Source organism: Vombatus ursinus, unplaced genomic scaffold, assembly GCF_900497805.2.
Source record: "Vombatus ursinus unplaced genomic scaffold, bare-nosed wombat genome assembly UNPS02010461.1, whole genome shotgun sequence".
NCBI classification, from domain to species: domain Eukaryota; kingdom Metazoa; phylum Chordata; class Mammalia; order Diprotodontia; family Vombatidae; genus Vombatus; species Vombatus ursinus.
The window spans coordinates 10,639,561-10,698,571 of record NW_020950239.1 but is presented as its reverse complement, the minus strand read 5'-3'; the positions used below and the strand labels follow the sequence as shown (position 1 = coordinate 10,698,571).

General features: G+C 40.7%; 1 protein-coding gene across 2 annotated transcripts; it reads right to left on the bottom strand.

The window, feature by feature from the left end:
• Positions 1 to 11,760: 11,760 nt before the first annotated feature.
• On the bottom strand, positions 11,761 to 49,912 carry SHROOM3 (shroom family member 3). 2 transcript variants are annotated; one of them, XM_027854637.1, is made up of 8 exons: positions 49,762 to 49,912; positions 41,460 to 44,616; positions 39,366 to 39,442; positions 31,837 to 32,745; positions 29,950 to 30,432; positions 25,008 to 25,158; positions 18,650 to 18,922; positions 11,761 to 12,904 (listed from the first exon to the last, which is right to left on the bottom strand). In XM_027854637.1, exons 1-8 carry the CDS (start codon positions 49,818 to 49,820, stop codon positions 12,536 to 12,538), a joined length of 5,478 nt encoding a protein of 1,825 aa, XP_027710438.1. In that variant the 5' UTR covers positions 49,821 to 49,912; the 3' UTR covers positions 11,761 to 12,535. The 2 variants fall into 2 exon arrangements, with proteins under 2 accessions (XP_027710438.1, XP_027710437.1); XM_027854636.1 differs by lacking the exon at positions 49,762 to 49,912 and adding an exon at positions 46,329 to 46,376.
• Between the last annotated feature and the right edge of the window lie 9,099 nt (positions 49,913 to 59,011).

Here is a 59,011-nt window from a genome sequence, read left to right as displayed (position 1 = left end):
TTCTTTCTTTCTTTCTTTCTTTCTTTCTTTCTTTCTTTCTTTCTTTCCTTCTTTCTTTCTTTCTTTCTTTCTTTCTTTCTTTCTTCCTTCCTTTCTTCCTTCCTTCCTTCCTTTCTTCCTTCCTTCCTTCCTTCCTTCCTTCCTTCCTTCCTTCCTTCCTTCCTTCCTTCCTTCCTTTCTTTCTTTCTTTCTTTCTTTCTTTCTTTCTTTCTTTCTTTCTTTCTTTCTTTCTTTCTTTCTTTCTTTCTTCCTTCCTTTCTTTCTTTCTTTTTTCCTTCCTTCCTCCCTCCCTTTCTTTCTTTTTTTCTTTCTTTCTTTCTTTCTTCCTTCCTTCCTTCCTCCCTCCCTTTCTTTCTTTCTTTCTTTCTTTCCTTCCTTCCAGAATAGGTGTGTGAAAAGAGTGCTAAATTCGCAAAGGACTTGAGTTTAAATCCCAGGTCTGTCACTTACTACCTCTCTTCTCTGGGCCTCAGTTTCCTCATCTATAAAATGAAGGGGTTGGAAGGCATGACCTCTGAAGTCCTTTTCAGCAATAAATCTACGATCCCAGTGATTCTACAAACTCTAGGTATTTGAGGGGAGGAGGAGTATGGGAGAGTATAGAGAAAACAGTTTATCTCTTCTGTAAAAAAGGTCCCATATCCATCAACAATTTCTCAGTTGTTTCTAACTTTCCATTTTGGTGACATTCTTGGTTTTGAGGTTGAAGAATTTAGGGGTAATTTAGGGGAATTCTTGAGAGAAAAATAAATAAAAAAGCAGCCTTTTAATCCAAGAGACACAAGCTGCTGTTCATTCCATAGACACATTCTTGTCTTTATTGTCTGTCAGCTTCTTAAAATGTCAGCAAGTAGATCCCCCATAATATGGGTAGATCATTCTGGGTTAATAAACTTGGAAGCATCGATCCATTAGACATCACTGGCAAACACAACAAGAACAAAGGTAAACGGAAAGGTTATTTTATGGGACTTTAATCTTTTGTTGGTGATCAGTCACTGTTCCAAAGAAGGGTGCTGATTGTAAACTGACCAAAAAAGGTGAAGGCTTAACTCTCCTTGGCTAGGCACATCAATACATTGCACAGTTTGTTGAAAGGAAGAAAATAAAAACAGCAGCAGCAAACACAACCAAATAGATTATAAAGAAGAAAACCTTGCTACCATTTCAATTTATAAAATAAACAAAAAGTTTTCCTGAGAGTTCCCAAGGAATCTGGGAATATTGTACCTTATGCTCAGATCTTGTTTTGAGTAATTCCAGCTCCCAAGAATGTCAGTATGGAAGGCATTTGGCTTCCTGGAAGGGTTCCTAGCTTAGGAATAAGGGAACGAATATTTATTAAGTGCCTACTATGTGCTGGGCATTGTGCTAAGTGTTTTACAAATATTATCTCATTTGATCCTCGAAACAAGCCTGGGAGGTAGGTACAGTTACTCCCTCCAAATCCCAAATCCCCTCATCACAGTTTTGATATGGAGGGTCGGCACAAGAAATTTAAATGGGAATTTTTTGAGTTTTGCAGAAGCCGTAGATGACATGTGAAGGCTAGCACACAACACAGAAGCTATGACCCAATACTTAACCCAAATTTTACAATAAAGTACTGTAAACACCCCATAAAAGGAAAAGAAAAAATTCAGATTTCTTCTCTGGTACAAATGGAGGGCCAAAATTTTTTTATGCAGATTTTTCTTCATTGTGGAAGGGATAACTGTATCATTATGATCTCCATTTTATAGTTGGGGAAACTGAAGCAGACAGATGTTCAATGAGTTGCCCAGGGTCACACAGCTAGTAAGTGTTTGAGGCTGGATTTGAATTCAGGTTTTCCTAGTTCAAGATATAGGAACCAGAAACATAAGCTGGGCAAAAGCTTCAAAGGATGATGAAAATAGCATACTCCTTGAAAGATGTCCCTTTGGTCCCATCAAATTAGAAAGTTCTTATATCATATGGGGAGAGAAGAAAGGGGAAAGAAACCATAATTCCACATGTGTTTTGTGGAGTGTGACTTTCTGGTCCCTCAAAAATCCTATGTAATGGTCATCATAGTGATGAGCTTAAGAAATACTTGTTGAATGGAATTCTAAAACCATATTATCAACCTTGTGCATTAATCAGCCTTTTACAGTGTCCTTCTGTACCCACCATGGAGAAGTACCTATTCTGAAAAAAAAATGGGAATAATATCCCTTTCCTGACAAATATTCCAGGAAGGTACCCCTGAAGTGTAATACTATGCCCTAAGAAGCACCAAATAACTCCGAGTAATCCGAAAGGTTTTTACTGGGGTTGTTGGCACAAACATCCAGCAATTGGGTGTATTTGCTAAAAGAATTCAGAATATGGGGGCTGATGAGTGTAGGTTTCTGAAACAAGGACCATTCTCCCCTCCTAAAAATGGGTAACTGTCAGATTGATTGGGAGAGTTAATATCAAGGGGACGCACGATCCAAGAGAAGGTGACGTAAGATGGAAACAATGTCAACCAAAGCTAAGCAATAAGAGAAGAGAGATTCTTGGATTGTTATCTTGACAGAGGCATGAGAGAGACCTGGGACTCTTTCACGTGGCATACATTCATGATTGGTTTAGTAATGAAAAAGTACACACAGGTGCCAGTAATTATCAGGTGCCCCGATTTTGTGGAATACTGATAGGGGTTCCAGTAGAAATCAGCTCAGGGTACTCCCAACTCTTCCAGGCTATGCCTTTAGGCTTAAACCACCCCGCCCCCCCAAAAAAACTCCCTTTCTGAAAAGATGCCTCTCAGCCTCAGGCCCTATCCCACATGCTCCACAGGTTTGGTTCACACTGTTGTTCTTACTGGGTTGTTTCATTCATGCCTGCCTTTCATTTCAAACCCCATTTGGGGTTTTCTTAGCAAAGATATTGGAGTGAATTTCTTTCTCTAGCTTATTTTACAGAGGAGGAAACTGAGGTAAACAGGGTTAAGTGACTTGTCCAGGGTCACACACCTAGTAAGTGTCTGAAACTGGATTTGAATTTATGACTTGATTACAAGCCCAGTACTCTATCCACTGTGCCACCTAGCCGACAAAGCAGAAGATGTACATGTGGGAAAGGGCCCAGGTAGGACTGAAGGGGGTAATTTGCCAATAGGATGTGCCAATTTTCTTTGAAAAAAAAATAAAGGATCCAAAAGACAGGGCTCCCCCTCCTCCCTCTCCCTTCCTCCCCACCCTCATTTATCTTTTCTAATGAAAAAAGAAAAACAAACTGTGGTCACTTTCTCTGAAAGCTGGCATTTTCTCAAATTGGTAAGATGCAAAATTGATTTGTAGTTTTAAGAACTGTTTATTGCTTCTCCAATCATATGAAGTCAACTTGACTGACTCCATGCAGTTTGAATAATACTGACCTTTCGCAGAGAGGCTGGGGGCTTCCTAGGGCCTTCCTGGTCTGTATAAATTATAGAGAAACTGTAGCATTTAATTTAGTTCACTGCCTCTTCCCTAAACTAATTCTGACTTTGAAATTAGATTTTAGCCCTTAAACTCTCTCTGAGTCTCCACTTTCCAAGAAGAAATCAATAAGCTAATCTCCTCACCACCACCCACTTTTTCTTTGGTTAAACAGATGTCAAATCTGAGCCAAGGGAAATCCTAACCGAGGCACAAAGCACATGACTACCAGTGATGCTTCAAAGACTTGAGTTGGGATATTGTACTCTCAAAGGGTCAGTTGTGGCCCAACTAAAATCAATTCAGTGATAGGATAACAGGATTCTTTTTCAAACTATCACTAGGAGCAAAAAAGCTTTCAATTCATTTGACTTTTAAACAGCCTATGGGGAGTAAACAATAAAATGGGAATGATGGTAGTAATGAGGTGAGTCTGGAAGACTAAGCCTTTGGGTATAGGGCACAAGAGAGGCAGCTGGGTGGTGCCATAGTGCACAGAGAGATAGGCCTGGGGGTTAGGAAGACTCATCTTCCTGAGTTCAAATCGGACCTCAGACATTTCCTAGCTGTGTGACCCTGGGTGAGTCACTTAACCCTGTTTGCCCCAGTTTCCTTATCTGTAAAATGAGCTGGAGAAGGAAATGGAAAACCACTCCAGTATCTCTGCCGAGAAAACCGCAAATGGGGTCATGAAGAGCTGGACACAACTGAACCACAGCAGGAACAATAGAGTGTAAGAGGGGTGATGATGAATGGCCTTTGCAGACAAGAAGCTGAGTTTGTTTTTGATTTCTGTTTTCGTTGAGCTTCTGGAAGGTGAGTAGGGAGATGGGGCTGCCAAGGGATATGCCTGGTCCTTGCAGATAGGGTAACAAATTGGCCATGGTTTGCTACTCACAAAAGAGAGGCAATCTGGAGTAGAAGAGAGGGCTGGCCTCGGCATCCCAAAGACCTGGGCTCAAGCCCAGCCTTTGACATCTATTGCCTGAGTGACCTTGGGCAAACTGAGAGTTTAATCAGTGCCCCCAGGCAACTCTCTCTCTCTCTCTCTCAAAAAAAAAAGATAATCTGCAGTTAGTGGTTGGCAAATTACATCTTTTTTTGTTGTTGTTGTTATTCAGTTGTTTTCAGTCATGCCTGACTCTTTGTGACCCCATTTGAGGTTTTCTTGGCAAAGATACTGCAGTGGTTTGCTATTTCCTTCCCCAGCTCATTTTACAGATGAGGAAACGGAGGCAAACAGACAGGATTAAGTGACTTGTCTGGGGTCACACGGCTAGTGAGTGAGGCCAGATTGGAACTCAGGAAGATGAGTCTTCCTGGAGTCCAGCCCCAGAGTTCTCTCCACTGGGCCACCTATTTACATTTTAAAATAAAGTTTTATTGTATTTAAAAGTGTAAAAATCCCTCTTAGCTAGCTGGGTGGTTAAAGATATAGCTGGCAAGGTTCAAGCCATAGTTTGACACCCAGGGTCTGCAGAGAAGCTGCTGACCTGTATCATCTGTGGTGGTTTGAACATGTTTTCTCCACTGATAAGAACACAGGTGAAGATCAGTCACTCCCTCCACCCCCTATAAAGAATACCTACAAGAGGTCTTAACTCATAGAAATGTGTTCGGTAATGAATGAGAGCTCATGTTTGAGTGTTTATGAGAGCAGTTACTGTAGTTGAGACCAAAATGGACTTCAGAGTGAGATAATGGTTTAGGGAGGCAACCCTGAGAAGCGGAGGAGGTCTGAGGTCTTTATCACCTTTGTGCTTGCTATAGACTCAGTGTAAGCTTTTAGGTGCAGCTTATGGGCAGAGAAGGGGACAATTCCAGCACCCCTTTCTGAGGTGGTTAAGACAATAGTCAATATTATGGCCAATCTAGTGTGGAAAGCTAGGTGGCAAAGTGGATAGAGCCAAGCCCAGAGTTAGGAAGATTCCTGAGTTCAAATCTGGCTTCAGACATTTACTAGCTGTGTGACCTGGGCAAGCCTCAGTTTCCTCATCTGTAAAAATGAACTGGAGAAGGAAATGACAAACCACTCCAGTATCTTTGCCAAGAAAACCCCAAATGGGTTCATGAAGAGTCAGATATGACTCAACAACAAAAAATCTAGAATAAAAGCAATAATAAATTCCTCTTTCCCAATGTCACACCTGGAGAGGCCTCTTTTGGTGTTATATTGCTTCACTCAGTGAAACATATATAAAGGGGAAATTGTTTTTCTTGAAAGCTATTTTTTTTCCTTTGTAACTACATGGGGCATTTGGGGATATGCACTGCTACAGCTAAAAGATCTTACTGCTTATCTTTATAAGTCCCACTCCTGGCTATATCTGGGACCAGGATGGGTGAATACCATGCTTTAACATGAGACTGGCCAGGCAAACCCTGAGCTATCCTCAAAAACCTCGGCCCCAGGGGATGCCCATCAATTAGGGAATGGCTGAACATGTAATGGAATACTGTTGTTCCATAAGAAATGGTGAGCAGGCAGATTTCAGAAAAACTGGAAAGATTTACATGAACTGATCCTGAGTAAAGTGAGCAGAACCAGGAGAACATTGTACACAGTAACAGCTACATTGTTGGATGACCAACTTTGATAGACTTGGCTCTTCTCAGCAATGCAAGGATCTAAGAGATCTCCAAAAGACTAATGATGAAAAATGCTATCCACATCCAGAGAAAGAACTATGGAGTCTGAATGCAGATCAAAACATACAATTTTCTCTCTTTTTTTTCCCTTCCTGTGGTTTTAAACTTTTGTTCTGATTTTTCTTTCACAAGATGACTAATGTGAAATATGTTTAATATGATTGTACATGTATAGCCTATATCAGATTGCTTGCCATGTTGGGGAAGGGAGATGGGAAGGGAGGGAGAGAGAAAAAAATTTGAAACTCAAAATATCTTTTTTTTTTTTTTGCTAGGCAATATGATTGAGTGACTTGCCCAGGGTCACAGAGCTAATAAGTGTCAAACATCTGAGGCAGGATTTGAACTCAGGTCCTCCTGACTCCAGGGTCCGTGCTCTATCCACTGTGCCATCTAGCTGCCCTAGAAACAAAATCTTACAAAAGTAAATGTTGAAAACTATCTTTACATGTAATTGGAAAAAATAAAATACTGCGAAAAAATCCTCAGCCTCAAGTACACTCAAGATTAAGGGGAATTGGAGAGAAATGAATTTGGACAACAGAATAATCAAATTTAACCTTTTCCAGATATCAGGAAAAGCTTCAGTTGCTACTTTAAATACACATTGAAAGGTAATTCTTTAATTTAGAGCATGTATGATCAAGGAAAAAAAAAAGTTCAGGTCATCTTGGTTATTCTCTGCTCTACCCTATGTCACTTATCAGTTAATTATTGAGGTGTGAAGAATGGAGGAAAAAAAGTAGCTTGCTGTCTGCTTGTTGTGATATTGTTTCATAATAAGAATCACCCATTTTAAACTCTCACTTTAGGAGTGCATGTAAGTCCCTCAAACTTGTTTATTTTTCTATTTAGAAACCACTTTCCCAATGAACAACACACAGGTCTATGGAACAGAGGAAAGAGAACTGGGTTAAGTGTCCTTGAACAAAAGAAACCTATCAACTCCTGTCAGGTGCCTCTGTTGGAATGACTTCTCTTTGCTTTCTCTGGTCACAAGCCACACCTAGAAACAAAATACCATTAAGAAAAGAGTTACACCAGTCAAGGTGGAAAAACATTGTTGTTCAGTTATGTCTGACTCTCCATGACCCCATTTGAAGTTTTTTTGGCAAAAGATATTGGAGTAATTTTCCACTTCTTTCTCCAGCTCATTTTATAGATGAAGAAACTGAGGCAAACAGGGTTCAGTGACTTGCCCAGGTTCACCCAGTTAATAAATGCCTGAGGCCAGATTAGAACTCAAGTCCCCTTGCCTCCAGGGCCAGCCCTCTATCCACTGCACCACCTAGCTGGGTGAGAACTTCCTATGGAATCTTAGGAGGTAATGTTGGCTGTCATGGAGATGAGCATTCCAATAAACTTTAGCATTGACCAGGGTTTTATAGATCTACAAAGCAATTGGATGACTTTTATATTATTACTATATGGGATAAATTCTATCATGACTCAGTGGTCTCATCTTGGGACTTCCCTCAGCATCTGTGGTCTTCTCACCCTGGGACATCCCTCTGGATGCTGGACCCCTTCTCCCACTGGCAAGTTCCTTCTAGGGCCTCCATTTTGGGAATGGGCTCAGAATAGGCCCAGGCTGGCCTGACAGTGCTTCTGAGTCTCTGGAATTTGTCACCCTGCACCCCACCTGAGTATACCGCTCCCCTTTTCTCCTTTTCTTCCTCTGTTAAGAATGTAAGCTCTTTGAGGGCAGGGATTGTCTTTTTGCTTGTGTTTATATCCCCAGTGCTAAGCACAGTACTGGGCACAGAAGTGCTTAATAAATACTTGTTATCTGCCTGCTTGCCATCTTCTCAGAGACTGACAGGAAGAGTAATTCTCTGAAGATGAAAATTGGAAGGTAGCTCAACAGTGAACAACTTGTCTTCAATGAAACCACCTGTTACTGAAGTTTCAAGTCACGTTTCCATGGTAACAATGGAAGAAAAGGAGGCATGTCTCCTTCTATGTCAATTTTTGGTGCTGGAATAGGAGTGTAAAGCAGAGAAAGGGTGAATAAAGGAACCGATGAAGGAGATGTCCTTTTCTACCTAATGGCTCCTAAGAGTAAATCTATATTCTAATTCTTCTTTACATCACGACCAATGTGAAAATATGTTTAATATGAATGTATAAGTAGAGCCTGTGCATGCTGCCTTGGGGACGGGGGAGAAAATTTAAAACTCAAAATCTTATGGAAGTGAATGTTGAAAACTATAAATAAATTAATTATGTTTTTAAAAGAGTAAATCTACAAAGCTTGTTGCTGTCATAACTTTTTTTCCCCCTTAAACTTCCTGGCATAGAAGTAAAATCTGCATAACAATTAAATTTTTAAGATCCAATTGGTCATTTATTTCAAGCAATACTTAATACAGTAAAATTCCTTTACAACAAAAGAATTAGGAAAGACCATTGGGAGATCACAAGAGGGGTCTTTCTGAGTTAACTTCAAAATTCATTCACTATAGGATATTTTGCACTTAGAAATTTAAAAAGTCAGCAGGATTTATTGGACTATTGAAAAAAAAAGACTGGATTATTTAGGAAATGTTCTTTGATGAATGGAAACCTAGGAAAAGCAAGTTCTGAATTAGCATTGGCATTTCTGTCCCAACAACACTGCTGAACTATGTCAAGGTGGACCGCCAGAAGCTCATGCCTTTCTCAGCAAGACATGCAGTGGATCTTCTGCAGTCTTCCTCTGCCAGCTTCATCCCACAATTTCACTTGGATGTTCTATTTATCTTTACTCCTTTTAAACTATGCAGTTTTGCTATTAAACACTCTTATATCATCAGCTTAATGTCTATGGCATAGGCTACTTGCATGTAAGTCCACAGAATCAGCTAGTATTTGTGTAGCACCTACTATGTGCCAGGTACTATGTTGTGCTTTACAAATATTATCTCATTTGATCCTCACAACCACCCTGGGAGGTATTATCATTCCCATTTTACAGATGAGGAAACTGAGGCAAACAGGTGCAGTAACTTGCCTAGGGTCATACAGCTAGAAAGTGTCTCATGCTAGATTTGAACTCAGGTCTCTGTAACTCCATATCCAACCCTCTACCCACAATGCCGCCTAGCTGTACTTCCAATTCATATGCTTGAAAAACATTAAGGGCCATTCAGCTCTAAGTCCATGACTGTTAAAAGAGTGGCTATCTTGGAAAACAAATGTCTTAATGTCATTTTTTAAACATCAAAACGTGCACAGAATGGAAGCTTTAAAGTACAAGTCAATATACTTTGGTGACCTTTGAGTTTTTTGCCTTATGAAAAGGTTTAGGGTGGATGCATGTACCTGGGAGCAAAGAGAAAAAAAAAAGGGATTGTCTTGATTTAGGGTCCAAAAATCATGACTGTTTTTTTAATGAATAGAACACTACCAAGAATTTGAAAAATATTGCCACTTAATAACCCCAATGAATTAATTTCACTCTTCCTGCTCTCTCGCCTCCAACCCTTGTTTAGTGATCTACAGATGCCTTACTTCTGGGCAACCTGGAAAATATGGTAAGGCATAGGGGAAGGCCACAACCATGTCTGGTGGGCCACCAAATGTGAAAGGTTTCAGTGCATGAGCAGCTGACCCAAGGAAAGTAAATCTAAAACACTGAGTGAGCATCATTTATTTTTTTGTCTTTGTATACCCCATAGTAATAACAATTATAGCTAGCATTTACATAGTTTAAGTATATATATACATATATTTATAAGGTTTGCAAACACAATCTTATTTTTTTTGTCAAAACAACCTAGGGAGGTGCTGTTATTATGCCTATTTTACAGATGAGAAAACTGAGGCATTGAGAGGCCCAGGGTCACACAGCTAATAAGCACCTGAGGCCACATTTGAATTCGGGGCTTCCTGACTCTAGGCCCAGAACTCTATTCATGGCAAAACCTAGTTGGGTAGTTCTCCGATGGTGTAGTTTTGCCAACCTAGCTATTACTAATTAAGTAGGCAGTTAAGAAATGCCTTTTACTTGATTCAACAGTAAATTCACTAAAAATGCTGGGGTGACCAGAAGATCTTGGTTCTTTCACTTTATTTTCATCTTTTCTTGATCATGTCATTGACATGACAATCTTGGGAGTATGAAATATCCTCTCTAAAAAAGGACAATGAAAAGAAAATTCTCTGACGTAAGGGAGGGATGGCAGAAAAATGTTGCTGGAACATTCCACTATTTTATTTTATTTTATTTATTTATTTGGTTTTTTTTTTTTTTAGGTAATTGGGGTTAAGTGACCTGCCCAGGGTCACGAAGCTAGTAAGTGTTAAGTGTTTGGTCTGAGGCTGGATTTGAACTCAGGTCCTCCTGACTTCAGGGCTGGTGCTCTATCCACTGTACCACCTAGCTGCCCCAGCGTTCCACCATTTCAGAAAAAAAAAGCATCCTTATAATACCACATAAATTTCACTAGAGAATTAAAACCAACAAACACTAGAACACCAAATCGTCAGGCTGTAGAAATTTCAGGAGTGCTGGTTAATGTTTTAACAACTGGCTCTCCCTCATACGATATTAATTAACATTTCCTCCATCACTTTCTTAAGTCTAGACAATCAACAGAACAATAAAATCCAACCCTTACCTGTAGCAGTTTGCTGATTTCTAAGATGTAAATGCTTGGATTGAAAATTTAACACGAGGCTCTTCTAAAGCCAGCTTGAGATGGTTCCAGCACATCCCTGACTGGAGTCCAGGACCTGAACTGGGGATTGAGAAGGAGCCCCACTCTGAATTGGCTAGGGAAATTATCTCATTTCCATTGTGAATTTGCCTCCTCCTTTAATAAACTGTGACTGTATCCTGCACTATGGTGTGAATAGAATAACATTAGGAATTGATGAGATGATAGCTTAGGAATTGGACCATAACCAGTTAGGGAACTCCCAGCGTGGAGCTTCCCTCCACCAGGGCAGATTCACACATTCTCTGATTTAGAGTTGTCTTGAATAGTGGTGTCAGATTCAAATAGAAACCGATCCCGGGGGCTATATATTGACTTAGAAAACCACACATTAACATCATGTTGTTTTTTAATTTATTTTTTTGTTAAACACTTCCCAATTACATTTTAACATGGTTTTGGTGGCGCAGCTACTTGCGGCCGAGTTTGATACCACTCAGAGGTGAAACGACTTCCCCAGGAAAGGAGTATCAGATGTGGGACTTGGACCCAGGGCTTCTTGACTCTGATTCCAGCCCTATCATGATGTGGCGAGGAGACGGTAGCCTGGGAACATTTTCTACTCAGAGTAGCCAAAGCAGGAACAGAATTTTCTCCTTGCCACTGTTTCCCTTAGATCATTTAGACAAAGAGACACAGAGAAAAGAGACAGAGCCAGAGAAAAAAAGAGAGGAGAGACAGAGAGAAGGGGAAGTCAGAGCAACAGAGACAGAAAACAGAGACAGAGAGAAAGAAGAGAGACAAAGATGGGGTCAGGGAAGAGGGAAGGGAGAGGCAGAGAGACAGAGGCAGAGTGTGACTGGTGGTGAAGGGAGACAGAGAGGCAATGGAGAGAGAGACTGGAAGAGGCAGAGATGGGAGAGAAAAGGGGAGAGAGATAGACAGAGGCGGGCGGAGACAGAGAAAGAGTTGGGGGTAGAAAGACTGAAGAGATAGAAGAGAGACAAAGACAAAGAGGGAGAGATAAGGGGAGGAGAGACAGAAAGAGAGAGAGAGAGAGAGACAGAGAGAGAGAGAAAAGAGAAACAGAGACAGAAAGGGAAAAAGGAGAGTAAGGGAGAACACGTGTGCGCGCACGCTCACAGAGAGAGAGAGAGAGAGAGAGAGAGGATGGGGGAGGAAGCACAAATACAAATTCCCACGCTGGTATAATTATCTTTGGACTTTTCGTCTCATTAAAGATTTTTATCAAAGGCATCACTCCAACAGGATTTGCTATGTCCACCATAGAGTCAAGTAATTGATTAGCATATAAACAAACATTTACACATCCTCATTCATTTAAAAAATATAAATAGTGACAATGCTGGGGGTATTTCCCCCCTTTCTCTTCATATTTTTTAAAAGACTATGTTACAGATCCTTCTTTATTGCATAACTCTACTCTATCATAGATAGGGGCACTTTGCCCAGGAGAAGGCAGACCAGGACACATTCTTGACAGTGAAACTTACTTGTTTAATGTTGACCCAGTCTGGTTAAAAACTAAAGAATCAACCACCCTTTAACCAACCCCCAATTTCATTACTTTTCTTCCTACCACGGAACAATAGAAAGGGTTATATTTTGGGTAGCTGGGAGAAGGAAAAACAAACAAACAAACCCAGAGCTGTGTATTTTTCTGCTGTTACCTTCCCCTCCCCCCATCAAAAAATGCCAAAACCCCATAATTTTTTAGTGGATTGTAATTCGAAAACTGATCAGTTTAAATAATCTTGAGAGTAAAGATGAGTTTTTCATTGGGTCGTCCAGGAGAGGCTAAAGTGAAGAGGTCAGTGTTGGAAGCACGCTCCTGAATGCACAGCCCTCCGTGGGGGTCACCTCAGCTTCAGGAGGCAGAAGGGCAGCTGGGGCCTGGGCCGGGCAGAGGAAGTCCCTGGGAAGACTGTCCAGCAGGCAGCTGAGCTGCTCCTGGCCTAGTTTGATCTTGTCGTCCAATTTCCGCTGCTCGATGAGGAGCGTCGACTTCATCTTCACAAAATGCTGGTAGTCCTGGAGCTGTTCCTTTGTGAGGTAATTGGCCAAGATGTCCAAGACCACACGCTCCCTCCGGTCCAGGTTCTCTTTGAGTTCCCGAGCATCTTCGTGCTGGCCAGCCAACACCTTTTTCTTCTCATTTAGAGAGCTCTGCCGCATGAAAAAATGTGTATTAATAAAAATAAAATCAACAAAAATTAATTAAAAAATAAGCCTGTTAAAGACAAGAAACAGGAAGGAAGGAGCAACTTTAAATGCTCTGTGAGACCACTGAGGCAGAGTTGGTAGATGAGTCATAAGAATATAATCATAACATATAAGAAACAATGCCTATAAAGTACCGAAACATCCCACAAAGCCAAACATCTTGGCTTGTTACTGTTATACCCGTCCAGCTAGGTGGCACATGGAATAAAGTACTGGGCCTGAAGGCAAGAAGACTAGAGTTTAAATCTAGGCAAGTCACTTAACCTCTGTTTGCCTCAGTTTCCTCAACTGTCAAATGGAGATAATAAATAGCACCCACTTCCCGGGGTTGTTGTGAGGATCAAATGAGAAAATATTTATGTTGTGCTTAGTATGGTATGTAGTATATAGAAATGCTTGGCTATCATCCTCCTCAATTACTAATATATTTATAAATTTTATAATATACCTATAATTTATTTGTTAACTTATACCAATAAATAATGTATACTAATTTACAAATAATTATAAATTATAAATAATATACTAAGGAACATAATAAACCACAATTAAGAATAAATAAACATTAATAATCACACCACAGTGTATCATATAATACATATAATATAATGTTATAATACTATAAAAATAATTTAAATAAATTAACAATAAATCACAATTAATGATGGTGATGATAAACTTCATGCATTAGGAAGCCTCCTTTTAGGCATTCACCAGCTTCAGTCTGAGGGGGATATCTGAAGTCAGTTGAAGCTATGACATTCCCTTCAGCGCCTTTTCTTGGGGAGAAGAGAAGACCTGAAGGTCTTGCTAATTAATAAGTGTGATAACATGACTGAATTATCCAGAATTCCCTCCTCTCCCATGTCTGAACCTTGCACCGGGGAGAATATACTCATTAACAGTGACAGTTTCGCATTTTCTAAATGTTTCCTCTCGTTTTCTGGGCCTGACATCTTTGCAAAGACATAACAGAACAGAATTAGAACCCAGAGTCAGAGTTCATTTTTTCTGACTTCACTGACATAGGGGACATCGGGTGATAAAGCTCCCTCTTGTGGAAGCTTTCAGCAGGCTCTCTCTAGAAGCTGCCCAGCCTTGGGGCACTGACTGGTTATTGTCTATTACATAGCTTACTAAACCATGCTGCCTTCTTACCAAATTCTCTGGTTTACTAACTAAACTTTAAATAATTTTTGAACAGATTATTTCTGTTATCACACTATCGAGATCGAAAATTAAAAATTTCATCTTGCCCACCCTTCTCCTCCCCATGAAAAAGACATTATCTAAATACTTTTGGTTATTTTGCATAGCACAGAGTAGTGGTTCCCAAACTTCTGATCTTGGGATTCTTGAAACCTTAAAAAATTATTGAGGCCCCTAAATAACTTGTTTTTGTGAATTATATATATCTATATTATGTTACAAATTTAAAAATCTTAGCATTATTATGAAAATAGTGCTGACTTTGTAGACCAACCACTGAAAGGAACTCAGGGACCCCCAGACTATACCTTGATATTGGAACAAATGATAAAATAATACAAACTCTGGGATGATCAGTTAACTTATCTAGATAAGATCCATGAATGTGTTACATTTATTATTTGTCATAACACAAGATGAATGTGAAGGATTCAAAGAACCCTGGGAAAACTTATATGAATTGATACAGAGTGAATGGAACCAGGAAACCAAAACCACTCAGGCTAAACCTCAGCCCTTGGAGGCCCTGTCTTTTCCGAGGTCCTTTCAAGTTGTCCTAGGAGCACAACTGCTTTACTCCTTTATTTTTCCTGCTCTACGATCATTTTGTGGCAATTTTCTCCGTCACTTCATGGAGGAAGTCTGGAGAGCCTGGAAATTTCTAACCTATGCCGCCATATTCCCAGAATGCCCTACCCTCCAAAGCCACAATAACTACAATGTAAAGGAAGGGAAGAGGGAAGGGAATAAGCATTTATATAGTGCCTACTGTGTGCCAGGGGCTGTGCTCATTACCTTTTGCAAATATTATCTCACTTGATCTTCACAACAACTCTGGGTTATCATTATCATTTTACAATTGAGGAAACTGAGACAAATGGAGTTGACTTTTCCAGAGATACAAAGCTAGTGTCTGAAGTCAAATTTGAACTCAGGTCTTCCTGACTCCAAATTTAATACTCAATCTACTGTATGATCTAGCTGCCTAAAAAGAAAAGATATGGATAAAAAAAGTTTTTTTTTTCTTTAAATCAAGGTATCAAACAAGCCTGTTACAAAATCACAGCAGGCAAATTTTTCTAAATTTAGCATTTGTTTTAGGGATATTAGGGAGGTGGCAGGAAAACCCTGTGGGAACCTCGCCCTTCAGTCAAGTAGGATGAGGAAGGGCCTGGCATTTTTGAATGCTCAAGTTCTATTCCTGGAAAAGTCCTGTATATCTGTGCTAAACACCAACCTTTCTCTTTTTGTCTTGGTCCTAGGAACACAGAAAAGCTAATTGTGTGAAGGGTGATAAAACAGAACTTTGAAAAATAATTAGAACATGCATTGAAAAATAGCTAGCATTGATACAGTGTTTTAAAGTCTGCAAAGCAGTGAGAGAGGGAGAGAGAGAGAGAGAGAGAGAGAGAATGTGTGTGTGTGTGTGTGTGTGTATGTACATTTGAACCTCATAATACTCCTGTGAGGTAAATGCTGTTATTATCCCCATTTTATGGATGCAGGAATTAAAGTACTTTCTAATTCTCTTTATTACCTCTTCCAAAAATGCCAAAGAGAGAGATAGAGAGAAAGAGAGAGAGAGAAAAGAGAAAGGAGAGAGAGAGAAAGAGAGAGAGAGAGAGGAGAGAGGACAGAAGAGAAAGAAGAGAAAGGAGAGAGACAGAGAAAGAGAGAGATATTTCAAAAGGAAAAGGACATTATATGAACCTAAGTTAGGAAAAAAAAAACCCAGTATGATTTATTTATATCCCAGCAGATTTATAAAAACTTTTAATAGGATTTGGCCCAATGTGTGATATACCAAGGGATGGATTTAATTTCTAATTTAAATTTAATCAGGGGGTTAAAAAGAGATTTTTGACATTTAGGAGAAAAATTATTTGCAAAAGTTAAAATAGAAACCAATCCATCCAAAGGTTACAAAGATCTACTCAAGCACATACACATTCACATGGGGGTTCCCTGAAGATTAATTAATGCCTCCCTGCCCCAAATCTCCCAGACCTTTTCCCTAAAGACATGATCTAATACTTAGGGAAAAAGAAAAACAGAAATATTTTACAACAGATCAAGAAAACAATTCTAAAACTGTATCAGCCACTTAGACCATGAACTTGAAAGGCGAGACCCTCCAAACCCACCATCTATTTCATTCCCCTCTTTAAAACTGTGACAGCCATTTTGTAAGCCAGATCAAGATGGCTTCTTTGCACCACTCCCATAATTGAGATATATCTATAGCAGCTGAACAAGTGGGTGGAAGGAGGAGAAAGATTGGAAGGAAGGAAGGAAGGAAAGGAGAAAAACACCGCTCTCAGGAATTTCTCTTAGGAGTGTTGGAGATTCAGAACATCCCTGTCTGCCCTGTGTTCATGAAATAGCGAAATTGAACTAGGTTATTGATCGGGTGCTTGCATTTAAGCCTCTGGGTTTTCTTTGCAAATGAAATTTTTCCTTTGGGAAGAAACAAAGGATTTTGAAAAGACTACGCTCCCATCCATCTGCCACGTTGACTTCTTTTATGGCTGGCTGAAGGAAAGATGATGGAAATATTTGGGGGAGGAGGGAAAAAGAGAGGTCGTGAAAATACTTAATGTATTCATCCTACAGCTGGGCATGTGTTGTTTGGCATCGGACAATCATAATAAGTGGCGTTCATACTAAAGTTTACAAAGAGGTGCACCCTGTGGTCCCTGACACCAGGGAGGTGGAGGCTGGTGGATTGCTTGAGCTCAGGAATTCTGAGGGATAAAGGCACATGAATGGCCACATTCAGGCTAGCACCGGTATGGTGAGCCCTAGAGAGCAGTGGGCCACCGAACTGCTCAAGGAGGGGTAAACAAACCTAGGTTAGAATGGGCAGCAAGTCAAAATTTTGGAGCCAATTTGTAGTGGGATCGAGCCTGTAAGTGGTTGCTGCATTTCTAGACTGGGTGACTTAGGGAGACCCAGTCTCAAAATAAAAAGGATCATGTTTGGTGGTCTTGGACAGCTTCTAATTTCTCCCTACTCCTGTCTAAGTTGGCCCTGAACTGCCGAGTTCAAAATATGTGGCAGCACATACTGAAATTTTCCAGATTTTTAAAAATTAAAAATAAAATTAAACAAATAAATAAAATAAAACAAACAAAAAAAAATCTCCAGTACAGGAAGAAGACACTTGTCCAGGACAGAAAGGATATTCAGAAAAGTGCCATGGCCTGTTTTTTTAACTAAAAAAAATTATTTGTAATTTATGGAATAAAACAAGCATTTCCATAACATAATAATATTTAATAAAAAAAGATGATTGTACACAAAACTGTAAATCTGCTATACACAACTTGCTCTTCCTTTTAAATATACAACAAAATTACCAGGTACATTTCTTTTTTTGTCTTTAACCGAAACTTTGAATTTTAGTCCAAGTGTCAATATTAGATGGCTGTGTAATCTTGGATAGTTCACGTCCCCTCTGCAGATCTCAGTTTCCTCATCTGAAAAGTGGACAAATGATCTCCAATGGCCTTCCTGGTTTTAACGGTCTATGATTCTACGATAGAAAGGGCACGTGGTTCCCCCTGGGTGCTGTGGGGATTGGGAGAATTCAAGGGCAAATGTTTCTGGCTTCAGTGGAGCACAGTGAGCATGATGGTGGAGTTGGGGACAGCTGCTAGGAGACCCCCAAAACAGGAAGAGACTTCCCAAGGTGTCAAATTTGGGGTTTCTTGGTCAAATTAGTCCTTTTCTGGAGTACAATATAACTGCCCCAGCTCTCCTGCAATGCATACAACAAGGCCCTGAAATCGGATTCTGCAGTCCCATCCCCCCTTCTTTCTTGCTGCCACGGTATATTTCCACTCACTGAGATGCAGCCAATCCGGGTTCCCAGAAGGAAGCCATATACTCTGATACTTTCCATCCTTAAAGTATGCTTTTCTTTAAGGATCAATACCACAAGCTAATACATTTTGGGTTGAGGCAGGGGGTGGGGTAATGAGGAGGGGCACTTAGACCCTCAACACTTTCTTTTCCAAGTACTTCCTAGTCCAGCAGTTCTATCGTACATGTGATACACATCTGGATCCTTCTTTTTTATAGGCACATACCCTGTCTCTTCAATATACTTGACGGTTAGGGAGCAGGTCTTAAGAGAACTCAGTCTACGAGCTCCTGGAGACCAAGGACTGTCCTTTGCCTTTTTTTGTTTCCCCAGCATAGGCTTAATAAATGTATATTGACCTGACTTTTGTATAGGTGATAGATACACAGCAGCAGCTCCATAAATGCTTGATTGGGGGCAGCTAGGTGGCACAGTGGATAGAGTATTGGCTCTGAAGTCAGGAGGACTTGAGTTCAAATCTGGCCTCAGACCAAACACTTGACACTTACTAGCTGTGTGATCCTGGGCAAGTCACTTAACCCCAATTGCCTTAAAAAAAAAAAAGAAAACAACAACAACCCATAAATGCTTAATTGATGAGTTAGGTTACCTACCCGCTCTTCACTATCAGCATCCTCACCCAGGCCACTGAGGACATTTTCTACTCGAGCCAATCGTCCTGAGAGGGAAAGCAAGAGGTTCACAACCTTATCCAGGTCTCCTATGAACATCTTGTATTTGTCAAATTCGTTGGGTTTGCAGAGTTTGCTGATCAAAGCTTCCACATCTTCCCCAAGGGCATTGTTGAGCTTGATGTCCATCAGCAAACTTTCCTTTGCTTCCTTCAGCGACTCCAGTTTAAGCCTCAGGCTTCCCATGAGCTTTGCCTGTAACAGTAATGGAGTAAACACAAGGGAACATTAAAATCCAGAGCAAAATGGAGGCTGGTGCCACACTCGGATGCCCTCTCCCTGCCAACCCAAATTCTGTACTGCCAAGGATCAGTTCAAGAGAGAGGCTGTGAATAGTGAATGAGAAAGATATTGCTGGATCCGGATTCAAATCTCAGCTCTTCTGGGCAACTATAGCTAGCATTTGGTAACCCTTATATGTTTACAAAGCTCTTACAAATATCTGATTTTATCCTCACAACAACCCTGTGAGTTAAAAGCTATGGGTATCCCCATTTTACAGATGAGGAAAATGAGATAGAGTTAAATGACTTGCCTAAGGTCACACAGATAGTAGATTCTGAGGCTGGAATGGAACTCAAGTCTTCCTGACTTCATGTCTAGTGCTCTATCCACTGTGCCATCTGAAGACTTCTTTTAGCCTCTTTGATCTTGCTTCCTGGTCTATAAAATGAGATGGCTGAGTTGGCCACCCTAAGGTTTTCTCCAGCTCTAAATTTAATGGTCATAGTCATTCACTTGTATCCTTGAGTTAACTCTAGTCCGGGAGTATGGGCTGTGGGGAACATGATTTAGGGGACTCAGTACCTTTTCTTGAACAATTTCTCATTTAGCACACAAAACAACTGCAGAACAAAATAAGGCAGTATATAGGATGGTTCTAGAGGAGGTAGGATATAGGAATGGATGACCCCTAAAGTCACTTCTTTTTTAAAATCGTGGTTTTTTTTTTCTACTTACGTGTAAAGAAAATTTTCAACATTCATTTTTTGATAAAGTCATTTCTGGCCCTAAACCTATTATTTGTGGCCCAATGAATATTTGGAAGATTGAGAAAAGTGAGTTCCCCATTCCTTTCATTTCTACTTCCGCTGATACTCCTTCTATTCCAAATGTATTAGGATAAGTAGGTATGAGTGGCCATCATTAAAGAAAAGATGGAAGAGGATGAAAAATGTGGCAGCATCTGTGGAAATGGATGCAATTGCATCTCATTGAGTAGAGACTTCATCAGGGAGTGCAGCAAGACCACAGCTATGGAAGATCTTGTGAGTTATTTCATGCCCTTGCAGGGATGCGTGTGGCAGGGATATCATCTACTAGACCGAGAGGTGGCAGGGAGCTTTACGGGTCATTCGGTCATCATCCCACCTCTTCCTGCCTACCTCTTCCCGACACATTCTCTACTTTCTCCTCTACATTTACCAGTGGTACCACCCAATACAACATTCCTCATGTACTGCTTTATTTTGTGTTCTTCCCTGGCTAAATTGTATCCTCAAGGGATGATACTGTGTCCTCCAATATAAACTTGGGGTTAGTATTCTTTTTTTTTTTTTTTTTGGCAATTGGGGTTAAGTGACTTGCCCAGGGTCATACAGCTAGTAAGTGTCAAGTGTTTGGTCTGAGACTGGATTTGAACTCAGGTCCTGCTGACTTCGAGGCCGGTGCTCTATCCACTGTGCCACCTAGCTGTCCCTTGGGTTAGTATTCTTGAAGGGGATAGATAGTAAAACTATCTCCTATTATTAAAAGTACATTTGGGTGTATAAATGGTTGAATTCTTTCTCAACACCTACCTGTCTACCTACATGGGTATGACAAGAGATTTAGCAAGAGGTCCCCAGTATGTTGGATAGACGTTTTGTGTAGGATTGATGAGAGGGCATGGGCCATGGATTCACAGGACAAGAAGGCCTAAATAGATCATAGTCCTTGGAGAGGTCACTCACATTGCTGAGATCACAAAGCCAAAATACTGAAATAGCTACTTACCTATTCTAGGGAGAGTAATAATATGAGTGTATGTCTTTGAAAAAATAGAAACAAGCTGTCACTATTAAAATCAAAGGCACTGTCCTAGCTGACTGCTATCTGTATCACCACCTTATCACCTTCAAGATCAAATATTGGCTGACCTGTTTAGTATTCAAATCTCTTCACAATTTGCCCTGCTCCTACCTTTCCAATTTTACACCTGACTCCTCCTTGTTCTAAGTATTTTACAGTCCAGGTATACTGAACTAGAATTAGGAATTTCCCCCTCTTCCTCTTTAAAGGCAGTCCTCTGTCCCCATAAATGAATTTTGTTTGATCTACTTTAACAAAGCCCTATTCCCACAGGATCTCCTTTACCCCTCCATCAAATCTCTCCATCCCTCTGTGTAAACCTTTTCTCAAGTTTTAGAATTTTACTTAAGATATTGGTTTATTTTATTTAGTTATCAAATTCTTTGATTCCCCAAGAAAACCCCAAATGGGGTCACAAAGAGTTGGAATGACCTATTCTCCTCTTCCTCTGCACTCATTTTCCACCTCTGAAAATCCTTCTCTTCCTTCAAGGACCAATCCAGTTGCCAATTATATAACTACCTGTGTTTCCCCCACAGGTAAAAGGGATTTCTTCCTTCTCAAATTTCTAATACCACTTTGGATCTCTCCTTTGTACTGACCACTCTTTGCCTTCTATCATAGTTTTTGCATCCATCTTTCCCCTTGAATTAGGTTGTAAGTGCTTTGAGGGGAGACTTTGTGTCTTATTATTATTATTATTGTTATTATTATTTTGATATTCTGGGATAATGTCTTGCTGAGAGAAACTTAATACAAGTCTATTGGAACTTAATTGAAAGGCATGTTTTTCCAAGTAAACATCAAACTAGGGGAGGGGGAAAACGACAACAGGTAAATTGCCATCTTGGCATTTTAAAGCAGGCAACCCAACTTGCAAAGTTGATCTGAAGGTTCAGTTTACAGGAGACTCAGACCAGGGGCAGCTAGGTGGCGCAGTGCATAGAGCACCAACCCTGAAGTCAGAAAGGACCTGAGTTCAAATCTGGCCTCAGATACTTGACACTTACTAGCTGTGTGACCCTGGGCAAGTCACTTAACCCTATTGCCTAGCAAAAACAAACAAACAAGAGACCAGAACATGGTAGTGAATATCCAATGAGAAATGCCGGAGGGTGGAGGAGAGATTTGGTACATTGGCTCTACTGGCCCCACATAGAATTGTTTTTATTTTTATCTTTTAAAAATTATTTTTATTTTTAATTTATGGAATAAAACAAGCATTTCCATAACATAGTATAATAAAAAAAGATTGCACATGAAATCTGCTATGTACAACTTGCTATTCCTTTTTAATATACAACAGAGTTAATACGTAAATTTCTTTTTCTCTCCCCCACCACTCCTGCCCTAGAATGGCCACCATTAGACACAAATAGGTCTATACATACGTAAAATTACTCTATACATACTTCTATTTATCAGTTCTAGAATTGTTTTTAAAAAGACCATATGAGTCTAACACATGCTCGGAAATGCCATGTTTCCATAAACAAATATGGGAAGCACATCCTGACAAAAACATCCCAACAGACCTTTAAGGAGGCTGCTCAGGAAGCAGTCCTGCCCCAGGAATGCTTGGAGCAGTGGGTTGTGTGGTGAGGTAGGTGTTAGAAAAAGGGTAAAATTAACACTCTTTAGCAGGAGACTATGTCATGCTAATCACAGAATCAGCTGAGACACTGCCAGCACCCTGCTGGAGGGGAAAAAAGGCAGAGCACATTCTTGATGGGAGAGCCCAGCCTAGAGACATTTCTGCCCATAGAGATAACTTAAGCTGTCTAAGAGAGGAGCAGATAAGCTTGAGAGGGCCAGAAGTATGGGGGGGGGGATGGGAGTGGGAGGAGGTGTTAAGGAGATAGAATCATATTAGAGAAATCAGCATCTCTGGAAAAATCAGCAACAACCTCCACTCAAGACAGAGCCAAAACTTTGGAAAGGATTCTCTTGGAGTGTTGGTGTCTGAGCCATGCAAGGACAGAAGGTGGCCTCTGGGGGGCAGGGAATGTACAGAAGGCACTTCCCTGGAAATTCTCCCCATAGAAGGCCTCTGGCAGCTTTCCAGCTTAGGAATGGGAGTGTAGGTGAGCACCCTGACCTTGAGAATGATGACACAAATGTTTCCTATTGAACATTTCTACTTGATCGTGATGAGTGGGTATTTACATATAAAGACAAATCCCATGACCAGTATTTTCAGTTGTTGTTGTTCTGAACCTTCATGAGGGTCTGGTAGGGGGATTTTCTAGAGTTAGACAGCTGTGTGTTCCTAGAAAGAAGTACCTTCTGATAATTAGCAACTCGTAGAACCTGGTTCTAATTATTGGGGGGGTGGCTTAAAGATACAAAATCAACCAAGATTTTTGTCTTGCACATGGTAACGAGTGACATTTATGTATAGCTCTAAACTTTTTAAAGTGTTGTACACATCTTATTTGCACAGAAAAGGAAACAGGATCTGAATTTAAGTAACTTGCCCATGGTCACACAGCTAGTGAGTACCTAAGCAAGATTGGGACCTAGGTCTTCCAGCCTCCAAACTAGGTACTCATGCCTTAAAACACACCTCCCCCCCCCCAAACAAAAAAAAATATTGACTTCGTTCAATTAAGGAGAACCTTGCACTTTTTTTGGAACTGCCAATTATCTTCTTATATATATTGAATTTAATTTGCTAGGAGGGGACCTTCTTCCTTAGAAAGGGACATGTATGTTGTATCATTTCAGTCATGACTCTTTATGACCCCATTTGGGGTTTTCTTGGCAAAGATACTGGAGTAGTTTGCCATTTTCTTCACCAGCTTATTTTTCAGATGAGGAAACTCAGACAACAGACAGGGTTAAGTGACTTGCGAAGAGTCACACAGCTAAGTATCTGAGGTCAGATTTGAACACAGGAAGGTGAATCATCCTGACTCGAGGCTCAGAACTCTATCCACTGCACCACCTAGCTTCCCAGTGATACCATCTATCCATTAAGAATGTAAATACTTCAAGTCCTGAATCCCCAGCTGTCTTTTTTTTAATACACTGTGACACCCAGCTACCCTTAGAAAGGGACCTATTACTTTAAATGGCCAACATGGTTACCCAGAAGTGTCATCATATAGTATGGGTATCCTTGTCTAGTGAACTAATGGACCTCTTCTCAGAATGATTAAAATGCATAATAGAAAACACATAGTTACAAAGGAAATCAGTGATACTATATTGCAGATATTAAATGCATTTTTTTTATACCCAAAGACCCCGAGTTAAGAACTCTTGTTCTAGAGCCAGAGGATATGGATTCAAATCCTGCCTTAAGTCCTCAGTTTTCTCATCTCTACAATGGGTGGGCTGGACTAGTTGACCTTTGAGGTCATTTCCAGATCTAGACTGAAGCCCCTTTGATTCTTTGTCACATTGAAGTTGGGCAGACTGACTATGGAACTGGTGTCAGGCCACAGTACCAGCCTAGGTTTGGGGATGCTTGTCATCCACCAAGTAATAGCTGATTTAGGAGACAAAGACCATCTCCTGAGGTGGAGGAGTGAGAATCTGGACTGGTAAAGGAAATACTCCATGGAGTATTCAAAGGTCTTTTGCAGTGCTGGAGTAACCTCTCATTACTAAGAAGTGCTCGTTGGTGTCCCTGCCTCATCTCCCCCACTCCAGTTTACCCTCCACCCAGCTGTCATAGCTATTTTCTGGTCTGACCATGTCCCATCTTCCCCTTTTCCCACCCTATCCCATTCAATAAACTCCAGTGGCTCCCTATTACCTCCAGGATCAAATATAAAAATCTCTCTTTTGGCTAAAACCTGGCCCCTTCCTACCTTTCCAGTCTTCTTACAACTTACTCCCCACTACATATATTTTTGTGATCCAGGAACACTGGACTGTTTATGTTTCATTCCCTTCTCATCTCTGCCTCCTAACTCCCTTCGAGCCTCAACCAAAGTCCCACCTCTGCAAACAAACCTTCTCCAGTTCTCCTTAATCTTAGTGCCTTCTCTCTGAGGTAATCTACAATTTATCTGGTATATATCTTGTTAAGATGTTGTCTCCCCTATTAGATTGGAAACTCTTTGAGAGTAGGAACTGGTTTTTTTGTTTGTTTCTCTTTGTAGCTCCATTGTTTAGCATAGTGCCTTAATAAATGCTTGTTGGCTGACTAACAGGCCACATTCTTGGGTGCAAAGCATGGGATACCCAGCCCTGAACTTGCCTTCTTTTCATTGACATCTAGTTGGTCATCATCCTCATTTCCCTCCACCGGCATGGATTTGAGCTTGTTCAGAAGCTCCGCCTTGGGTGCAGACATGTTATAGTAGGCAGGACAGTTGATCAACATTCCCGCTCTTTCTTTCTCTGTGCTCCTAGATCACAAAGAATAAATACAAAAACATAGTCACACCTACACATCAGAGGTAATGTCCTTTCCCCTAAGCTGGCCATTTCATAATGGTGAATTTTTATTCTAGTTCAAACTCCTTTCCAGGCAAACTAGAATTAATTACCTAATGAATAATAGTCATGTTATTATATTTCTATATTTTGAGAGTATAAGAAGATTTGCTAATTGGCAAATCCAAAGCAGATTTGAGGCAGCAGAGATTCAAGGAAGTTCAAAGATACTATCTTAAGATCCAGGACCCTCACTTTTGAGCTGACACAAACAAGGTTAAGTGACCTACCCAAAGGCACTTGGCCAGTGAGTGAGGTACTAGAACCGAGGGTTCTTGAGTAGTTCCAGGGCTCATTTCATCACACTATTTCCCTTTTCTCTTTGCATGGAACGTTAGGCTGGGTGGGGGTCACAAATCTTGCCTGTCCATCACTTACTACTTGACACTGGATAAGTCATTTAGATTCATAAAATCATAAAATTTTTCATGGCTGAGTTTGCAGAAATCATTCAATTCAGTCCTCATATTTGACAGATTGATAAAATGAAGCCCAGAGAGATTAAGTCACTTGCCCAAGGTCACACAGTTGCAAAGCTAGAACTAGAATCCAAGTCTCCTGTCTCCAAACCCAGGAGATTGCCTCATTCTAAGGACTGCTGCCAAATGGCTGGTGTTAGGGATCAGCACAGCCTCTCCTTAAGATACAGTTCATCACAGACCAGACATTTGACACTTACTAGCTGTGTGACCCTGGGCAAGTCACTTAACCCCAATTGCCTCACCAAAAAACAAAGAAAAAAAAAAGATAAGAGTTCATCAGTGACACTGAATTGTCGAAACTTTGGGGAGAGCAATCTGGAAGTATATAATAAAAGCTAGCAAGGTATTCATATTCAACATCGATATTTATTTTAAATATTTTATTTATTTATATTTCATATATTCTGTTATGTATTTTATTAATCTATGTTTTTTTATATATGCACATTTAATACCAACTATGAGCATTTAAATTTAATTCTTTAGTTCTCTGATCCCATTTTAGGGAATATACTCTCAAGGGAATAACCTTCAATGGGAGGAAAAAAATCAAGTTCTTTGCTTTATTTTCTGCTTCTGTAACAACGACAAACATAATGAGTCCTCTCTATTTTATAGAACGGTTGAGAGGACATATGAAGCAACTGATAAGAAAGTGTTTCAATCTTTTTGGGAAGTCAGATGCTCAAGAAACTCAATTACGGTTAAGCCCACGGCCCTTCTACAGTTGTCTGTAGGCAGACGTCTACTGTGTTGTTACTGAGCAATACTTAAGTTTACTTTATTAGCTAAGCCAAGTGCCCCACAAATATGGGAATGTTTCAACATGTTCAGTTCTTGTTGTGGATTACAAAAAAATAACCTGCATGGGATGGATGTAAGATTTATTAATTATTGGCTTAATGGAATGGGAGGGGGGGCCTTCATGACCAGGTCTAGGAATTGAGAAATCTGTGTTCTAGTCCCATCTGTATTACTCTCTAACCAAGCTACCTTTTAGACCACAAGCAAGATCCTACTGAAAGGAACAAACAATTATGCCTGTATCAATTAGGCTGTTCAGTTGTTCCATCTTGTCTGACTGTTTGTGGTGCCATAGACTTGTCCATGTGGTTTTCCTGGCAAAGATATTGGAGTAGTTTGCCATTTCTATCTCTAGTAAGTCCCCCTTTTACAGATGAACAGAGGCAAATAGGGGTTAAGTGACTTGTCCAGGGTCACACAGCTAGTAAGTGTCTGAGGCCTGATTTGAACTCAGATCTTCCTGACTCCAATGCTCTATCAACTATACCACCTAGTTGCCCCTAAGTTAGATACTTTTGGATAAATATGACCTCGTTAGCTTTTGTATTATTGAAGGCCTATTTCGTAATTTGGCCTTGAAAGGTCTTCTACTTAATTCCCTTGTATTTAGGCAGTACTAGGCCAAATTGACATAGATATTACGTACCATGGCACATAGTAGGTGTTTAATAAAGTTACCAACAAAATAGCAAATTTTTTTTTCACAAACTAGCTTGTTGGAAAAGAGGAGAAAATGTAACCGTGCCTATCAAGTCTAGTTAACTTACCGAGTTTTTCAGATATTTTATGTAACTGACTATGGTAAATTCTGATTTTTTGATGTTTATAGAAGCTGATGCAGAAACATACAAAGTAAAATGTTTCCATCCACCAGTAGGTGGCGCATGCCAGCCTTTTGCAAATTTCATAGCTTCAAGTCCTTGAAACAACAAAAATGCATTAAAATTTCACTTGGGTTGGTAAAATCAAAATACGTCCTTCCTAATTCATCAAATTGAAAAATTTACTGGGAAACTCCTTTGAAAATAAAAATGTCCTTTCTGATAAATTCTTCACATTGATAATTAGTCATCATTACTGCAGTATAGGCCAGACTATTTATTTCAGAAATCCTAAAAATGGGTAAATTTATAAAGGATCACAATTATTTGGTTGCCCAAAACAATGTCTTTCTGTTTTAACTGAGTTCTTTGAATTACTGGATAGGATGACAAAATGGAGGTTATACAGACTCAGTTCAAACAACTGCTTTCCCACCCTAATAGTTGGTAGTACTCCAAAATTACTTTGCATTTACTTTATATGTGTATATCTATCCATCTATCCATCCATCCATCCATCCATCCACCAATCTATACAAATTAATAAATGCTTATTCCCCTTTCTTTTCCCTTCCCACCTTTAACCAGAGGCATGTAGGTCTGCTATAACTAGCTAGTATGCATCTGGGAAACAGTCCAGTCTATGGTCACAGAACAGAGGTAATACCCTGGCTATTATTAGGGCAAAACCTAGGACTGATCATGTTCTAACTAGCATTTATAAGCTCATACAAAGCCAAATAACCTTAGAAATAAGACACAGCTCTTTTCCAGGTGATTCATATTTCCAGTCAAGGCAGATGGCTTTCTGAGGTTCCTTTTCACTCAAAGATTCTGATTATTTTCCTTTCAAGATGCTATTATTTCTGTTTGCTATTTAGAATGAATTGGAAATTTCTAATAAGCCAGCTCCTTTTGAATAGAAGACTATCTGCTTTTATTTCATCTGAGACGTTTGCTAGATATGTGAAACTACTTGCTGCCAAGTACCAAGCATGTCAAGTCACATAATTTTCGTTGAAAGATTAAAAAAAAGGGAAAAAGAAAAAAACACTTTAAATTGCTACTGCAGTAAAACAGTAATGAAAGAAAACAGACAAAAGAACATCTCGTTATCTTAGAGGGCTGATTGATCTAAGTTAAAGAAACCAAATGACTAAAAAATGAAGAGCAGTGTCAGGATGCTAGCAGGCAATGGGGTACAATAAGGTGCTGTGGTTCACTCTCTAATGTTGCAAAGGCATTAAGTGGGGCTCCGCATCAGACAGTATCAGTTTGCTCTCATTCAGAACTTCCCAGATTTTCAGGTTGAGAAGACACCTACATGATCAACTTGACCTTCCCCCAACTCTTTGGAGAAAACCACTGGTCTGGTTTTCTATTCCCTCCCCTTTTTTTACTCACACACTGAAATTTTTCATCTAAGCTATTTGCTACCCCTTTCTTTCTGAAGCTTTCTATCATGCCTTCTTTCCTTGGGAAAACTTATCATGCTGCAAGACTGAATCTGCCCCATACTGACATCTCATCAGTAATCTCTGCCCTTATGAATAGAGCCTTGAGCCTCTATAGGAAAGGGGTGCTCAGCACAATCTTCTCTCCATTTCCTACCAGCTACGCTGCTTTGGACTTATCCACCATGTAGAGGTTTTCTCTTGCCTTCCAACCCAGCTTCCTGCCCTCCCTTCCTATTTCTCCCTTTATCTTTCTTTTGTGTTATCTTGCCCCATTCGATTGCAAGCTCCTTAAGGGCAGGACCGTTTGTTTTTATTTGTATCTGTATCCCTCACACTTAGCACAGTGCCTGGCACATAGAAGGCACTTAACACATTTTTATTGACTGACTGTGCATTGAAGAGGGGTGAACTCCCTGTAGCCATGGTGGAGCTGGCCTATGAAACGGACCTTTGGTTCCCGAAGGCTGCAGATCTAAGGAAGCTAAGTCTGTCTCTTTCCCACCTTCACCTTTTCTTTCCCTTCTCTTTTTAAATTGGACTTCAGGCTCCAGGATGGCAGGAACTATCTTTTATTCTACTGCTGTAACTGATAAATGTTTGTTGAATGAATGAATTTTACAATACTTAGAGAAAAGCTTCCAAGGACAAAACATCATTATTGTACTTGGGCAAGGAAGGTATCTGTGATTATTAAGGTCTGGGCCAGTCACACCTTGACTGATTCTAGGGTCTAGGCCAGGCAAGTGCCAACTGTCTCAAGAAACTGGAGTTCATTTGTAATATCATAGGGTCCTATATGCTGAGCTAGAAGTGACCCTTCGAGTCATCCCACCCAACCCTCATTTTATAGATAAAAAACCCAAGTCCTGACTCCAAATTCAGTATTCTTTTCACTGTGCTACCCTCTCTCTTCTCAAAGGCACTACTGAAATTCCCATTTTTTCAGAAGAGGAAACCAAAGTTGAGAAAAGTGAAATGATTTGCTCAAGGTCACCCAGCAAGAGTAAGGGGCCCAGTTTGGATAGAGGTCTTCCTGACCCCCAAGCCTACTACTTTATCCATCAGGCCACACTATTTCTTTCCTGCTTGCTAAGCCAACAGGTGAACTACATGTAAATCTGATGCTCATGGGGCCTTACCTACTCCCTTCAGATGCTGGGAAACTGGCATTTCTCTGTATTGTCTTCTTCCGTGTATTGCTTTCCTTCAGGAAGCTTGAGCCCTGTGGAAACAAACCTTCCATCAGGTCCATGGTCGTCTTCATTCTGGAATCTGGATCCAGAATAGCCGCTAGGGATTTGTCTTGGTGAATAATCTGCTTGGCTAGAGCCTCTCTTCTGATGTCCTCTGGAGTCTTCTCAGGGCTGGGGCTGTCATGTTCCAATTCCTGAGTCAGGTTGCCTGGCTTCGGGATGAGACTTTGGGCCTGGAGGGGAAGCATCTGTTCTGGGCTACACTGCTCCCCAAGAGTTTCAGTTGGCTGGTTCTGGGCATCAGGAGTGGATAATAAGCTTGTCTGCTTAGCTCCTGCAGCCTTGATGGAAAGGCAGGGTCTGGAAGCTGGGGTTGGGCTGCTCCTTTGCGAATCTGCAGTCGTCAACTTGGACAATCTGATGGAATTACTGTGAGAAAGCGAAGGGATGAATGGTGAGGTAAGAGCTGAGGGCAAGCGGCTATGAGAAAAGTCAAGAAGGGACAGGGAGGGGCCAGCTAGGTGGCACAGTGGATAGAGCACCAGACCTGGAGTCAGGAGGACCTGAGTTCAAATCTGGCTTCAGACACTTAACATTTATTAGCTGTGTGACTCTGGGCAAGTCACTTAACCCCAATTGCCTCACCAAAAAAAAAAAAAAAGAAAAATAAAGTAAAAAAAAAAAAAAAGGAAGGGACAGGGAAAGAGGGGCTCCCTAGAGGGCAGAGGTAGGCCAAATGGGTGTACAGGGAAATGACAGAGAAATCGATTTTTTTCTCAGCATAGACTTCACAATTGGCTCTCTCCTCAAACAGAATGAGATGTTATAAGTTCCCTAACCCTCCAAGTGTAGCTCCAACCAGATTAAAATGTAATTGGGAAATATAAAAACAAAAAGCAACATAGATAATGTTAATTTGTGGTTTTCTAAGTCAACATGTAGCTTGTAGAAATTCTTTTCTATTTGAATTTGATATCACTTCTCAAGGATCTGTAAGTTTATTTATTTAAAATAATTTTTTTTATACCAACTCTGAGGTTCCCTAAGCTTCTAGGATCAGGGCTTTTTGTTTTATTGAGCTAATAAGCACAGGGTTTCTTTACCATGGACTTGTTACTTTAAATATTTTGATAACTATTTTAACATAATCAGTTTTCTTTGTAATCTTGTGTGTTTTATTTAAAACACAAAATCTTGTTTTTATAAAACATTTTTCTGAAAATGAGTTGTTAGATTGCCCAAAGGGTCCATGATACACCAAACAAGTAAAGAAGCTGTAAGAAGCTGACTGCTCAGATGACTTTATTTCCTTAGGGATTAGGAACTCTCCACTCATTTTCCTCCTCAGTAAAAGAGTTGCAAACTACCAAAAGGAAGTTAAATACCTTTCCCCAAACTCTATCAATGAGAATGTAGTTGTGGCATTCTTGTCTCTGAATTTCCAGGACCCTTAGTATGGGTAAACTAGTGAGTGACAGTTAAGTCAATCTACTGTTGATGGATTCACACTGGGCTTGGTTCTTATTTCAACTAGATCACCTGTCCAAGGAAAGAGAGATCATTAAATGGACTGGTTTTCTCTGCTCTCTATTGTCTCTCTCTACAATCAGCAAGCCCTCTGGAACAATGGAGTTGGGTCACTGTTTGGAAAAACTCCACGGGCAAACAGTGGGACAACCCTAATGACTTCTACCAATTTAGTACATTCTCCTCCAAATTAGGCTATCCTATGGATGTTAGAAGGAACATTGACATGAATTAAGAGTCTGAGGAGAATCTCACACAGTGTGGAAAACTCATCTGTCCTCAAGGCATGGCCAGAATTCTTCTCACCTGGTACAGGTCTCTCCGTAAGTATCATTTCTCTGGGTCTCCAACACTTCATACGTAATTAAGGGAGGGGTAGGAGGAAACTCTTCCAGGCTGTCCCCCGGTGCCTTCATCTCCACTGGAGGAGGTGAAGGGGGTGGTGGTGGAGGTAAAATGGACAGAGCTTTAGAAGTGGGACTGGGAGTGGAATCGGGTCCCAAATCCTGCATAAACACCTCATCATCACCTTCTTCCTGAGAGGCTGAGATGGCCCGAAAGGCTGACTCAGATATTCTGAGGGAGGCCTTTCCAGGCCCAGTGAAGAGTCCGAGGGGACTGTGGGGGTTGGACGTTGTGCTTGGGCTGGGCAGACTCTGACGTTTCGGATAGTGCTTCTGACTGGGTGCCCCAGAAGATGAAGACTGCTCCAACGAGTTGTCCTCTATGAGCGAGTGGGCCCATTTCACTCGAGGGGGAGGCCTCTGAGGTAGAGGGCCCTTGTTTTTCTTCATCCCATTTTCAGCTGAACTCTCAAGGCAGTTGTCCTCAAGGTCTCTTGGACTATGGGGCTGTGCCAGGATGTGACCATTACTTCTGAGGCCAGCTACAGGAGTGTCCCTTGGAGAAGGCTGCTTCCCAACCAAGACATCTCTTTCAGCACGTGGGTATGTCTGGGAAGAGTAGGTAGAGTTGGTCCCAGAGTCCTGAGCTGATTTAAAAGGGTTCATCTGTGAGGATTTTGTGTCTACGAAAGGACCTTGCCTTCCTGCTGGTGGTGGCCCGAAGGCTGGAGATCTGCTGGTAGGCCCTGGAGGTTCTAGGGTCCTGGAACATTCCATGAAAACAGATGACCCATTTGGTACTTTGTGAGACCCTGGGTGATGTGTAAGGGATGACACCTCTTTATAGCTTCTCTCTGAATAACTGAATTGCCTGGAGTAAGATACAAACACATGAGCAGCAAATGTGAAATGTGAAGACAAGAGCTGGGCAAAGGATGTACCTCATAGACAATGAAAAGCATTCAATGGTTAAGAAGGCTCTCAGAGAAATGGCACCGTTTCCTCTAATCTCTCATAGGAAGTCAACCATCTTTGCAAAGCCAGGTCAGAGATAAGCAATAGATTCTACAGGAAGAAGCTGATGAGGCATTTCCTATTAGGTCAAAGACAGCACTTGAGGGGATTTTGAGGATAAGCTATTAGGGCTGGCTAACTCTTAGTAAAGTTTTAGAAGGTAACTCCTTGGCCTATGAGCAGAGAATGGAATGGTTTGGTGACATCATTCCTCTTCAAAATTTATGTGTATGTAAGTATATACATACTATATTATATATTATACATATATTACATACACAATTTTTCATTGGGAAAGAAGGCTTGGATAGAAAAATATTTGTGTGGGCTTGGCAAATTTAAAGCTTTGACTTACAACATTCTTATAAGTTCCTAATATTCTTATTCTTCAAATATGGAGAAAGGAATTTTTGGTCTTTAAAAATGTATCATTGAAAGGAAAAGTGTATGTGGTGTGTTTAGGCAGGGAGGCAGGGTAGAACTGGGAAAGGTCCAGGATATGAGACAGAGAGAGAGAGAGAGAGAGAGATCCTAAATTGCTGTCTTTGCCAAAGTGAGATTTCTGGCTGGGGTTTCCAATTCTAAAGAGGGAGCTATCAATGCATTTTTACATATTTCCAGGGCAGAAAGAAAGTGACACGATCACTTGCCATCTTACCAGCATAACATATTGCAACTAGCCTTATTCAAAGTGCGAGATGCTTTCAGAATGAACAATTTTGTCTCTTTTACTGCTTTTGGGATTTTGAACACTATAAAAAATGACTACTTTGAATAGTATTTTTGAATATTATTTTTCTTCCTATTTCTTCTTAAGCATGTTTCTCTGGCATGAGAAATATTTTCACTCTGAAAATGTTTTTTAATATCATTTTTCCTCTGAGGCTTTTGAATTTGCAGTTAAATTTAGCTCTCAGCTTTTCTTACTGTTTTCTGGAAAGAATTTGGGGAAATTTCATAATTTTGATATACAATCTGTAAGACACTCCCTTTCACTAGTTTTATAGTCTGATTTTTAAAAATCCTATTAATATTTTTTGGTTTTTAGTTTAGGAGAGATTTTTGTTTTGAATTTTTCCCCCAATGTCCTATAGCTAATTCTTCTATAAAAATCAACCCACTGCATTCCTATGATGAATATAGATTTAGAGGTCTGCTATCCAATGCTGCTAAAAATGCAGTTATGTTAAAAAACAAAACAAAACAACCCTTTATGGCTATGCTAGTGATTGTGAGTTTAATGCAGTGGCATAATTAGACATGAATTATGAGTATATCAATGTGGTTCTCCAAAAGTAAAAAAGGTGGCAAGGTTCCCCTAAAGAGGTAGGGAATAATTACTTCTGGAAAATAAGATTAAGGAGCAGATAATATGTGGTGATTTATAGGAGGAGTTATTTTTTGCTAAAATGCTGTATAGGAATTAATACGAAGATTGGATAGGGGAAAGGTTCCAGTAAATCCATAGATTGTAATGTGCAAATTCCCTAAGGGTAATTGATTATCTCAGTGAGACTGAAGACAAAGAGAGCTTCACATTTGCACACTTGACTAGGAACTTCCAATAAAACGTAGGCTCCTTCCTCAATGAGTAGGTCTACATTAGAGAAATAAGCAACAATCTTTAAAAATCATCAGATGCCAAACATGAGTAATACCAAAAGAGGCAAGAAAAAAGACCAAAAGAAGCCTCCAACTATATGCAATCTGGGCTTGTTCTTTTGTTGTTGTTTTTAAATGCCATTGGTGGACCACATGTTTGCATGTATGATATCTGACAGATCAGGTGTTAGATGCAGACCTCCTAAATCAATTTAATACTCTCTTTCCGTGGATTCTCATCAAGTGAGGATAGCTTGTCTGTTCCTACTGGTGGGTTTGAAAATTTACACTATGCTTTGTGGACAGTCTTTATCTTTGAACCATCATAGTATCGTCATCTGGTATGGATCCTCAGGGCTTGCCATATCTAACCTACTTTTTAAAGTTAGACTTCTCCAGCAGGATAGTAATTGAAATTGTAATCTGATGTTTAATGATGCAAATCTTTTAATTAACTTAATTATGCTGCTTATATCCTGAGGCTTCTTAGAGAGATGTACCAGTATAAAATAGGCAAAAACCCCAAATATTAATATTAATCTTTCAGATATCCAGTCCGAGAAATGATAAATATGAAAATTTCAGGGAAGCATGAGAAGATTTATATGAATGGGTATAATGTCAAGTAGGTAGAACCAAGAAAACAATATACACAATGACTATAACAAAGAAACTGGAAAGAACAAAACATCATATATCCCAAAGATGTCAAAAGACAGGGGAAAAGACCAATATTCATAAAAAACAGGAAATTAAAAAAATATATACCTTTGAGCATTTTCACTGGTTGAACCCCATGCCTGGAATTTTCTCCTTCCTTTTCTCTGCCTCCTGGCTTCCTTCAAGTCTCAGCTAGAATCCTACTTTCTGCAAGAAGCCTTTTACTTAATGTTAGTGCCTTTCTTCTTTATCACCTCCATCTTCTCCTATCCATATCTTGTTCGTACATAGTTGCTTGCATGTTTTACTACCTATAGGACTGTGAGCTCCTTGGGGGAAGGGACTTTTTTTTTTTTTGGCCTTTCTTTGTATCCCTAGTGTTTAGTACAGTGTTTAGCACACAGCAGGTGCTTAGTAAATGCTTGTTGACTAACTGCAATGACCAATCAGATTACAGAAAATTGACAATAAATAATGGTTCCCACTTCTTGGAAGGAAAGTAATGGACTAGAGGCAGAGAATGAGTCAGTGAGGTGGTGCAGTAGATACAGTGCTGGACCTGGAGTGAGAATGAGCTGAATTTAAATCCAAACTCAGACACTTACTAGCTGAGGGACCCTAAGCAAGTCAATTGACCTCTGCCTGCCTCAGTTTCCTCATCTGTAAAAAGAGCATAAAATATCACCTACCTTCCAGGGTTTTTGTGAGGATAAAATGAGATGTATTTTTAAAATGCCATGTAAATACTAGCTATTATGTTTTCAGACATAGCCAATGTGCGAATTTGTTTTTGTTTGACCATATTTACCCATTACTAGGGAGAATGTCTATTGGGTTGCTGGGTAGTGATAATGGTGGAGAAAAGAAAAAATAGAATGTTAATGGAATATTTGAAAATCCACCTAAGAGAACAGACATTCAGAAAGGGTGAGAGAAAGCAGGGCAGTTTTGTTATTATCGTGTTAAATTTAACAAACTAAAAAACTAGATAATTGCTCTCACAATTTCATATACAATCCTCCCTTTCTGTTCTTTGTTTTTCAAAATGTTCAGGTTTATTGATATCTGTCTGGATCATAATAAAAATAATTTTTTTAAAGAAATGAAGGTTATGCAAAGTGAGATATTAACAATTTTTAAACAAAGATTCAGTCTAATAAATATCTATTATTTATATGATCATTTTAGTCTACTATGTTTGTTCTTTATTACTGAGAAAAAATTTTAAATGCTTATTTTTGAAAGTGTCAAATAGTTTGGGCCAGAACTTTTCCTTGGTGATTACTCTGGAATCGAGAGAAGGACAAATAAACTTTTCATAATGGCCCATTTTGTAGAAGGGTGTGAATGGCCCCCCACCTATTGCACGCTATCAAAATCCCAAGGAGTCTGAGAACTGGAAGGCTTTTTGTAGGTCAAGGAGTCTAGCCCTTGACTCCAGACAAGATGACCCTGAAATTGTCTTTTTTTCTCCCACTTCTCATTTTCCATCTCACCTCTTGTAGATCCTGATAGACTCGAAAAGAAAAGGCTGAGCCTGACCAGGGATGAAAGATTAGCTAGCACATGCCTCACCCTAAGTACTGCAGCCGGAAAGATAACTTTAAGATGAAATTAATCCTGGTTAAGGCAGCAAGAAGAATCTTGGAATGCTGCTCTTGGCAGACTAGCAGGTAATGTAATAACCTGCTTCCTGTTGGAGGGCATTGCAGAAAAGACTAATATAAATTGGGAAAGGGAACAATAGTTGTTTGAAATATGGAACACAACTGTGGAACTGGGATATAAATCAGGAATAAAAGTGACAAGAGGATTTTAATTAAGCAGCATGGAAGCAAACAAGCATTTATTAAGCACCTACTGTGTGCTAAGCACTCTGCTAAGTGATTTACAGATATTACCTCATTTGATCATTAAAACCTGGCAGACAGGTGTTATTATCCTCATTTTTATAAATATGATTATCTATCATATTATTATCCTCATTTTTACAAATGAGGAAACTGAGGCAGATAGCGGTTAAATGACTTGCCTGGGATCAGACAGCTAGTAAGTGCCAGAGGCCATATTTGAACTCAGGGCTGACTCTAGATCTGCTCCTCTGTCCATTACGTCACCTAGCTGGCTCCCTAGGGCAGCACATGCCTGTTCTTGTTTGTCCTTCATTCTCGAAGAAGACCATGACATCATGACATGGTGATGCCATGACTTGCAAATGAATTGGATTTAAGTGAGGGAGGGCTGTGCTCGGTCACCAGCCTCACTTTCTTCTCTGGAGCCATCTGGGTCCAGTGGCAAATTCCAGCTACAAGGGAGACTGAAGCTACAAGGTGTCTGGAGGTCTAGCCCCAGTGGGCACCAAGGTGATTGGGTGTCTATTTTTAATTCAATATTAATATGGTGAGCCTTAGGAGGGATGAACAAGCCCAAATCACCAATGGAGTAAATCAAAGCAGCCATGTTGATCTGAGTAGCCCCAGCCTTCTGCATCCCCCTCTCCCCTTGAGATATGGACGCATTCCTCAACCTCTCAGTGCCTCAAACAACAATTTTAAACTTGCTTGACTGGCACCAGAGGACCAAATTTCCACACCAATGATATCATGAGTCCAGATCAAATGCCAAAAAAATCAGAGCCAGACCACATGGGCTGGCTCTATTGTGTGACCCCAAAACAAGCAAATAAATTCCCTTTGGGGAAAAAAGAGTACATTCTCTTTGGAAGTTTCTACTTAAAATGTTGTTTATTTCTGAATCTGAAATATTCAGGTCTCATCTAGATGTCTATTATGTCTCCTTTCCAAGAATGGAGGCAGCTAGGTGGTGCCATAGTGCATAGAGTGCTGGGCCTGGAGTCAGGAAGACTGGATTCAAATCCAACCTCAGACACTTAATAGTTGTGTGATCTTGGGCAAGTCACTTAACCTGTTTACCTTACTGCACTGGAGAAGGAAATGGCAAACTGCTCCATGGACAGTATTGGCACGCTATGCTCCACAGAATCACAAAGAGTCAGACGTGACTGAATGATTAAACAACAGCAACAAAGACCCTGGGCAAGTCCCTTAACCTCAATTACTTCAGTCTCCTCAACTTTAAGATGGCGTTCATAATGGCACCTACCTTCCAGGGTTGTTGTGAGAATTAAATGAAATAATATTTCTGAAGAACTTAGCCCAGTGTCCAGTATATAGTAGGCGCTTAATAAATGCTTATTGTCTTCCTTCTGCCAAAGGATTTTGGATAGCTAATTCTTTGCAAAACAAAACAACAACCTGCAAACAATATTAACAAGTGCTTATTCTCTTCCCTTTCCTCAAAGGATCTTTGATAGTTAATTTGTTGAAAAACAAAGCCACATTCTCCGAACTCCACTATTCTAGGATTGCAGAAAGTCTGTCTCTGAGGTAATTTGCCATTTCTAATTTTCCTGTTTCAATGCCTCATTTTGTGGACTAGCTTATGAAGGGTTTCTTCTCCCAAGATTTCCTTCGATGTGATTTGATACTCTTGGCATAAAGTCAGTGACTATATAAGACTTCCTTAGGACAGACTGGAGAAGAGGAACCTGCCCTGATGTCAGGACTGTGACCTCAAGGAAGAGAAAAGGCATTTAGTAAGTGCCTACTTTGTGCCAGGCATTGTGCTAAGCTAATTACAAGTATTATGTCAAGGCTGATGCCCTAGAAGCAAACATTTTCTTCTAAGGGTATCATACTCAAACCCTAATATATAATAACTCATAGAAAAGCTTAGAAAAAAAACACAAAAAGAAAAGGTATGCATGTGTTTAAACAAGTTCAGGCGACACACCGGCTATCATTTATAGGACCGGCAAAATTCATGGATCCTATCTCATTTGGTTATAGAGTTGGGGAAGAAAAGTGAGTGAGAGAGAGAGGAGAGACGAAGACAGAAAGAGAGAAACAACGACACAGAGAAAGACAAAGACAGAGAGAGACAGAGAGGGAGGGAAGGGCAGAGGGAGAGAGAGAATGAGAGAGAAGACATAGAGAAGAGACAGAAATGGGGGGAGGGAGGAAGAAAAGAAGGGAGAGAAAGGAGAGAGAGAGAAGAAAGAAAGATGGGGGAGAGGAAGGGGGAAAATAAGGGAGACAGAGGAAAAGGGAGAGAAACAGACACAGAGACAGAGAAGAGAGTGTACCAGCAGCTGCCTGAGTAAAGAAAAGAGGCTGCAGAAAGAGATGTGCATACCTGGATCCAGGGCCAGCCACGCAGGAAGGAGCCTTTCCCAGAAGGCTGTAGTCGGTGTTCCCCCTCAGAAGCGTATCCTAGAACACAGAAGGATCCCGGAATCACTGACCACACCCCAGAGGTTCCTTCACAGAACAAGGTCATTCCTTAGGAAGAGCCTGTGCTAATCGCCCGACTGCCAGACCACTGAGCTGAGTCGTGAAGTTTGCCCTGTGAGCCCCAGCTCAAATTTTAAACGTGATCTTCTGTTTTCTGAAGGCTTTACGCTCCAAGACACTGTGAATGTCTGAAGCAGCAGGAGGGAAAGATGGGAGACAGGTGGGAGAGGCAGGTAACACACCTGTATTTTAAAATAAGCAAAACTCTCAAATGAAGTAAGTTGGACCCAGTTCAGCAAAGTTAGAAGGATTTTGGCCTGATAAACAGAATGAAGGGAATTCCCTTTGGGGGATTCCCCATCTGATATCACTGCCCCTTAGTAACAAAGGATCATATTTTTAGAATGGGAAGAGATTTTATTAAGTCTAACCCCTCCCCACCCCATCTTTATTTTACAAATAAGGAAACTGAGACACAGGGTGGTTAAGTGGCTTGTCCAGGGTCACACAGCTAGTGAGTATCTGAGGTAAAATTCGAACTCAATCCTTCCTGCCTCCAGGTCCAGAGCCTGCTCCACTATACCACGCTGTGTAGCTTGTTTGGCAGGTGTATTTAGATGTCAGTATTTTGAAAACAGTATGATTCGGTGCTTGGAATCAGGCTTGATTATGATAATGAGGTTAATATCCCCCTTGTCTTTGACTTTGCTGAGATGAAAGCCATATAATGAGCCCTCCTTCTCTCACCTCAAAAATCCTTTATTTACACATTACTGCACTCTCCTCATTAACTTTGGCCGAACTTCTGAAAAACAGCTGAATCCTCAAAAGCTGAGAAAATTCTACTTAATTACTAATACTTACACTCAGGGAGGTACAGATTCATGGGACTTAAAATTAAATTAGCATCCAGAAATGTAGACCATCCACATTCTCATTTTAACTGACAGGTGGTTTCTGTGAGGTCATTATATCTCTGATACGAGGGGCAGCTTGGTAGCACAATGGATAGAGTATAGGGCCTGAAGTCAGGAAGACCCGAGTTCAAACCAGCCTTAGACACTCGCTAGCTGTGTGACCCTGGGCAAGTCACTTAACTTCTGTTTGCCTCAGTATCCTCATCTGCAAAATGAGCTGGAGAAGGCAATGGGAAACTACTCTAGTATCTTTGCCAAGAAAACTCCAAATGATGTCATAAAGGGTTGGCCCTGACTGAAAAATAACCAAAAAACAACAACAAATAGGAATAATACATGTCCCTTAGACTCTTCATAAAAACCTCATGAAATGAGGTCAAAGAAGCCCTTAGCCCTTTGGCAGATTAAACCTATAATCGATGTAATGTGAATAAATCAGATAGTTATGTTGAAGAACAAATTCTGCTTTTAAATGTATTAGCCATGAGCAGAGGAGCTAATAAAAGTCAATTTGGGGCTTTATCTCTTATGGTTTGGGGGACTCATAGAAGGCACAACAGGTATTACATAAATTCTTAAATATCAAGATATTTGGTGGTGATTGAGCTCTTTTTGGGAGAGACAGTTGAACCAAAATAGAATCTTTCATTAAAAAATAACTTTTTTCTGGCTACATACCCATGAAGTCATAATTTAAATGACATTTCTTTATTGAAGAGAGGCCAAAATAGTGCTCTGTTTGACTTCCGTGCCCACGGTGCCCCTATGATTTCTATTCCAGGGTCTCTGGTTGAAGTTAGGAGTAATTTGGAATCGGAGGGTCTAAGTGTGAATCCTCTCTCTGCAGACTGCTAGGCTTCAGTTTCCTCAGTTATAATGAGATGATGGGGTTGGGCTAGATGATTGATAAGGTGCCTTTCTGCTCTAAATCTATGATCCTTGCAAAAACAATTTTTATCTTCCTGTATGAGAAGGAAATGGGGGGCAAAGTGAGGGAGGAAACCGAGGTCAGTAGTAGTTTATTCGATAGGGACAGTTACTACACTTTCCCATGGGTAGAGAGGTATGATTGCACATACCTGACATTTCTTATCTGAGATGGGGGACGACCTGGACCTCGAATGGAAAGGGACAGTCTGGACATCTGACCTGTCGAGCAGATCTTCGGCTGACATGGACTTTCCCGCCCCCCTGGTCGCGGTTGCCAGGGGAGATCGCTTCTCATGGGCCCAAGGCACTTTCTGTGGATGAGTGGACTGGCCATTGGCCTCTCCAAGCCAATCCGCCCTCGCTGACTCCCTCTTGGGAGGCCAGTGCCTTTCAGCATGGAGAAGGCTACTGGCGAAGGAACTGCTCCGATCTCGTGGCACGCCCCGCGTCCCGAGGCTGCTTCTCTCTGTGTTCCCCACAAATTCTGTGGGCAGGGTGGCAGACCCTCTCCTGGGGAAGGGGTTTTGCTCCTGCAAGGAATTCCTGCTTGGGGCCACGGTGAGGCTGTGGCTGTCTCGTCCGTGACTGGCCGAAGGGGATGGCCTCTTCCCCGTTTTGCGTTGAATGTAGTCAGCCAGGGCAGTCTGCTGCAGCTGCTTCAGCTCAGGCCTGGAGAGGTTGAGGGTGGAGCAAGCTTTCCCTTCCCTCTCAAAGATGCGGCGCCTGTCTGCCACTGTGTTCTCCGGGAAGCCAAAGGGCAGGTCCTTCCTCTGGGGATAGCAGGCGGGCGGCTCTTCAGCCCCAGATACCCCTACTTCATTCATCTTCTCAGGCTCTGAATAGGAACGCTTCTTTTGTTCAGCTGTCAGTCTCTTCCGGCCTCCAATTCGGGCCACCAGGGCCGTGGAGTCTTCCCTAGGTGGGCTCCCCTCGGCTGGAGTGATGTTATGTCGTTCCTTGGGGATATGAGGTGAAGCGGGCATTGCTGTTATTTCTGGGCTCCTCAGCCCCAAGTGGGCAGAGGCTGGCCTCTGCCTTGCCCCTTGCCTTGCCTTGGATGCTCCGGGGGGACCCAGATCAAGATCCCGGCGTCGGAACGAAGTGGCTCCCAGGACACGGGACTGAGCATCCTTGATACTGTTCCGATAAGCCTGGTTTAAAGGGACCTCCAGAAGCGGTGACTCAGGACTACTAGATCTGCCTTCTCTCCACAGGGCTTCCTCCTCTACGTTGTTGGAAAGCTGGAAGGTGCTCTGGCTGCGTTGGAGGACAAAAGTGTTTCTGAGCGGCTTGGGGTCTGGGTGTGTGGCTCCATAGCCACCATTTCCAACCCTCCTCGGCTGATGCTCGGCTGGATGCCAGGAAACCCCTTCGGGTTTTTTCTTACTCTCTTTGACCAGACTCTCCCTGATACCAAAGGATGGACTTGTTTCTAGGAAGCTTATTTCACCATGGGGGTCTTCAAGGCTGATCATGGAACTTCTGTTACTGGGTGTCTGTTCTAGCTTGTTGGCCCTATAGATGTAGCTGCTCACGCTTGAGGGTCTCCGGGTCTCTTGTTCACGTTGCTCAAACTTGCTGACCTTCTCCAACACGGAGCAGTGGGGTTTCCCATAATGAGAGGTCGGGAGGGCATTGCCTGAACTACGCCGCCCCCGGCTTGGGTTGGACGCCTCATGCCTTGGTTCAGAATTATGGAAACGGGGTGGCCCTTTAGGTCCTCCCTCAGATCTCACGTGGGAAGTCTGACAGTCTGAATGGTCCCATCGTTCCAGAACCACCTTTTTGGGCTCTTGTTCTATTTTACTCACATTGATCAGACAGGCGGGTCGACTGTCAGGGTTTCCCTCCTGAGGTCCCATTTGTATCTCCAGGCTATCTCGCCTTCTGGTGCTTTTGGAAATAGTCTGTAGAGATAAAATATTTGAACTTGTTTGGTCAGAAGTGCTCCATGCGTCCTTGGCGAGGCCTTCTCCTTCCGGTCTTGGTTGGAGGTAGCTGTTTTGAGATTCCTGGAATTCCGCCCTCTTGGGCTCGGAGGGTCTGAAAAGTGGTTTGCCTTCATTGACTTCCTGCAGGGCCTGAGGGATGCGATGGTTGCAATGCTGCACCCTGTCATGCACGCTTTCTCTCCCATTGGGGAGAATATTGTTGCCTTCCAAAATCCTTGGCTCATCTTTCTGCAGGGAGGTGCCCCTGAGGTTCTCAGGCTCTGATGGAAAATGTGGCTTATATGGGGAAAACTTGCCCATGGTTTCTGACTTCTCCACCAGGGGAGGTGAGATATATTCTGGTGCCTGGTAAAAGATAGCGGCAGACTTACTGGGGCCATTTTGATTCCCATTCTCAAGAGCCGCCTTCTTCTCACAAGTGCTCGGGGGAGCAGGATAACCATGTTCCTTGGCGAGTGCTGGGCATAGCATCCCATTACTGCTCATAGAAGGCTGGGGCATCTGGGCAAAGTGTGGTTCAGGTGAAGGTACAGGGTAGATGCTGGTAGGGAGCAGAGGCTGGCCTGGTTGGGTTGCTTGGGTATACTTTTGCTTGGGCTTCACCGGAGGGCTATTCTCCGGACTCTTTTCCAGGACAGGGTGTAAATGTTCTTCTGGAAATGAAGTCTTTAGGGATCCAGGGAAGCTTGATTGGGGCCGGCCGTACCTGTTGTGCTCAAGGCTAGACCAGGAGCTGGGCCTCTCATAATGCCTGAGAACTCCAAAGCTGCCGTTCCGAATTGGGGGCATGGGAACATCCACTTCGTGGGGTAGGTTGTTAGAGTTTGTCTCATGGGAACTGCAGTATTGTTGGTTCCAAGATAGCAGTGGCATCCTACCACCTCTGGGATGACCATGGCACCTGTCATGCTCCTGACCATCCACTGATCCCTGGGATTCTCCACTGGGGACAAGCAGTGCCGAAGAGTTCACCTCGTACTCTGCGGAGATGCCTCGCTTGATATCATAGACTGTCTTGACATAGCGGATGTCGGCCTGTCTCATTCCTTCCGATAGGCTGCGTTGGGTGGGTGTTGTGGCCACCGCATCAGAACACTCCTGGGCAGAGACGCTGGTGGGGGGATACTCGAGGATGCTAGAACTGGTGGAGAAGGAACTATAAGCAGAGTCTCTCTTGTTGTGGAGGTGGGTAAGCTGATCGATGCTACCGGTGGATTTGGCAGGGGAGAGGAGGTGGCATGGAGGGTAGCTCCCACTGTGGTCCAGACTCTCCATGCTTCCCTGGGAGCTGTACTGATCGGGGCTCCTTCTTGGATAAGCATGGCTATAGTTAGAGACATCACTTGTAGAGGAGCTGGAAGGGAAAAGAGAGAAAAACAATTAGTAACACAGAAGATTTATGATTTAGCAGACTCAGAAGTCAGCTCTCAAAGACTCTTTGGGGCAGGTAGGTGGCACAGTGGGTAGAACACTGGCCCTGGAATCGGGAAGATCTGAGTTGAAATCCAGCCTCAGACAATTACTAGCTGTGTGACCCTGGGCAAGTCATATAACCCTGATTGCCTCAAAAACAAACAAATAAAAATACACAAAACAAAACAAAGAGAGTCTTTAATGTATATTTTTTTAAAGAATTCAATAGCCTATAGAAATCTTTCCTTATTGGGATAAGTGGAAAAAGGTACAAGAAAGAGGACTAGTCAAGTGCAGCTGTATGACCCTGTCTCATCTTCTGTGAGTTATTTTCACTTCATCATTTTCCTTAATCAATTTTCACTTAATTTTGCTTAAAAAGGACTCATAACTCATGCTGAGTGAAGTGAGCAGAAGCAAGAGAACATTGTAAATGGTAACAGCAACATAGTGCGATGATCAAGTATGATTGACTTAGCTCTTCTCAGCAATGCATCAATGATCTAAGACAATTCCAAAAAGACTCATGATGGAAAATGCTGTCCACATCCAGAGAAAGAATTATGGAGTCTGAATGCAGATCGAAGTATGCTATTTGCTCTCTCTCTCTTTTCTTTCTTTCTTGTGGCTTTTCCCTTTTGTTCTGATTCATCTTTTACAATATGACTAATGTAGAATGTAAACTTATTTAGGGAAGGAACTATTTTGATTTTGTCCTTCTCCTAGTATAGGCATACAGTAGGTGCTTAACAAATGTTTGTTGGATTATTGAGTCTTTGCATTGGGTTTTCATTTTGAACCCCTTGAAAAACATTTATATACTCATGATATACACAGTACTGTGGCATCAGGTCTCACTAAAAACGTTTCATATGTAGTTGTTTATGTACTGTCTTCCCTATCAGACTCTCCTTGAGAGTAACCCCAAAACCTAATACAGTTCCTGAAACATAGTTCCTGAAACTTAATAAATGTTGGTTGACTAACTGATCTGATAGAGGGAGTATTAAAGGATAATTTCAGTGAAATCCCAAAAATAACATAGCTCGTAGCCACTCAGCTTTCTCATCTGTATGTATATTTGTCTCCTTACTATCTTTAACACCCTGTTCTCCAGCCCCCCACTGCACCCTCCTCACACCTTCCCCTTCCTGCAGCTAAGTCCTGGAGCCAGGGCTAGGGTTTGGTAAAGGAAGGATGATGAGCATCCATTAACATGGCAGCTAGACCACTAGATGCCACTGGTGTGCCTTGGAAATGTGCCTGGCAAACACATACAGCTGGGTTCCAAGCAGGCTGGGAAGGGGCCATCTGCCAGAATTGCTGTTGCCATCATAGAAAGCCTTCGGCATGAAATGAATAGATTACAGGATGATTTGTGCAGGGTGATGGAAGAAACACAGATTTCTACTGTAGCTTTTGAAGTAATGTGAGCCTTTCTTTCTTTAACCCACCCCACACAGCTCTTTTGAGCTGACAAGTTGTTGTATTAAGAAAAATGTCCTAGCAATGGATGGGCAGCTTGAATGAAAAGGGTCAGAAGTGATGGGGAAAGAGGTGGCAGGCACTCGTGTCAAACCATCTCCAGATTTTGGGGAAAGAGGAAAATGAGAATTCCCCTCATGTAGGGCTCTGCCATTCCTTCTAACTGACCTGTAAAGGAAAAAAGTTGCACCAGATCAGAGGTTCTTAACTTGGGATTCACAGATCCCCCTGGGGTCCATGGATAGATTTCAGAGGATCTGTGAGTAGAGATGGTAGAAAAATGATGACCTTATTTTGACTAGCCTCTAACTGAAATTTAGCATTTCCTTCAATAATTCAAAAACATTAATTTGGGAAGGGGTTCATAACTTTTACCAGACTGCTAAAGAGGTCAATTACATTAAAAAAAAATTAGGATGAACTAGATTTCTGTTCAGTCTCTGATACACAGAAGTCACTTAACCACTTAAAACTTTCACTGTCCCAGGAAATGCCTGAAGATTATAAGATGTAGAAGAGGTGGCTTATCTGACCCAGGAGAGGGAGGCTTTTCCCTGAGAATTCCCTATAACAGAGAAATCGCAGATTCTATTTAAAAAAAAAAAAGTGCTATAAACACAAGCTGTCCAGGTGGTACAGTGCATAGAGTGCCTGGCCTGGAGTCAGGAAGATTTATCTTCCTGAGCTCAAATCTGGCTTCAGACACTTACTAGCCATGGGACCCTGGGCAAGTCATTTAACCCCATTTGCCTCAGTTTCCTCATCTGTAAAATGAGCTGGAGAAGGAAATGGCAAACCACTCCAGTATCTTTGCCAAGAAAACCCTAAATGCGGTCATGAAGAGTCAGACGAGACTGAAACAGTAACAACAGAATTATTCACGTCTGGGAACGTGGTAAATTCTGTTTTCCTACCAATCAAAGGTTACCCTGATACTAAATTCTCTCAACTTATCGTACAGCTTTTGGTCTTGGCTTCCATCAGAGACGAACAGGGAGGTGTGGGTGTGTATTTAGTGCTCAACACATCCATCAGCTAAAGTATACCCCTAGCCTAAGGCAGTTTTATGATTCTCATTTATATGGGTGGCTTAACTCTGTTTACATTCCCTTTGTTCACAAACAAAAACTGAAAAACTCCCACTTCTGGAATTTTAGGAAAGGGATAACCACCCCCTCCAGTCCTAGCATCAGGCCCCCTGGACAATCAGACCCCTGGACAATCAGACTGCTAACTGATTCTAGTTCACTCAGGTTCCAAGTTTGTAGGTCAGAGGGACCTCTCTCCAATGCTTTTGGGAGCTGGGACTTGGTCCTCTCCTAAATGACAAACAAATTAAAAAATTATTTCATGAAGAGGAGAGAGGAACAAAGAATACTAGGGGGTAGGGAGAAGGAGGCAAAGTCATATTTAAACAAAATAACAGACAAACAAAAAACAATGTCTCTCAAAGATGGTAACTGTTAACCTTTGGAAATCTCCCACTGAACCCCATCTCCCACGGAGGACTGTCAGAAATCATCATGATTTTACTTACAGACACTCATCAAAATGACTGTACTCCAATGGGCACGGCCTCCCTGCTGGCTCAGCCCTTTATTTTATGTGGGAATTTGGATTTATTTCTCTTTGGGAGGTGGCCAGTTGCAGAAGCAACGGAGATAAGGAACGTTGGCTTGCATTAAGCGTATCTTAGCAAGGAGCTGGGCATGGTTCTTGGATCACCCCTTTCCATGCCCTGCTCCCCCCTGTCCCAGAAGAGGGTGTGTTCAGGCCATCTTCTGGGCTTCGGTTTTAAACCTTGCTGGAAGCTGGAGCTTCTTATTGTATTTCTAAAAAATATTATCATTTACATGACTAATGTGAAAATATGTTTAATATGAATGTATATGTATAGCCTATATCTGATTGCAGGCTGTCCTGTGGAGGGGGAGAAAATTTAGAACTCAAAATTTTATGGAAGTATATTTTTAAAATAAAAATAAAAAAAATTAAGATATTGCCATTTAAAAAATCTAAAGTTCCATTAAATTTGACATATGCTTAGGAACGTGCTCCATGCAAGGCCTGGTGCCATCTTCTAGAAAGAGCTAGATGATGGTTTGGTGGAGAATGAAGTGGTAGCTGTGTCCGGAGAAAGGTTTTCTACTCTTACATGGACTCTTGACTTGCCATGTAACCTTAAGAAACCTGCATAAAAGGCTTTTCTGTTAATTCAGTGGGAAAACATTTTTTTTTTGCAAGTACAAATCATGGAATAATTAAAAGTTTTTCTCTATGGATTTGGAGTCCTTTGTCAATAGCTTTGGGAAATCCATTTAATCCAAGAGGTGTTGGACCTGGCGTCAGGAAGACCTCTGTTCAGATCCCATCTCAGACACTTACTAGCTTTGTAACCATGGGCAAGTCACTTAATTTCTATAAACTTCATGCTCTGTTGGACTTAGTCATCTGAAATCTGTAAGATGATTTCCAGATGTAAATCTATGAACCCATGTCTCTTCCCCAGTTTTTCCTAATTATGCAATAGTCTCATAAGTAGCATCTGGCACATAGTAGGTGCTTAGATATTTGTCAACTGACATAAACTGACGCAAGACCCTGACTTATATTAGTAGGCCAACTGCAAAGTAGGCAATGATTTGAAAAGTAGGGATATGAGAAAGGGAGAAAAGAAAAAATGGGAAATAGATGAAGTAGGATGTCCATGCAGAGGGTGGAAAAAACAAAGATTAAAAAGAACATTCTAAGAAAAAAATGAGTGCACTTTTTACTCCAGCAAGCAAAGCATCTGGAATTTTCTCTTGAAAATAAAGAAGAAAGGTGTCTTTACTATAAGCCAAAATTTGGCAATACTCCCCTCAGTAAATAGGCTTTGGCAGGGAGGAAAGTTTCTGTTTGTTGTTCTTTTTAGTATAGTTTTAAAATGTTTTACTAGAGAAACAGCCAATCTGAAAATGTATAGATCCCTCAAATAGGCAGGCGGAGATTGGAATGATTCTGGATTCCCACCTCCCACTCTAGGAAGAGATTTAACATCAGGTTCTGCTCATGTATTAAATTCTGGAGAGGGAGGAATTGGGGGAAGGGGGGTGGCAAGAAGGATGGTTTAATCCTCAGGGTTCATAAAAAAGTATAATCTTTAAAAAAAAAATTTCATTTCTCCCCCCATATGTATAAAGCCAATTTTTAACATTCATTCAAAAAAAAATTTGAGTTCCAAATTTTCTCCCCTCCTGCTTAAGACAGTAAGCAATTTGATAGAGGTTATTTACAGGCAAGCATGTAAAACATGTTTCCATATTAGTTATGCTGTGGAAGAAGAAACAGACCGTTAGGGAAAAAAATACAGAAAAAAAAAGAAAGTCAAAATAGCATGCTTTGATCTGCATCTAGATGCCATCAGTTCTTTCTCTGGATGAAGATAGCACTGAGGGTGTATTTTATGAAAGAGAGAAAAGGACACAGGCTGAAAATGATGTAAAAAGGGAGACTAAGAGAAAAGATGTTCCATTCTGGGCACATCACTGGGAGAGAAACCAAAAAACCCGTTGTCATTCTTTGAGTCCACTCAGCCACAGCTGAGGTGTCTGCTACAGACCTGGAATGATAATTTTGGTGCCAAGGAGAACCAATCGTGCCCTGAGATATTTGCATCATGCTGGCATCAGTCCGGTCCTCTCCAGATGTGGTTGAATGCCAGGAGTGTGGTCGGCTCACAGGTTCACTGCACCTGGAGAGAGAGAGAGATAGGAAAGGCAACCCTTCAGTGTCGGCAATATCACAGCAGATTCTTCATGAAGGCTAACACGTGAATTTAGAAGTTTAAGGTGGCATATTTTCATATATCTCAAAGTAACAAGTATATACTTATAAAGGCTCTAGAGAATATTTCTATCAGTCATTCTCTTACTGTTCCTACTCATAACGTCTTCAAATGGCCAAGCTGCCCTAATGTTGTTGTGGTTATCATCATCAACCATTATCATTGTTATATCTCATTTGGCTTCAATTGTTCCATGGGCAAAATGTGTGAATGGTAACATTTGTTTCTTTTCAATCTCTTAGTCAGTCCTGGAAAGATGAGTTATTGTCTACAGAGGGGTTGAGGTCCTCCTTTCTGTTGGGTAAATAAAAACGCTATCATCATTTCAAGTACTTGGCAAGAATCAGGTAAAGATTAGCAGCTAATTGAGTACCAGGCTTCTTTTCTCCTTGAGCTAATGAGAGTAGATCTCATTCTGGTCCTCTGGTTTGCAAAATTGCCCCCATTTTTATTGTCTAGTGACTTTAACTTTGGACCATCTTAAAAAAAAAAAAGAGCAAAGGAAGAAAATGTACATGGTCATAGTTGTAGACTGAATGCAGAAGAATGAGTCTGGTGAATGATGCTATGCCAGGCTGTTTATCTCTCTTCACCTCTGCCATCTGGACATCTTAGACGTGGAACTCTGGCAGTTTTCTTGGTCTACTCCCTGGACATTAAATGCCTCTGTGAACCTTTCACTAATGATACTTATGTTGTGCCAGTTTGTGTCTCCCAAAGATAAAAAAAATGTATGAAACCAGAAAATCTTAACATGTACCCTCACATTTCCTTTTGTAGAATGGCTTTATTCTCATGCTTAGTCTTAAATGAAATCTGACTGGCCTCTTAATAATAAGCTGACATTTTAATCATGCTTTATGATTTACAAAACTTTTCCTACATAAGATGCCTCTTTCTAATTTGGACAACTATATATATATATATATATCTATATCTATATCTATATATATATATCTATTGTTTGTTTGTTTGTTTTTGTTTTTTGTTTTTTTCGTTTTAGGCAATTGGGGTTAAGTGACTTGTCCAGGGCCACACAGCTAGTAAGTGTCAAGTGTTTGGTCTGAGGCCAAATTTGAACTCAGGTCCTCCTGACTTCAGGGTCGGTGCTCTATCCACTGCGCCACCTAGCTGCCCCCGGACAACTATATTAAGAAATGGGAAAGAAACAAAAATAGTTGTGAGAAACACTAAAAAGGGAGATGCTCAGAGAAAAGACATGTACTCAAAATAAAGATGATTGAACTATCACATTTCCCAGAATCTAAATGACATGAGTAATATAAAGACTCTGAGGTGGATTGGTGGGAAGTCTTTAGTACTTAGGGCTGTTTGGTGACTATAGGACAACTGTATATTGCCTAGTTGTAGTCAAACTAATAGAAATGTGAGTTTAGGTTTCTTAACATAAGATAAAGGTGAGTCATTTGACAGAAGATAACTTGGTTTGGATGGGTAAGGTTGGTGGAGACCATAACTCACATGAGAAAAAACTAGATTTCTGAATGGGTCTGACAAAGAGAGTGACTAAGTTAACCTTGAGGAAAGTGAGGGGGTAGGGTGAGGTGCTCTATGCCCACCACCCTACACATCCATTCTCATTTGATCTTCCCAAGTACACTATGAGATAGGTAGTGGCAGGATAATTATTTCTATTTTACAAAAAGTTGAGCTGAGACTCAGGGCAACTCAATAAGTTGTTCAAGGTTACACATAAAGATGGAAACTGTACCCAGTTCTGACTGTAAAGATGGCATTCCTTTTATGTATTTTTAAAAATCACACAGTTCTTGCCTTCATAAATCTGGCTTGTTCTACTCCTACTCAAATCCTAGTTCTGAAGGAGTGGGAAATGGATGATTACCTTAGGTAAAGTTTAGGGAGCTCCTCTAAAGCTTATAGAATGATAGTAGCTAGCATTTATATATCACTTCAAGGTTTTCAAAGTTTTATAGATATCCTTTTATCCTCAAGACAACCCTATAAGTAGATGCTATTACTATTCCCATCTTACAGGGGAGGAAACTGGGGCATATAGTAAGTGACTTGCCTAGTTTTACACAGATAGCAAGTGGCTGGTACTGGTGTCAGCAGACTTTGGTATTTTTTGATCCAGGTTCAGTCCTCCATCCACTGCAATACCTCATGTGAAGGGCAAGTCTATAGATTTCCACATATTGACCCCAGAAAAGATTTTGCCTTGGAGGAGGCAACTGCTTGTTTAAGACTCATGTCCCCCCCAAGCCTTTTCCTAGGGTAACTTCTCCTGGGCTTACTTCCATGTTCAGCCCTCAAACCTCACCTGAATCTGTGGGTATACCCAGACTCTATGGTCCCTTCTTTTCATAGTCTAACCTGTTCAGTTCTATGTCAATTTAATCCTCAGTTCTGACAACAGGAGTCTGAGGACTAGGGATAGAGATCACAGAAGTGAGCACTAAAAAGAGATTATTTGATTCTTTAAATTTGTGCCAAGCCCACTGAGTAACATGAGATTGTACCATGACGTCAACTGTACAAAATTGAACGCAGAGATCGCCTCATTAACTCAGTAAAATTTTGTTTATGTACTCATACTGACCATCTGTGCTCAACTAGAGCACCCAAAGGGGAAAAGGAAAGGCTTAAGAAAGGGAAATGGACGAAACTTAAGAACCTAGAACTATAATCTTTGGAGGAGAAGCATTCCCACTTTTAACCCTGGGGTGCTGAGAGTGGGTGAGTCCTCTGTTTCAAGAGAGGCTGCTCTAGGTTAGGGCATCTTGTTTTGTTTCCAGTTAAGTGGACTGTGTTTACTTAAGACCTTAATGAGAAAGAGAAACTGAGGGAAAAAGCAGAAGCAAAGAAAAAGCATAATTATTGCTTTCTGCAGATGAGAATTTAGAAAACTCTGAAGGGTGAAACAAAAAATTAATTGAAACAACAAATTCAACAAGGTTGTAGAATATAAAATAAATGTGCAGAAATCCTTGTTGATAATATAAAATGATTTTATACTACCAATAAAACCCAGAAAAGTGTTAAAAAAGAAAGGGCATGTCAAATAATTAAAGAAGACATGAAATATTAGAGTCTATCTATCCAAGACACATCCAAACTAGAATCCAACTATAAAATACTATTTGCAGAAATAAAAACTGACTTAAATATAACTAAAGAAATATTTATTGCTCATGGGTAGGTCAAGCCAATAATAAAAATTAAAATAACAACTAAATTTACCTATTCAATGCTCTACCAGTCAAACTATAAAAGGACTATATTATACAGCTAGAAAAAAATAATAAAATTCATAGAGGAACAAAAGGTCAAGAATCTCAGGAATAATCATGAAAAAGGTGGTTAAAAAAAGGGGGGGGGGAGTCTATTAGTACCAGATCTTAAAGTCTATTATAATCAGTAATTAAAAAAAAATGATTTGATTCTGGTTAATAAAGACATCGATCAGTGGAGCAAAGTAGGTAAGCCTAGGGTTCAGAAAGCCTAAAGATATCAGTTGCTGGGATAAAGAATCACTTTTTAAGAATAATGACTGGGAAAACAGGAAAGCAGTTTGGCAGAAATGGGTATAGATCAACCCCTAACACCATATACCAAGATTAATTCTAAATGGATATGTGACTTAGACATAAAAGGTGAGAGATATCATAAATAAATTAAAGGACAAGGAAGAAATTACCTTTCAGATCTATGGATAGGGGAAGAGTTTGAGTAAACCAGTAATAGAGAAGATCATGGAACATAGAATGAACAATTTTGATTATATAAAGATCTACATGTACAAAAATATTTTAGCAGAACTTTTCACAGTAATCTCAAACCAGAAGCTAGCATTCTTACCTACTGGAGAATGGCTATACAAATTAGGGCACATGAATATAATGAAATACTACATAGAAATGTCATAGTTTTAAAGAAAATTAGGAAGAACTATGATGTGAGGCAGAGTAAAGTTAATAGAACTAGGAAAACAAGGTACACAATGACAAGAAGATTAAAGAAAAAAACAGCTTTGAAAGATTTTACAACTCTGATAAATCAAGAACAAAGATGGCTAAAGAGAAATCATACCACCCTCCCCCACCCAGACAGGTGATGGAATTAAAATTTAGATTAAAAACATGCATATTTGGACATGAGAAACGTAAAAATTTGTTTTGCTAGACTGTTTGTCATCAGAGTTTTTAACTGTTTCACTGGAGGGTGGGTAAATGGAGGGATAAAAGGAGGTAGAGATAATAAATGTTTGTCAAAATAAGCTTTTTTAAAATGAAAATAAAACAGAAACAATGTAGTTTGGAGAGGATAATGCACTTGCAATGGGATGAGAGTGGTGAGAAGCAGGAAAGGTGTGTGCAGAAGGTGGCATTTGAAGTGAATCTTAAAGGAAAACAAAGAAAAGGCAGAGGTGAAGAAGGAGTGTCAGAAACATCCAGTGCAAAGGATGGGAGATGGAAAGTGGGAGAGGTGTTAGAGAACACTCCAAAAATAAGAGATACACTGGATCCCTGACCTCAAGGAACTTATATTCCATTGGGGGAAAAACATGGACAACAAGGTCTGATCTATATTTGCAAAGGGAGTTTCCTCATTGGAACTTCTCTACACCAATGACATCAGTGGTCCAGTTCCAAACTCCTTTGTGATTTTTCTTGTGAGGTCTTACCACGTCACTCCCCTATTCAATAAATCTCAATGTCTCCTTACTGCAGAATGAATTCCATTACTCTTAACATGCCTTAACTTGTTCCCCAATTGATGAGCATTCCTTCAGTTTCCAATTCTTTGCCATCACAAAAGGAGCTGCTGTAAGTATTTTTGTACAGACGTGTCCTTTTCCTCTTTGATTAATTAGGGTTTTGATGGAGTTGTGGTATATCTCTAGGTCAAAGGGTACACCCAGTTTAGTGGAGTATTCATTCCAAATGCCTTTCAGAACGGTTGTACCAATTCATAGGTCCACCAGCAATGCGCTGGAGTAGAGGGGCAGCCTCAGGACCACAGCCTCTTAGCCTGTGAACCGAGTCTCGGATCCCACCTTAAGGGAACCTGTACAAGTGTTCCAGCCCTGTTCTTTGCCCAGGGCTGAATTTGAGGTGGCCTCTTCTAGATTAACTTGACCCAACAGTGGCTTCTGAGCCTGGAGACTGAATCTTTAGTTTCAGATTCCTCCCACCTCATGTGATCACCAGTTCTGAGGCTTGTTCCCCTGGAGGCTGAGTTTGAGATCCCATCCTGCTATTTTGCTCCTGGGGTCTGGCTCGGCCATCCTGTCCCATACCTGTTCTACAGGTTCTGCCCTGTGGAAGAACCATGTACTTGCGGTTCAAATTTGTGATCCTGAGCTTGAAAGATGACCCAGCATGGTTTCTCCTTAGATTTTTATCACCACTTTGTCTCTGACCCTTGTCAGAGATCTTTGGTGGTAGTTTTCAGGGAAGCCGGGCTGCAATGTTTCCTCTAACTTTGCCATCTTGGCTGGTTTCTGGTTTAGTTTTCCAATCTCATTATACATTATTCCTCTTGGGGCACTTGACAACACAGCCTTCCTATCTTTTATGTTGTATTTTTATGTATGTTTGTTCTGCACACACGTCTCCTACAATAGGAGATAAAATTCTTGAGAGTACAGATGATTTCATTCTTTGTATCTCTAGTCCTAGCATGGTGTCTGGTACATGGCAGATGATTATTAAAATACTTGTTGATTGACCGAAGAATTCCACATGCCTTCAGATTTTGTGACATCTTGAATTTTTAGAAGGAAAGCTTTTCTACAGTACACCATATTAAGAAAATTAATATTAAGAATATTAAGAAAAGCCAAAGCATGACCCCTTCTCTTCTATTCCATATTCGCTCTCTCCCCACTCTTCCCTCTCTCTCCTGCCCTCCTTCTCTCTCTCTCTCTCTCTCTAATCTAAATTTTTCCTTTATGTAAAATTTGAACAGAGCTCTTTTGTACTGTTTTGTACCGCAAAACAAGGAAGCTGAGACTACACAATGGGAGAGATTGATGAAACTAGATTATTAACTGACACTATTGCCCTGTCTGGACCCTCCTGAGATGCTATTGTTAGAATAGAGACGGCTCAGGATATTTTTGTTATACCTGTATCTTGGAGGTTTCAATTCAACTCAGCTATCTATTGAGTACTGAGTACATTCCTTCCACCATGCTAGATGAGAACTGTGATACAAAAATAATATATGGCCTAGCCCTGGCTTTCAAGGACCTTCTGAGGATAAATAGACTCACTCATACAAAACAAGGAACAGGACAAGACCATTTAAAATTAATTGCCAAAGTGAAGATGGTCAAAGGTCATGGTATATGAAATGTAAGAGGTAACCAAGCAAGGATGTGACTGGTCTTGCCTGGATCTAGCCTAAGATCTCTCTAAAGGAGGAAACTTGAGATGGTTTGAAGATGTGTTGATAGAAAAAGTCAAATAATGCTTGAAAAAATGAACATGCTGGAATGAACATTTGTTTCTTTTTGATAGAACTTCAATCTAAAGCTATAACCAAGATGAGTATATTAAAAGCATGTTGGCCATCAACTGGGTAAAAGGCTAATGAGTACCCAGGAGAATTGGCCCAATATGGTCAACGTTACCAAATGTAAGTGGGGTGATCCAGGACATCACTGGTTAAGTTTAAGTTGGATTTAGTAGAGCAATTTAGCCATTTCTTGGGTCCTGGCCTAGAAGAACAGAAGTAGAGGCCAGAGCCAGTCCCCATAAGCCCTCTATGAGGAGACAGTCACTGTTGTGCATGTTCAAATCACTTGTATTAACAGAAGAGTTAACTCAAGAGACCAGGCATCTGCTGTGGTGTGACTTAGAAAATGCCTGAAAACACCAAGATCTCCACCACTCAAGGGCAGCCTGTCAGGGCTATAACAAGGAATGGAACCAAGGTCTGATTGGAGATCTTGCAAAAAAGATAGAGACAGGTGGAGACTGAGACAAAGGCCAGGGACTGAGGCGGGGGGGGGGGGACCTAATGGGAGCCAAGATTCCCATGATGGCAGCAGCCACAGAATCCAGGCTACATATGGGACAAGATCGAACAGGGTCTGGTCAAACCATTCAAAAGTACTGAAGGGGATGGAGCCTGCTCCTGACACAAAGTCTCAAAGCAAGAACCAAGACTAGAAATATAAATAAACAGGAGAAAGCTTAAAACATAATGAATAAATCCTGTAAGCTGAGAAGCACAAGAAGTCAACCCAGAAGAATGTAATGCCATTCGGGGAAAAAATGTTTCAGTCACAGGCACTACAAAAGTGACTGGAAGAAATGGGGAGGAAAAAAAAAATTGGTAGCAAAGTTAAGAACTCATGGAAAAACAATAGAACGAGACAGCATAGCTCAGAATAGAGGGTGAATGACTATCTTACCCAAGATGCGGACTCCCTAGAATGAAGCAAACCAAATGAATCAAATGAAATGAATCAAAGAAAAAACATTTTAAACAAAATGAAAAATAATGATTAAAAAATAGAATTGCAGGAAGGTAGATTTTTATTCTCAAAAAACAACCACCACTGCCTTGAAAAGAGGTCAAGGAGAGATAATTGAAGACTTATCAGGCCTCTAAAAACCACCAAATGACAAAAAAACCAAACCAAAACAAAACAAAAAACAAACCAAAAACCTAACCCCCTCCCCAAACCCCAAATACAGATACCACAATTCAAAAAATCATAATAGGGAAACTATCCAGATCTAGTACAACCAGAAAGAAAGAAGAAAATAGAAGGAATCTAATTCAAAAGGGTTAAATGATGCTGTGATTCTCATTAGAAAATGGGATGAATAACCAATTTCCCATCAGAATCAGAATCTCAGAAGCTGAGTTGAAAAGTACTAGTTCTTTCTAATTATCACAAAGGGAGCTCAATTAGACAAACACAGGGACAAGATTTTTTTTTTTACTGTTTTGTTGATCTTAAGAGAGGAAAGAAAAGGAAGGGGAAAGGCATACGCTAGGGAAGAAATGAGAAAGAAGTTGTAACTTGTTTTGCATAAGGCACCTCATGAACCTTACTTTTATGTGAACCTCACTCTTATGTGAACATGGTGTAGAAATACACTAAACTCGACAGAAGGGAAAGAGGGGAGCAAAATAAATTTCCACTGCAGAGGGTGGATCATAAAGGGGGGATTAGAAAGAAAGAATGTACAAGAATCAAAAGATTGAGAGCTGTGCTTAGAAAAGAGAGGAGGGGAAAAAGATTGTAGGAACAGATCACTTTAAATATAGATTATTACTGTTAAAAGTCTCTTTCCCCAGCTCCTTTTCCATTGGAAAGTATGGGGGGAAAGAAGAAAAGAGGGGTGAGGACATGATGGAAATGCAGAATTAACAGGCAGATCCATGACCATGGATGGGATGAACTCTATAAAATGAAAGAGAACGGCAGAATGGATTAGAAAGCAGAGCCCAGCAATATGCTGCTTACATGGAACATACTTAAATATAAGATGGAGAGAATTTGGAACTCAAAGTTTTAAAAACAAATGCTAAAAATTGTTTTTACATGTAACTGAGGAGAAATAAAATACTTAGTAAAAAACAAAACAAAACAAAAACCCCCAATCTTTTCTCATGTTACCAATAAAATCCAGAAGGAAGAGAAAGAAAAAAGAAAATTCCTTTCAAAACAATTACAGAGGATATTAAATATGTGGCAGTCCACCAATCGATGTACTCACAAGAATTGTAACTATACCTACAAAATATCCTTTGCAGAAATAAAGACAAGCCTAAAGACATCTCCTAAATAATGGGAGAAACATTAATTACTCGTGGGGCAGCTAGGTGGCGCAGTGGATAGAGCTCTGGCCTTGAAGTCAGGAGGACCTGAGTTCAAATCCAACCTAAGACACTTAACACTTACCAGCTGTGTGCCTGTGGGCAAGTCACTTAACCCCAGCAGAAATTAGTTTTAAACCAAGAACTCATATATTCTACAATAAACTTCAAATGAATGTTGTTGTTCATTTCTTTTGATCAC

Bases quoted from the DNA above. Each gene is read 5' to 3' on its own strand.
- SHROOM3 (XM_027854637.1), bottom strand. From the start codon at position 49,820: ATGATGCAAATATCTCAGGGCACGATTGGTTCTCCTTGGCACCAAAAT. The intron at 32,746-39,365 runs GTATGCACATCT...ATCTTACTCCAG, and splicing joins GTGGCTGGCCCTGGATCCAG to GCAATTCAGTTATTCAGAGA. The intron at 25,159-29,949 runs GTAAGGCCCCAT...TTTGTGATCTAG, and splicing joins CCAGCATCTGAAGGGAGTAG to GAGCACAGAGAAAGAAAGAG.